At 41.0% G+C, this 71,489-nt stretch overlaps 2 protein-coding genes across 3 annotated transcripts in view; both read right to left on the bottom strand.

The window, feature by feature from the left end:
* Window positions 1–12,917: 12,917 nt before the first annotated feature.
* LOC123761383 (dnaJ homolog subfamily C member 11) lies at window positions 12,918–46,141 on the bottom strand. The gene is made up of 12 exons (XM_045747391.2): window positions 45,865–46,141; window positions 41,014–41,143; window positions 40,567–40,699; window positions 35,667–35,786; window positions 35,390–35,487; window positions 32,625–32,843; window positions 30,042–30,249; window positions 27,238–27,354; window positions 23,006–23,197; window positions 16,576–16,683; window positions 15,244–15,373; window positions 12,918–13,088 (listed from the first exon to the last, which is right to left on the bottom strand). Exons 1-12 carry the CDS (start codon window positions 45,934–45,936, stop codon window positions 12,933–12,935), a joined length of 1,683 nt encoding a protein of 560 aa, XP_045603347.2. The 5' UTR covers window positions 45,937–46,141; the 3' UTR covers window positions 12,918–12,932.
* A 15,441-nt stretch (window positions 46,142–61,582) lies between these two features.
* Window positions 61,583–71,489, bottom strand: part of Fit1 (Fermitin 1) — a 123,231-nt gene continuing 113,324 nt past the window's right edge. For both annotated transcript variants that reach the window (XM_045747390.2, XM_069313666.1), the window contains exon 13: window positions 61,583–71,121. In XM_045747390.2, coding sequence (XP_045603346.1) covers window positions 71,011–71,121 — 111 coding nt within the window. In that variant the 3' untranslated portion in view covers window positions 61,583–71,010. The remainder of the gene's footprint in view (window positions 71,122–71,489) is intronic.

Here is a 71,489-nt window from a genome sequence, read left to right as displayed (position 1 = left end):
ATCCAGTGCGTGGTAGTGAGCCCCATACCCATCCTGTGCGTGGTAGTGAGCCCCATACCCATCCTGTGCATGGTAGTGAGCCCCCATACCCATCCAGTGCGTGGTAGTGAGCCCCCTTACCCATCCAGTGTGTGGTAGTGAGCCCCTTACCCATCCAGTGCGTGGTATTGAGCCCCCATACCCATCCAGTGCGTGGTAGTGAGCCCCCATACTCGTCCAGTGTGTGGTTGTGAGCCCCCATATCCATCCAGTGCATGGTAGTGAGCCCTATACTCATCCAGAAGATGGTAGTGAGCCCCTGGATACCCATCCAGTGCGTGGTAGTGAGCCCCATACCCATCCAGTGCATGGTAGTGAGCCCCATACCTATCCAGTGCGTGAGAGTGAGCCCCATACCCATCCATGTGTGTGGTAGTGAGCCCCCATACCCATCCAGTGAGTGGTAGTGAGCCCATATACCCATCTAGTGAGCGGTAGTGAGCCCCAATTCTTATCCAGTGCGTGCTAAGTAAGTAATTATCAGAAGAAGGCACCAAACCAGGAAGGCTATGTAGCACCATCAAAGTGCGAAGTAATCAGAGGGCGCTAAATATCACCAAGAATGCCAATACGACAACAGAAACGCATAAGGTGAACTATATCAAAAGTATCCGATTCACCAAGAATTCTATCGAGGGACAAGTGACCGCGAGGGATGGTCAGAAAGCAAGACACACGCTCGTCCTGGAAGTCAGGACATTCAACAAGGATAAGCACAACTGTAAGAGGGCAACGCAATTTGGGCAATAAGGAGCAGGGTGGCGCTCCATTAAGTGACCGTGAGGTTAATGTGTATGGCCAATACGTAACCAGGCCAGAGCCGTTTCCCACCGCTGGATACAGTGGTAGGAGGAAAGCCACAGGGACACACGACCTTTAAGAGTACGCAGTTTGTTACCAATAACAGAAGACTAACAACCCTGCCAACGGGCAAGGATGGAGGAATGAATAACTGGGTAAAAGTCGGAATAAGGAATAGCTTTACGGGAGATGGGATAAGTGTGGATAGCTTCCTTAGCGGCAGCGTCCACACGCTCAGTTAAAGAGACGCCAACATGGCTGGGAACCCAGCAAAACTCTACCGACTTAAATTTACTGGATAAGAAAAAGCCAAAGTTGAATCTCAATGACCACTGGGTGAACCGGATTTAAGGACCCCAAACCCATGAAGGCACTACGAGAGTCAACTACAACCACAAAGGAGGATTGACGAGAAAGCAGGAGATGGAGAGCATGGAGAATAGCATAAAGCTCCGTTGTGAAGATGCTAGTCTCCGAAGGAGGCGACACATATAAGTGCGGGTGAGGAAAAACAACTGAGTAGCCTGATGCATCTGCAGACTTAGACCATCGGTGAAGATGGAACCGGAGCGGGAGTGTGAAGAAAAGTGCTCAAGAAAAAAGGCGTTCAGAACCGTAGGAGGAGTAAAAGCTTTAGTAATGCGGGTCAAGGATGTACAAAACTTCGGAAGGGGCACCACCACAGGGGCAAGGATGGAACAATACGAGGAGAAATATGAGAAAGACGAATGGAAAGAGAGACCTGTAAGCAAGATAGCCGGACAGAAAGAGGGAGGGGGTGAAGAGGTACAGTAACTACAGGAGGGATAAAAGTCAAAGCACGACAGAGGCGAGAGGAAGGATGTTGCAAGGACCGCACCAGATAGGGAAGACAGTAGCTTCCCTATCACAGTGGTCCTGGAGAGATAGAAACCAGTGTCAACATACAAGCTGAGGGCCTTAGTCGAATGAAAGGGACCAGAGCTGAGGCACAACCCAAGCATGGTGCAAAGCATTAAGACAGCGAAGAGTAGGAGAAGCGGACAAGCAAGCAGGGCAACCATAATCGAGTTAAGACAGGACGAGAGAGAAGTGCAAATAGAGAAGCATGCGCCTATCCGCACCCCAAGAAGTATGGAACAAAACCTTAAGGAAGGTTTAAAGGCCTTAGAGCATTCAACTCAGAGGTAAGAGATATGGGGCGACCAGGACAAACGAGTGTCAAAGAATAACCCCAAAAGCTTCGTGGACTCTTTGTACTCAAGGGGATGACCATAAAACGACATAGAGGGACAAAGAACGACCTGCTTCCGAGTAAAAGTCATAGCACAAGTTTTGGTTGTAGAAAACTTGAAGCATGATTGGTGGCCCAAGATGACATGGCATCAATCGCAAATTGGAAGCCGCCGTTGAAGGAGAGATGAATCATCACTCGACAGCAAAGAGTAAGATCATCACCATAAGAGCTAGAGAGATGCCAAAAGGGAGAGAGGAAAGAAGACCATTGAGGGCAACCAGAAACAATAGTAGTGCTCAGAACCACTACGTGGGGTACACCTTCGGATGCTGAAAAGAGGCAGAGTATGGGGGTACCAAGCCTCACTCTAAAGGAACAACGAGACAGGAAGCTTTGGAGGAAGAGAGGGAGATTACCACAAAGGCCAAAGAATGAAGTTGGGACAGAATATGGTAATTCCAAGTGGCGTCAACCTTTTCCAGGTCAAAAAGGACTGCAACAGGAGGTCTTAGCTGCAAAGTAGTACAAAGACTCGACCTCCAAAAGTTCACAAAGACATCAGTCGTACTGTGGCAAATGTGGAAACCAAATTGAGAAGGGGAGAGTGGTCATAATGTTCAAGAACCACATCAGATGAACATTAACCATACGTTCAAACAGTTTGCAGACACAACTCGTGAGGGCAATAGGGCGGAAGTCCTTAGGGATGTCCCCAGAGACCCTGGTTTCCGAACATGGAGTAAAATGGCATCAAGCCAGTCCTCTGGTACTGACGACGACTCCCAGACAGTTATACAGATTCAGTAAATACTGAGACGTGCATGGAGGGAGATGGCAAAGCATCTCATAATGAATGTCATCTGAGCTCGTTGCCGTAGGAAGAGAGAGCCAAAGTAACTGAAGTTCAAAGAGAGAGAAGGGATCGTATAGGGAAATCGGAGATGAGTGCGTAAATTTAAGGATGAGATTCAAGAACGACCTTAGGAAGGAAGGATTGAGGAAGATGAGAACCAGAGCTAACAGTTGAAAAATGGAAATCCAGTTTGGTCGCGACCTTCACTGGTCCGCAACAAGAGTACCACGAAGGTGAAGGACCAGGGAGACATCTGGAACGAACTTACCCACTATCTTGTGGAATTTCTCCCAGACCTGCAGCAGAGGAGTATCGGACGTAATGGTGGAAACATAAGATTTCCAACTCTCATGTTTAGCTGTACGGATGGTCCTACAGGCCACCTCACTTGCCTTCCGAATACAAAATAAAGAATCGGCCGTCTGCCGGCGGCTGTGTTTTTTCAGGCTGCACGCTTACAGCAGACCGCCCAAACACAGTCCATATTCCACCAGGGAACGCACTTCCGCATGCCCCGGGAGGTAGAGCAAGGAATGGAGTGGAGGGCAGCGTCGAAGACGGCGTCATGAATAAGGAAGAGGGCGCGAGGGAGAGGCAGAGTGGACAGATTGGAGAGAGAGTAGCATGGAGGGTGAATAGGTTCCAGTCAGCCTAGGCAAACTGCCACCTAGGGAGGGTGAAAAGAGAAACAAGTAACAAGGATGGGGAAAGGGTCACTGTTATGGAAGTCATCAAGAACTCGCCACGTGAAATGTAAGTAAAGAGACAACGAGCAGAGAGAAAGATCAGGACAGGAAAGGGTGCGAGTTTGGGAGTCCTCATGAGTGGGTTCACCAGAATTCAAAAGAGACAAGGATGAAGTCGAGGACGAACGTTCAAAAAGGTGCCCTCGGGTGTTTGTCAAAACATCACCACCCAGATGGTATGCCGACAGTTGAAGTCACCTAACAGAAGCACAGACTCTGGCAAGGAGTCCAGTAGGTGCTAAGAATCAGGAAGAGAAATCGGGACATTTGGGGGGAGATGAATGGAACAGACAGTATACCATTTACTCACAAAGACACGGGCTGCAGAGCATTGGATAGGCGATTGAAAAAGTAGGGGGACGAAGGAAACATCAGTATGAATCAGGATAGCAGTAGAGTTACAGATCCCAGCAAAAGCTGGGGCCCGTGGGGAGAGAAAGGAATAACCACGAAAGTGACCAGGACTATTACCAAGCATCAGTTCCTGGAGACATACACAAAGCGGTGAAAACTGTGTAATCAGAAGTTGGAGTTCATGGAAATTGGCATAAAAGCAATGAATATTCCATAGACATTGTCAAAAGGAAAGAGGACAACAATAGAGAACAATGAAGAAACAAGGCAAAAAAGAACACAGCATATTAAAGCTCAGGATCAGCAAAATCGGGGTTAGGGGGCATGGGTAACTTAGAAACTTAGTAAGGACGGAGTTAAGGAAGTGGGAGGACAGACAAGATGTGGACGGACTAGGTCCGGAGGAGGAGACAACTGAGAGGAGCAGTCCAGGACAGCAGGACGAGGCAGGCAGAAACCAGAGAGCGCACCTCAGGAAGGACAGCAGGAGGAGGGGGCCAGAAACCAGAGAGCACACCTCGGGCCAGAAACCAGAGAGCACACCTCAGCAAGGACAGGAGGAGGAAGGGGCAGAAACTGGAGAGCGCACCTCAGCAAGGGCAGCAACCGAGAGGGAATCGGAGGCTAAAGAAACCTCCATAGCTGGGACAGGGGGGCTCGACCATGGAAATGGAAGGGATGGAGTGATACAGTCATAGATGGGGGGTGAGGAGGAAAGCGATACCTTCTTACACACCAGGGAGGAGGAGAGGAGCCAGGCTTACGTTTCTGACTCGAAAAGACAGGTGCCAGCAACAACGTACTGGGCGACAGACTCTATTGTCTCAACAGGAGAAGGAGAACAGGAACGAACAACATGAAGACTGCTGGGAGGATGATAAACAACAGCCTGGACAGGCAGCATGGAGGGCCAAGAGACTGGGGGGGAAGGTTGGGAAGAAGGATCGGAGGTAAATGGGAAAGAAGACACAGGAGACATAGCAGAAAGAAAAAAAGGGGTATAGGGTGAAAGAAACTCTGCCCATTGTTTCTTGCGGCGCCTGGATCGAACCCAGGACCATAGGATCACAAGTCCAGTGTGCTGTCCCGCTCGGCCGACCGGCTCCCCTCTGTATAAAAAAATTACAATGTAGGTTGATTTTGAGATTTCTGATCCATTAAACACTGTGCTGCATAGAGCGCTCTGCTGCTCTAAAATAATTATCTGATCTTTAAAAAAAAAAAAAACACAACTTTAAGAGCTTACAACTTACAAGTTGATATTTTTTTGTAATTAGGCCATATTTTAATGTTTTTAATGTTTTCATCACTCTTTGTGTTTAGAAATGAAAATGGTGGAATTTGGAAAAATTTTGACATTAACTTTACCTGAACATTTATAAAAACAAAAATATGTCCTTAACAATTGCACTATGAAGTTTTGCCGAAACCAGGTGTGCAGTGCGGTGGTTATTAAAGTTGCCGGAATAATGGTGATTAAAATTAACTTACATGTTGAAAAATATGTTGAAAAATCTTTTAGCGATGGATTCTTTATGGGTAAATAAATGCCTCTATATTACTGGTAATTTACTGTTGATCATAATCCATCTCTTTGTACATCCCATAAAATAAATCAAGTTCATTATTATTTATTTCAAGATTTCCTAATTTAGTATCATTTGTCTATATAATTACTACATAGGTTGCTTGAATCCTCTGGTACAAATTCTTTATGACCACGACCAATATAGAAAACTATTTTGCATACTTTTTTTATATACAAATTTGTAAAAATTTGCATAAGCAGTTGTTTAATTTAATTAATATAATAGCAGAGTACTTTTATATATTATTTTCAAGTTTGTAATATATTTATGAGAATAATAAAATAGTGTATACCAAGGTATTGTACCAAAGGATCCTGCAAAATGGAGTAGCATTGTAAGAGGAATGTACAGAAACAAAAAGCATTCTGCATTAAATAATTTAATACAGTAACCGACTTATTTTTGCTTGTGTTGCCACATCTCAGGTGGCCAGTTTAGTTACTTCCACAGTATAATATTCTCAACTGTACTATCAATATTTTTTAAGTCAAACATATAATACACATTCTACATTATTTACACTTTAAAACAGGGCAAGTTTCCGTAGCCTATGTACATACATCTGTAGTCCTCTTGTGTTACGTTTCCAAACGATGTGCTGAAAAAAATAGAAAATGCTGTGCAACATTTATACAAGGTATAATATAATATTCACAAAGAGCAATAATAACAAAAAACCAGCATTGAATGTAATGAAATGCCATTTCCTGGGTGAGACCCGGAGGCTCCCCGGAGCTATACTGGGCTGATGTGTATATATTAGACCGTGGAAACAGTCAATCGAAGGAAGTTCTAGGCCTACCGAAGACCAGAGCCAGAACCTGGCCCCCTCAAGAGAGGCACGAGGAGCAATGGCCTAAAGGACACCCCCGTGTAATTGGAAGCAGTCTTTGTCTGCCATCTACCAGGTCAGATACCCAGAAAGGTAGGAAGTACAAAACAAAATACTGCTGGTCAAAATTTGCAAACCGAAAGTTGAACTAGCAACAGAACTCCCAATCAAAACCAAGGAAACAATATGACGTCACAACAAACGTTGCTCATCCATCTGCGCAACCCCCTCCCCCCCTCCCCGGGAGAGGGACGGGAGGGGGTCCCAGACCTCCCCGGCCAGCAACTCTCCTAAGTTCAGAGGTTGAGTATCAAAAATGCAAAAAAAACACCGATCAGGAGGGAGGGAGGGATGCCGGGGAGCCTCCAGGTCTCACCCAGAAAATGGCATTTCATTACATTCAACGCTGGTTTTCTGTGGTGAGGCCCCCTTTGGCTCCCCGGAGGCTACCTAACCAAAGATAAAGAAGAAGAGGGACTTACACGGGAGGCGGTCATCACTTGTTCCTCAACTCAAAGTCGAAACAGCAAGCAGGGAAAGAACCAAATCCCTGGCGAGTAGACAAATGGACTGGTTGGGAGCCCACATCAGCCAGTCATCGAAGGTAAGCCAGAACCCGAACCCCGTAGTTCACCTAGAACTACGGGTAGTAGAAATCATTACAGAACACACTGGACCCGGAGGTCCAAACACACCATCCAGGCACCCAGCACAAAAACAGCCGGACTTAAGACAGTAGTCATCCAAAAGGAGGGGGCAAAAGACCCAGGGATTCAGACGAGACAAGTCCAGTATGAATCGCAGATCTGCACAGTCCCGTTTCAGAACAGAAAACAGGCGGGAAACCCACCTGAGGGACATTGTCGTTTCGACCACGCCTAAGCAAACCCACTCCCGGATGACCCGACAGCACAAGAGAAGAGGCCTGCCCTGCCAGCCCCAATCCCCCCGAAGGAGGAGGAGCGGACCCAACGCCCACCGCAGGCCAGAGGAAACAACCCGAAATGCTCATGAATCGTGGGACCAGGCGAGAGCAAGCAGTGTGAGCCTCCCCCCTATCGCCCCGTCAACGGGGCGACCCAGCTAAAGGGCCAACGACCCCTACGAGAGCCCAACCGACGCTCAGAGCGATCACTGTGCCGACCAGACGCAGACGGCTCCACAGAAGGTGCCGGTCCCGAATCTGACACTACTGGCTTACGACAACCGAAGGAACCCTGAGACCTGGCACGACCCTTCCAGGCAGGACAACCACGCCCCCCCCCCCCCCTTCCCTCCCAGTGAACCAAGTCTGACATACTGTAGGCCGGCAACTAGACAAAGCCGCTTGCAGAAAATGTACCACCACAGACTGTAACATCAACGGACAAAAGGGAACGAAAATCTAAGAGCCAGGGCTCAAGCCGATTCAAATGAAGTGGATGATCATCGCCTGGCGGCACGCGAGGCGAGAAGCAAAGAACAGAGACACCGCCTCCCTCAGAAATGGAGCAAACATCTTCAACAAGGCAGCCGACGCCCAAGCTGCCGAAGCAAACACACCGGACACCGGCCTGGATCCTAGTTCCTGCACATCCTCGCCGAGCCAGTCCGAAGACAGCTCCAGCAGAGAAAAGAAACGCAAGGCTGAGGCCAAATGCCCACAGGCGTGCAAATCCTTGGCCACCAGGGACGCCAAAAGGGAGAATACCTGTGCGTGAAGCTGCACCTGACTGACATCACGAGGAAATACGGGGTGAACAAGCACGCATTGAGATGCTCAAATTCGCCCCTAGGTAAACCTGAACAACAGTAGTCAACTCCCGCCATTCAAGCGCACGAGTCCGACAGAACAAATGCCATGCCCCCAACTAAAAGAAAGGACAGTCCTCCAACCAGGAAGACTCCAGCACCTCGTAAACGCACCCAGAAAGGAAATGAAGAGCCAAACTCGAAAGAAGAAGGATCCATTACAGAGGCATAATCCGGGTCTCGCAAGAAGTAAGCCGCAAGGGCTTCCCGCACCACCTTTGGTGTGATGCGGGAAGCCAAAAACCTCTGGAAGATGGGAACCGAAGAACCCAAGGGAACCCGGAACCGAACCCGGGGAGGAGTCACACACATATCAAACTTGTACAGGGAGGGAGGGATAGGAAAACCCCTCCCCCTGTAACAACAAGTCCCACACCGAGGGTATCAACACCTAAGCCAGGTCAAACGAGGCCCAAGCCCCCCAAGTCAACTCCTCCCCAGCCACGGGACCCTCCACGTCAGGACCCGGGGGCGAGCTGTCCTCCAAACCCTCTGCCTCTGGAGAAAAAACAGAATCCACTGGAAAAGCTGGGACGAAGAGGCCCCCCCCGGCGCGGCCCAAAGGCTCCAGCAGGAGGAACAGGCTCGAATGCCCTCCGCTGCCAATCCGGAAGTGGGCAATCCCGGAAGAAGCCCGAGACTCACCACCAGGCAAACCCTGCCCCGACTCCGAAACTCTCAGACGTTGGGAGCTGGGAGCAGAGGGTGGGGGGAGCGGATGAAACCACAGCAGGGGAAAGGACTAAGGGATGCAGATGAAACCAAAGTCGAGGCGCTAACACTCCCAAGTTCGGATCCCTATAACAAAAGCGGGGCAGCTGCGGCATCCGGAAAGGAAAGCAACCTTGCGCGTTGCAGCAACCTAAACCGTGCACGTAATGCCGAAGCTGCTTGCATCCGAATATCAATCTTGTTGAACTGGGTGACTTGGAGTACAAACAAGGAACACCACTTGCAGGACTCCGAGTCAAAGGTGTCATTGACCCAACAAGCAGCATGGCGGAGACAAAGACGGTGAGTGGTCACCCTGAGTCAAGGGAACAGAGCAACCTTCAAACTCGCACAAGGCGAGGTAGGACTCTGAGGTCTCTTCCATCGGACCACTGAGCCCCAATGGGGGTTTCCAGGGCCCTTAGGCTGACTGCTAAGGGAAGCCCAGGCAAGGTACTTGCTAACCGGTTATCCCAGAGCTACCAAGCAAACAAACTAAAAGCTGAACCCCTGCGACGTGTGCAAGCCACGGGAAACTAGTGGAGGGCCACCAAAATCCTACAAGTGGTCCTAACGCCACACTAGGCAGACCCCTACCAGCAAAACAAAAACAAAAGAAAAACCCCGCAAAAGCATAATGTCTCCAGGTGAACAGAACCGGTTGTTATGCGTATATCAGACAGCTGCACTGTACCTCGCGCCCCAGCCAGCGACGAAACTACCTTCTACCCAAGAGCAAACAAGAGTAAGAACCACTCCAGTCGAACCCCCAAGGGCGGGCAATCACCGAGCAGTGACAGAACTACGAGGAGGTAGTTCCGAACGGCATAGGAAAGATAACCCTGAAGCCGCAGGGGCAGTACGTAATGGGCAACTAGGGAAGGTGGCCTTAGTGCATGCAGCCCCAGTACTCGTGTTACTCCTGGCACGCACGATACCAATACTGAACAACAACACCACACTGCAGCACTGCTCAAAGGATGGAGCCAAACCGTTTGCCCTCACAACAGCCTGTGAACTGAGGAGAGTTGCCAGTGTGGAGGTCTGGGACCCTCCCCGTTCCCCTCCTGGGAAGGGGCGGTGTTGCGAAAACGGATGTGCGGTATTTGTGGTGACGTCATACTTGTTTCCTTGGTTTTGATTGGGGAGTTCTAGTGCTAGTTCGGCTTTCGGTTTGCAATTTTTTACCAGCAGTACTGTAGTTTGTTTTGTATTCCTACCTTTCTGGGTATCTGACCTGGTAGATGGCAGACAAAGACTGCTTTCAATTACACGGGGGTGTCTTTAGGCCATTGCTCCTCGTGCCTCTCTTGAGGGGGCCAGGTTCTGGTTCTGGTCCCCCGGTAAGCATAGAACTCCTTTGATTGACTGTTGCCACGGTCTAATATATACACATCAGATGGTATAGCTCCAGGGAGTCAAAGGGGCTCTCCATAGAAATATTTAGAAAATTAAATAGGTATATACTGGATGGCAAGAGTAAGTGCTAGAAGGTTGTGACTAAATGCCTAAATGTTTTCCAATGGAAATATCCATGAAGAAAACTTGGAAACAGAAATAGTGCACTTGTTCCATTATTTACTTGAATTTACCTAATGGCCGCCATCTTTCTAGTAGCCTTGATGGGGACAGGAAGCTGGCAGTTTGTTAAAGGCATCCCCCTCCATTGTTCTTAAGAATTTTTTCCAACTGGATTTTGGACTGGAGTAATGTCTTGGCATTTACAGCTTCATGTTTTGCTTGAACAAACATGAAATGTACTATAAAATGCAGCAGAAAAGACAGACTCCACACAGCTTCATATGTAGACACGATACAATAACTGGCTCAGGAGCCTATATAGGTATTGACAAAGTCAAGAAGCAGAACCAAAGAGTGTAAGGGACTTACCCCCAACCGACTCACACACTTGCTAATTCAGGAAGTACTACCCATCTTGTTCAGAAATTTATCACATCATATCGTTTCTTCTACCTGTTGAAAAGTTTACTCGACTCCCACTCAAACCATAATTAATGCACTGGAAAGGTGGAAGCAACAGGGGTTCATTACAGTTGTACTGTACGAGTGTTGTACTGAACTCGGTTCCAGTATAAAATAATAGTACTGTAGTCTTGTAGAGCAAGCCCATGCCTTTACTAAATCAAATTTGGTGCAGAAAAAGTAACAATCAAAAAAATATTTAAAACTTACCTTTATAATTGATTTTGACATAAAGAAAAAAAAAGCTTGTTATATTGTGTGCATAATAACAAAAATACAGTAACAAAATTGTAAACTTGGATGCAATGTAACTGTTTGCAGTGGAAGGAGCCCAGAACAATTATGTTTATTTAAGCAGGAGTGCTGTGACAAAAGTGTGATGGTGTGTCAGAATACTGTTTGCTTTTACACCATCCATAGTCAACCAGATCATGCAAAAATAGGCTGCTAGCAATAAGACATCGAATGTTATTCATCAACTTTATCTTCTCTTATTAGGCCACATTTAGATTATGAAGTTCAATTTTTATTACTGTACCATGAATTGGACACAAATTTACTTAAATGTGTACAAAAAAGTATAAGTAAATCTCAAAAAATTAGAAATAACCTCTTACCAAAAAAAAATATCAACAATGCTAATTTTACATTCTACACAAAGATAAAGAGTTGAGAATGCAAAACAATGTTTAGAAATTGGAAAAAGTTTTGATTCAGGGAAGATCAGGGTGAATACTCCTTCTTAAAAATAGTGTTGGTGATTATAGAACAGATTATCAAGTACAGTGGTACCTCAGCTTACGAATTTAATCTATTCCCAGAGACAGGTCGTAAACAGAAAATTCGTAAACCAAAGTATTTTCCCCATAAGAAATAATGTAAACTGAATTAATCCATTCCACACCCCCAAAAATATTAACTTCAAAGTCAATTTTATACCTAATTCACCCAAATCTTTAGAACTAAGTATGTACAAGTTAGTGCTTACCTTTATTGATTACTATGTATCTATTGATGACTATTGGCGTATGGAAGACGATGAGGAGGAGGGGAGAGGAGGAAAGGTGTTAGTGTACTCTCTTACACTTTGCAGGAGTACCACCAGGACCTGGTTGTGCCTCACTGCTTGCTTGTCTTACTAAGAATTTGTCTAAAGACACATTTTTTCCCCTACATTTTAACACTTGTCTGTAGCATTGTCATTTAAAAGGTCAATGCAACGGCCTGCTACTGTTTTATCTGGGCAAGTTTTCTCAACAAAACTTTGCAGTTCTTCTCATACTTCACACATTTTCTTAACGAGGAAGGGACATCCTCTACTGCCACTACTCAACTATTTCTTAGGTTGAACTTTACCACTGTCTTTCTTGGGACCCATGGCAAAATATATATGATTACTTTTATGTTCAAATACCCAAAATTCTGAAAAAACAATAAAATTCTTTACAAAGAATTCAGGCACGATTGTCACTAGGCAGGAGGCACTAGTAAACCGAGGCGTGGTCACCGTGCCACCACGAGCTATGTCGGCCATACACGTATCAACAAACTATGTTACCCGAGGCAAAGTTCGTAACCCAATTTGGATTGTACGAATAAATTGGGCTCATAACCCGAAAAGTTCGTAAAGAGGGGCATTCGTAAGCCGAGGTGCCACTAATATAAAAAATATAGGAACACTAGTACTCACCTAATTGTGCTAGCGGGGGTTGAGCTTTGTCTCTTTGGTCCCGCCTCTCAACTGTCAATCAACTGGTGTACAAATTCCTGGGCCTACTGGGCTCTATCATATCTACATTTGAAACTGTGTATGGAGTCAGCCTTTACCTCATCACTGCCTAGTGCATTCCATTTATTTAATCTACACTTGAAGAACTAGTGTTCTTCAAGTGTAGATTAGACATATATAGGGGCAAGTTTGGTTGGGTATAGTTAGGGGCTGCCCAGCATGGGGCCAAGAGAGCCTTCTGCAGTTTACTCTTATGCTCACTTTCTTCTGCAGAAAAGTGCAATGAACCTAGGTCTTAAAAGAATAATTACTTACACTGTTTGGTATCCTGAGCGATTCATTATCCTTGATTGTTACTTCATGAGTTACAGCATGAAACAGGTAACGAACAAACAGATTCTTTTCTTCTCCAGGGCAAGGATCATAAAAACCCGGAAGAGAACACTGTAAATATGAAAAAAAAGAGTAATATTAGTTCTAATTCTTTCACTAAGTGGATAAAGAGCAGTAGTACTGTAGTACTAAAGCACTATAAGCATGCACAATAAGACAGTACAATGAAATACAAAGCAACTGAGTTATTAAAAACAGAAAATATCTGGTGGAATAATTAAAGAAGTGATAAATACAGTATTTGAGTGAAGTGGTTGCCAACATTAATAACTCAAGATGGACCAGCCACTCAAAGCAAATAATGACGAATAACAAAGGTTACCAATGTATTGGTATCAGTACTGGTCAATGTCAGCAGGTATCCTTTTCTTGGGGGGAGGGGGATAATAGAGGGTGTACAGGAGTAGACGACTTCCAATATCACTGAACGTGTCTCTTAATGCCTACATTAAATGGGTATCAATAACTGTATATACTGTACAAGGATGGCCAACAAAAGAAATCTGAATTTTATCATTAAGACTTGTATATTGCAGGTCTGGCCCATTCTGAAATATGCAGTACAAGCACAGAGTTCTTATTTTACTAAACACAAAACAAAGCTAGAGAAAGTCCAGAAATATGTAATTAGACTACTACTAGAGTTGAGAGGAAAGAGTTATGAGGAAAGTAAAGGAATTAAACCTCACATCATTGGAAGACAAGTATAAGAGGAGACATGACTACAACATAAAATTCTCAGGAAAATTGACAGGGCAAACAAGGACATTACTATACAGAATGGGTGGTACATGACCAAGGAAGCACAGACGGAAACGAAGTATTCAAATTAGACATTAAAAAAGTTCAGTTTTATTATGCCAGAATAAGAAACATGAAATGTACTATAAAATGAAGTAGAAAAGACAGACTCCACACAGCTTCATATTTAGACACGACACAATAATTGGCTCAGGAACCTATATAGCAATTGACAAAGTCAAGAAGCAGAACCAAAGAGCCAAAACTCAACCAACATAAGCACACTTGAGTGCTCCTGTCCCAATCAACCCTAGCCACCAGCCTACCATGTTTCCATGTAATGACAACCCAACTAACACCAGCCCCCATTCATTCCTACCTCACCCACTCTCTTTCCCAATTACACTGTTCCACCCACCCCCTTCGTGCCCCAAGTTTGACGCCTGCCTAGTTGTGCATGTGGAGGCTGAGCTTCAGCTTTCTGGCCTTGTCTCTCATCTAGGTTTTAGTAGGATATCTTCAATGTGTTGCACCATATTTTGTACTTTGCAGGAATGGATCAACTCTTCTAAAACACTCACGGTTCTATTCAAAGTTTCAAACTCAACATGGAGGTAACGTAAGGCATCGTGCCCTGGTCTACTCCAAGACCTAGAAGCTATGCAAAACGGCTATAGATATTTTATTTTGTGTTATGAATCAGTAATCACTGCTGGGGAGTCCATTTAACATATGCAGTTGATGAGTCACAATAACGTGGCTGAAATATGTTGACTAAACCACACACACTAGAAATTGAAGAGACAAGATTTGAGAGACTAAGATTTCCATCTCCTCACCTCTCTCTCTCTTTCTTGCCTACTTAATGCCCTAGCCTCCCTCGTCTCATCACAATCGACTTGATAATGGTCCAGAATGGACTGAAACATCATCATCTCTTCAATTTCTAGTGTGTGGTTTGGTCAACATTTAACAGTATCATTTATTGGACTCCACAGGAATAGTTGTGTAATGATGATAATTAGTGTTAATAATTTACTTTATCATTGTTAACATTCATTGTTGACATTGACTGTTAAAACTTGTACAGTGATCTACTTAGAACTACAAATAACTGATATCAATAGGAATGATATTCACAAATATACTACTCTAAGGGACTCCCTTTGAGTGAACACAACAAAAGGAGTAATTTGGCAATACATAAGCAGTAACTTTAACTTAAACAGAATTATTTGTATGCTTAAGATGCAGTTCAAGTAGACAGTGGACCACAGGCTGCACACAGAAGAATGACAGGCTGCATGTTTGACACCTGCCTCTAATATAAGTAAGATTACTTTATTGTGTAATCAAAAGTTTTATTAATGGTGTAACTGTGTGTAGCCCACCAACCCTGATTCTTGTCTTGACAATCGAAACTTAACAATGTGATCATTTATGTAGGCTCTTAAGAAAAACCTACCTTAGATGAGTCTTGTAATATTAGTTTGGAGTCTTTAACCAAGCACTGTAGGGCAATAGTCACATCAACTACCTCAGGTGAGCCGCATTCCTCCTGCTCACCCTCCACCACTAGCTGTCCGTACCATGCTCTGACACAGGAGATAATGTTATGGCATTCTTATCCATCATTACAAATACAATAATAATAATAATAATAATAGCCCATTTATTAATATAATAATTATTATTATTATTAAAAATTGCACATAGCACACATTTTGTCTGAAATATATACAAGGTAACCATCATTTGCTGTTATTAAAAGTTTAGTGTCTCCTCGATGGCTGCCCTAAATATTCAGACACTAGATGGTGATGTTGCCAAAAATGGTCCACATTTTTTTTATTAGGACAGTGAGGGACTCAGAATTTTTTTCAAGATGGAGGAAGGTTAATGGAGGCCTCAGAAAGCAAATGGGAGCCCTCTGTATGTGCAGGGACTATTTTAAATATTTGATATATCTAATTCATATATATATATGATATACTGTATATGAATTCCAAGTACATCCAGGCAGTTAGACCAAAATCAATATTATATTATATAATAATATAAAAAACTGGAATTGCTGGTGAGCCAGAAGGGTTTCAATCCCAATTAGTCCACTTCAGCTTTGCACCACTGTACAGATTTGTTAATACTGTACCTACAACCTACTTTCATTATATTTTTTCCCAATTTTTTTTCTAAGCCGAAGCCTCCACACTCCACAAAAGTGGGGGAATGGTACTGTATTATGATAATTAAAATAATAATAATAATAATAATAATAATAATAATAATAATAATAATAATAATAAAAATGAAAGTACCTGTAGTATGAAAAGTTAACAGCAAGTGAAGAAATACTGTTCAGTGATTGATAAAAGAGCATGTAATATTATTCTGCTAATATTTAAACTATAACAGTACTGTAATATTACATTTTTAAAACAAAAAAATATTATTAAAATGTAGTACTGTACTACTCAATAATAAAAACCTTTAGGCAAACATCATCCTATGAATAAGAATGTAGTATCATTACAAGGCCAATATAAATCTTTCCGCAACATCCAAGGTGCATATTGTCATAAGTTCTACTCATGTTCACTAAACAGGAGTCTGATTTAGATGTAGCTTTTCAATCTTTTATTGTTATGGGGGTAAACAAATCTATATTTTTGTAAAGTCAATAAATTATGGTTCTGTTCATAATATTTAAATATTTGACATTAAGAAACCTTCTAAATATTTACATTAATACATATTTAAAATAAATAAATAAATTGTACAAGTGGTAAACACTTACTGTAGTATGACAAGACCTTTACGTGCCTCTTCCTGATCAACTATTCTTCTCACCGTTTCTCGCATCAGGTCCACAGCTGCCATGGCCTCTCGACGCTTCTCTAATAATCTTGATTTATAATAAGTCAACATATATATCTTGCTCACTTTTTACAATAAGACATTTGTTACTTTTTGTTCAAGATGTTTCAATATAAGCACAAAAAGTTTAGAGCATAGTGAAACACTTCTTCCCAAGCCAGCCACTCGGTTAATTCCCAAGCCAGAGCCTTATTCTTTATTCTTCCAACTGGAACCTAAGAGAAGGGGAACTCTCACTGTGAAGTGCTACTAAATTGCACAGGGGTCCAGAAAGGAGAGACTCTAGTGGGGGACCCCACAATTGTAACTCTACTACCTAGAAAGGGGTGCACAAAACAAATAGGCTCTAGTCAACTTGTTACCCAATCATGACAATGCTCTTTACAAATGGTCTTATCATGTAGCTGGCGAGAGGCGCCAATCTCAATCCTCCACCAAGCAACTACTTGCATAAAAAAAAACAAAATAAACCAGTACACAATAACCCATAGCAATCATTGCAATTGTGAGGGAAACAAATAATTTGCTAACTAATGGTTGTTAACTAGCTGCTATTCCAACTGCTATTAGATGGTAGCATGGGCCATAATAGAATCTGTGAAATAGGTAGACCTCACTTGAAGATCAGAAATTCAAGCACACATAGAGAAGATGGGAAAAAAAGTAGGGGAATAGAAATAACCAAGGTAAAGGCATTTAAAGGAGCATTTCATTATGATCTACACTTTTCTGAGAAAGGGCCCCCCCCCCTTCCTTTGTTGCTTCTCAAGTCACCTACAAAAGGAAGACCACTATCACAAGGGAGCCCCTAAGGAGGGAAAGTTTACCAGAGCCAAAAGAATGGCACCAGATGGAGCCACAAGAAAGAGGAGAACCAAATCACTTGGATCCCATAGGCACCCCTGGGCTGACAAGCATCCCAAGGTCACACCTGCAGGGGAAGAGGGCATACTTTCCTAGGAAAGGTTTGTGGTGGAGGGGCTATTCATCTCAAGACACCAACAGCCAACAACACAAAATGAAAAAGCTGCACACACTGCCTGTGAAAGCACAGAAAAGACCCCCTACTTAACAGAGAGGAGTCCCTGTTTGACAAAGCTAATAGCTGGAAAAACAGGAGCAGCCCAAGAAAAAATAAGGAAAAGCTTGCCAACCAAGGGAAGGCAGGGACCAGAAAGAGAAGGGCCCAGACCAGACAGACAGTACCTAACTCAATAGGAACAACACCAGTCTGTCTGATATGAGAAGGATATGATCAAGGAGTATGTGAGGAACACAACACAACACAAACACCAACACAAAGTGACAAGCTGATCCCTAGGAAACACTGAAGCAATACTTATACTGGAAACGGGGAACTGCACAACTCCAACCCCAAAAATAAGGTCACATGACTGGGTTTGCTTTACTCCTAGGCAGCAAAATGGAACCATGAAATCTCAGAAAAAAATCCTTGGGTATGTCACCCAATACTCTTAGACAGGCCAGCCCTGAAAGCATAACTGAACCAAGACCCCCAATACCTCAAAGGAAGGAAAAACACACACTTTCAGCATAGACGGAGGAGGCTGAATGTACCACAATGGATCATATGCCTTCAGACAAAACCCAAATGGGGAAGTCACCAAAGCTCAAGTGACCAGCCCTGGACTACATGTGCACACACTAAAAATCTGAGAGCCAGAAGCAGAGAAGAGATCCTGGAAACCCAACACCATCCACAACAAGAAAAAACATATGATGAAACTTTAATATTGAGAGTGGTAATTAGAGTACTGGGTATAAATGACTAGGATATAAGACAAAGAGTTAGAACTCACTCCCCCATAGTCAGTCATAGATAAGCACCGACAGGCAAGCACCACAGAGGCCAGCCATGCAGGACCCACAGGAGGAACACAGATAAGAGAAGCCCATTTCAAAGCCCATATGCAATGATAAGTGCACAAGCCCTGAAAGAAGGCACACCCAACTATGGACACACACACACAAGTACAATGGAGGTCACAGTAGACATCTGGGATAAACCCAACATTCCATCCAGCAATTTAAGGTGAACATGGCAGTAACAGGTGCCAAAGACCAGTCTTCATACATTACCACACCAACCAGCAGAGCCACAAGTCAGTGCTTGGGGTATAATATACAGGGGTACAAGGATGGTAGTCAGGGGGCATGAATACAAGTCATGGGTATGCAGTATAAGACAGGTGTGCCCCTAAGTAATACAGAGCACCAAGGAGGATGACACCACTGAAGTACAAGCGGGGGACTTTGAAAAACCAAGAATTAACAGAAAGTGTAAAGGCTTCAGAGTAACCAAGGCAGGTGCCTAAGCCAGAAAAATACCAACTGGAGCCTAAGAGAAGGGGAACTCTCACTGTGCAGTGCTACTAAATTGTACAGGGGTCCAGAGAGTAGAGGCTCCAGTGGGGGACCCCACATTTGTAACTTCACTACCTAGAAAGGGGGTGCAACCATCAGTGGCAGTCAAGTGGGAGTATTTCAAGTGAGAGGAGCTCCAAATAGTGCAGTCTGGAGACCAGCACCAATTTATGCAAGATGAACCCAGATAGGCACAGAGCTCTAGGGCCATGCATCTGGCAACTGCCTCTTTCCCTGGAATTTCTCAAAAAAAACTATTTAAAGCCGCCAAATTTTCTAAACCAGGCCAAAAGTCCTAAGACAAACTTGGCAGCAAGAAGCTTGCACTTGCTGTACACTAACCAAATCAAATCACAAAATGGATGGAGCAAATACTATGGACAAACTTTTTCTTTTTTATTGGAGAAAACTATGGGGGCAAACACAAAAACAAAGGTCATATTTACACCCCTTTAAGCTATACTTAGTTAAGAGGCACTGCCAAGGAGTGATACAAATCAAGAGGAGTGAAATTAACCAGTTAAAACACACACAGATCAGCATCAAGGAAAAGAACTCTGAAAGTTTATGATCACTGACAATTAGTCAGGGATGACAGCCCTGAAACCAAGCTGAAGTAGATAAAAATAGCCAGATACATGTGAATGAAAGAGTTACCATATAGTGACTTGAACACTTAAAAAATAGCAACCCCAATACAGAGACAAACATCTCAAGAAACATCCAACTACACTTAATTTTGCCCCTGGAGAGATGAGGTTGACAATAAGGCAATAAGTGAGGTCTCCATGCTCCCCCCCAAAAAGGTCATTTTTTTTATACCAATAATAATAAAAAAAAAATTATATTATTTTGTATAGGGTAGGATGGAAGGCTGTTGTTGATGCTGTGGGTGTGAAGCAAATTATATTTTGAATTATCATTTCAATCATAGCCTTTGGGACTTTTTTTTTTTTTTTGTCTGAGTACTCTATGGGCAGCTCCCTATTACTCGGCCAGCCACACCCAAACTAAACCACAAATATTTGATATTCAGTACCTTCCTCCCTTGGGTAAAAGTGACCATGTCTTTTTGGGAATAAAGTATGCAATGCATTATAATCTGGAAGAAAATAAGGAGGTTGAAGCAGTTGAAAAACCTGACTTCAGGAGAGGACATTATGGCGACCTTAGAAAAAAATTTTAGTGAGTATAATTGGACAGTCTTGTTGCTAGGGAAGGAAGTGAATGAGATGTATGTCAAGTTTTGTGAAATATATGATAAAGGCACAAAAAAATTTATACCAAAACAGAGATGCAGAACTAGGAAACAGGATTGGTTCAATAGAAATTGTGAGAGGGCCAGAAACCAAAGGACACAAAAATGGAATCAATACAGGAAGAGGCCAAACCCCCAAACATACCAGCGATACAAAGATGCGAGAAACAACTACACGACAGTGAAGAGAGAGAGGCAGAAAGAAATTTTGAAAAAGGGATTGCAGACAAATGTAAAACAGAACCAGGTCTATTCTATAAATTCATAAACAACAAATTGCAGGTAAAAGATAATATTCAGAGGTTGAAAATGGGAAATAGATTCACGGAAAATGAAAAGGAAATGTGTGAAACATTAAAAGAAAAGTTCCAAAGTGTGTTTGTACAAAATGAAATCTTCAGGGAACCAGACACAATAAGAATTCCAGAGAACAACATAGAGCACATAGAGGTGTCTAGAGACGAAGTGAAAAAAATGCTCAAGGAGCTAAGCAAGAACAAAGCAGTTGGTTCAGATGGAGTTTCACTATGGGTTCTGAGAGAATGTGCACCTGAGCTCAGCATTCCAATTCAACTGATTTTTCAGGTATCCCTGTTTACAGGAGTTGTAGCTGATGTGTGGGAAAAAGGCTTACATAGTTCCAATCTACAAAAGTGGAAGCAGGGAAGACCCCCTTAATTATAGACCTGTATCATTGACAAGTGTAAAAGTTGAAATATTGGAAAAAATAATTAAAACTAAATGGGTAAAACACCTGGAGAAAAACGATATAATATCAGACAGACAATATGGTTTTCGATCTGGAAGATCCTGTGTAACGAACTTACTCATTTTTTATGATCGAGCCACAGAGATTTTACAGAAAAAGAGATGGTTGGGTTGACTGCATCTATCCGGACCTAAAAAAGGCTTTCGACAGAGTTCCCCATAAGAGGTTGCTCTGGTAACTGGAACATATTGGAAGGGTGACAGGTAAGCTAACATGGATGAAAAATTTCCTGACAGAAAAATGAGGGCCGTAATCAGAGGCAAGGTATCGGATTGGAGGAATGTCATGAGTGGAGTACCACAGGGTTCAGTTCTTGCACCGGTAATGTTCATTGTCTACATAAACGATCTACCAGTGGGAATACAGAATTATATGAACATGTTTGCTGATGATGCTAAGATAATAGGGAAGATAAGAAACCTAGATGATTGTCATGCCCTTCAAGAAGACCTGGACAAAATAAGTATATGGAGCAACACTTGGCAAATGGAATTTAATGTGAATAAATGCCATGTTATGGAATGTGGAATTGGAGAACATAGACCCCACACAACTTATAAATTATGTGAGAAATCTTTAAAGAATTCTGACAAAGAAAGGGATCTAGGGGTGGTTCTAGATAGAAAACTGTCACCTGAGGACCACATTAAGAACATTGTGTGAGGAGCCTATGCTACACTTTCTAACTTCAGAATTGCTTATAAATACATAGGTGGAGAAATACTAAAGAAATTGTTCACGGACTTTTGTTAGGCCAAAGCTGGAATATGCAGCGGTTGTATGGTGCCCATATCTTAAGAAGCACATCAACAAACTGGAAAAGGTGCAACGACATGCCACTAAGTGGCTCCCAGAACTGAAGGACAAGAGCTACGAGGACAGGTTAGAGGCATTAAATATGCCAAAACTAGACGACAGAAGAAAAAGAGGCGATATGATCACTACGTTCAAAATAGTAACAGGAATTGATAAAATTGATAGGGAAGAATTCCTGAGACCTGGAACTTCAAGAACAAGAGGTCATAGATTTAAACTAACGAAACAAAGCTGCCGGAGAAATATAAGAAAATTCACTTTTGTAAACAAAGTGGTAGACGGTTGGAACAAGTTAGGTGAGAAGGTGGTGGAGGCCAAGACCATCAGTAATTTCAAAGCGTTATATGACAAAGAGTGCTGGAAAGACGGGACACCACGAGCGTAGCTCTCATCCTGTAACTACACTTAGATAATTACATAGAAATGCTTGCTTCTTTCTCCTAAAACTTGCCATCATTTTCTCTATAAAAGCAGAAAACCATTTTAAAAAATGTTATCAATTGCAGACAGTGAGGAAGACGTGTCATAACAATAACGTCGTGGAAGGGTCAACAGTGACGAGTGGTTTTCCTTAGCATTCCAATAATGTGTTGCATGGAGTGTTCAAGTCACTGATCTGTTCTTTATTATGATATCATGCAGTTGCCTGGCGATGCATCGAGATATTCTTTACCTCAGCCTCTCCAGAATTATGCAACAAGACCATTACAAAGACACTTGCCATCATGGGGTAATAAGGTGACTAGTGCATGTATATTATATCCTGGCTGGACAAAGAGGCTCTGGCTGGGGATGTAATCCAGGAAACCAAGCAAAGGAAAATAGTGTAAATTATGCTCAAATATACAAAAGACTAAATTATTTAAAGTTAGCAATAAATTAATAATATAAGCAGCAGAATAATTAATCCCTAACAAGTAATTAATCATAACAGTACATTAGCAAAGCTAAATGAATAATAAACTATGTGCATGTGCAAAGTTTTTTGTCAAAATACAGAAATAATTAAATTGGGATGATAACGTAGAGCAACTATCACAAACACCACTTCCTAATTATAAAGTTCTTTGGTTCATTTTATACACAACACAAAACAGAAAATAAAATTTAGTAGTTATTTACCTGCTTCTGTTTGATTCTCGCTGCTTAAACAGATCAGCCTGTTTTTGTTTCCTCAGATAGGGATGAATTATGAGCTTTTGTATGGCTAACCAACTCATAAGAGGTACCAGTGTTCCATATATTATTGGTGCTGGCATAATTTCCTCGCACAGCATTATAGTAGCCGCATACGTCTGAGATGCCCGATGTAGCCTGCGATCAATAGTTAAAACAAGCAATACATAATGGATTTATACTAGTGAACATACTAGTGAATTTATTTAAACAAGTTGGTATTCCTGCGAGGCTACTCAATTTGGAGACAGGATAAAGTAAATAGGAAATGTGGAGGTGTTGCTGATCTGGTGAAAGAATAACTAAAGGTAGATAAATTAATACTAAAAAACTCACAAAAATAGGATAAAAACCCACACTTGTGCATTTGTGAAATTTATGTAAGGAATTTACACCAAGTCTTTACGCCAAGGAATTTATGCCAAGACTGTGTGCTTTGTCAAGCTTCGAATGTGTGATTAGGACAAGACTTAGACATTGAGATTTAAGTCTTGTCCAAATCACAAACTCAGACCTTGACAAAGCACTCAGGAGAGTGCAAAAGACTTCCTTGCATAAATTTCACAAAAAACACAAGTGTGGGTTTTTACCCTATGTTATTATGTCTGTGAGAAGACATAACCAATATTAATTCACAAAATGTTGACAATGTCATTGGAGATCTGTAATCAGGTTAATAAGTTGATAATCATTACTGCTTAGAGTCCACCAGGAAAGAAAGCAGCGACATGACAAATAAGAGGGTCTTATAATGACCACAAGAAAGATTTAGTGAGAATAGACAAAGTTAATTCATGATTGTTGGTACAGTACTTGGTTACTTGGAGTTCAACACGAGCAAATGTAAAGTGATGGAAATGGGATTAGATAGGAGGCTAAAGGGACAGTACACAATGAAGAGAAACTACCTACCTGTGACAATTCGAGAAAGAGACCCGGGTGTGGGGAATGGGGGCACAATTGAGTGGACAGAACTCTGGGGTTGTAGTTCTAAGGGCCCAGGTTCAATCCCCGGCAGAGGCAGAAACAAATGGGCAGAGTTTCTTTCACCCTGATGCCGCTGTTCATCTAGCAGTATATAGGTATCTGGGGGTTAGATAGCTGCCACTGGCTGTTTCCTGGGGATGTGTATGTGTGTGTGTGTGTGTGTGTGTGTGTGTGTGTGTTGTAGAGAAATATATGTAGTAGACATAATAGAGGAAAAATAAATTAGTTAGAAAGGCAGGGTCCAAGAGCTAATAGCTTGATTTTTCAGATACAAATAGTAAATACAAATAGAGTAGTATATTCACACACAAAGGAGGCACTAGATGACAAAGGAGAGGGCCTCATAATGGTCATGAGAGAGATTATAGTCAAATCAGAAAAGATAAATCACGATTGTTGGTACTGGAGGACTTCAACTTGACAGCATTAGTCTGGGAGGCCTACGAAGCAAGAATGGAGAACATTTGGACAGGCAGATTTGTAAACCTCATTCTGGAGACATTTGTGTATCAACACGTCAAGCAGGCCACCAGAATGAGGGAAGGGGATGTTCCATCAATACTGGATCTAATATTCACCAGGAAAGAAGAGATTTGACATCTAGTACCCTTCACTCTCATTCTTTTCCTTGGGAAGGTGTGATCACGTCCTGCTGGAAATTAAATATTATTTGCGATATAATCTAGAAACAGACATTGAAATAGTTGGAAAACTCTATTTCAATAGAGGACACTACCGGGAACTTGGAAAATTCTTTAATGAGTTTAATTGGACAGACTTGTTGCTAGGTAAAGAGGTAAATGAGATGTATGCCAAATTTTGTGAAATATACGATGAAGGTACACAAACATTCATACCAAAACGGAGATGCAGGACCAGAAAACAGGATTGGTTCAACAGAAATTGTGAGAGAGCCAGATAGGAAAAGACAAGAATATGGGTTCAATATAGGAATATACTTAGCCTCCAAATATATCAGCACTACAAGCAAGCAAGAAACAATTACACAGCAGTGAGGAGAGAAGCAGAAAGGAACTTTGAGAAAGGTATAGCGCACAAATGTAAAACAGATCAAGGCCATTTCTATAAATTCATTAAACCAAGCTACATGTAAATGATAAAATCCAGAGATTGAGATCGGAGAACAGGACTACTGAGAATGAAAAAGAAATTGAGACACTAAATGAACAGTTCCATAGTGTGTTTGTATAAAATGAGGATTTCAGAGAGCTGGACCAAATGCCAATTCCCAAGCACACCATAGAGATTTCCCAAGATAAAGTTGAAAAATTACTCAAGGGGCTAGGAAGAAATAAAACAGTTGGACCTCATGGAGTTTCACCTTGGGTGCTGCAAGAATGTGCAACTGAACTGAGCATTTCACTCCAAGTAATATTCAAGACATCCTTCTGCACAGGAATCTTAGCAAATATATGGAAAAAGGTAAACATACTACAATCTATAAAAATGGTAGTCGAGAGGAACCCCTATATTATAGATACAGATCACTAACAAGTGTGGTAGACAAAACACTAGAAACAATAGTTAAAGCAAAATGGATTGAACACCTGAAGAGTAATGACATAATAACACGGACAGTCGGTATGGTTTTTGAACAAGACGTTCCTGTGTAACAAATCTACTTAGTTTTTATGAGAGCCACAGAAATAATACAGGAAAGAGGTGGCTGGATTGACAATGTCTATTTGGACCTAAACAAGGCTTTTGACAGAATCCCACACAAGAGGCTGTTTTGGAAACTGGAACATGCTGGAGGGGTGACGGGAAGACTTCTGATATGGATGAAAAATTTTCTAACTGACAGACAGATGAAGGCGATATCAGACAATGTATCTGACTGGAGGAGTATTACTAGTGGAGTACCACAGGGTTCACTTCTTGCACCAATAATGTTCATCGTCTACATAAACGATCTACCAGAAGGAATACAGAATTATATAAACATGTTTGCGGATGATGCTAAGATACTGGGGAAGATAGGAGATGCAGACAATTGTAATGCCCTTCAAATCAATCTAGATAAAATAAGTGCTTGGAGTGTCAAGTGACAAGTGGAATTCAATGTGAATAAATGGTATGTTATGGAATGTGGAATCTGAGAAAATAGACCACACACAACTTACAAATTATGTGGAAAGGAATTACAGAACTCTAATAAAGAACGAGACCTAGGGATGGTTTTAGATAGTATGTTGTTGCCAGAGGAACACAAAGAACATTGTGAGAGGAGCGTATGTGTCTCTTTGCAACTTCAGACTTGCTTTTAATTTACATGGATGGTGAAATACTGGAGAAATTTCATGAACTTTGCCAGATCAAAATTGGAATATGTGGGAGTTGTATGGTTATCTTCTTGAGATGAGGTTATCTTGAGATGATTTCGGGGCTTTAGTGTCCCCGCGGCCCGGTCCTCGACCAGGCCTCCACCCCCAGGAAGCAGCCCGTGACAGCTGACTAACTTCCAGGTACCTATTTACTGCTAGGTAACAGTGTATGGTGCCCATATCTCAAAAAGCTCATCAATAACTGGAAAAGCTGCAAAGGCATGCTACAAAAATGGCTTCCGGAATTGAAAAACAAGAGTTACAAGGTGAGGCTAGAGGCATTAAATATGCCTAAACTAGAAGATAGAAGAAAAAGAGGTGATATGATCACAACTTACAAAATAATAACAGGAATGGACCAAATTGACAAGAGGAATTCCTGAAACCAGCAACTTCATGAACAGGGGATTCTGACTCAAGCTAAGGAAACAAAGGTGGTGAAAAAATAATAGAAAGATTTCTTTTGCAAACAGTGGTAGAACAAGCCAAGTGAAGTGGTGGTGGAGGCCAAAACCGTCAGTAGTTTCAAAGCATTATATGACAGAGTATTGGGAAGATGGGACACCACGAGCATAGCTCTCATCTTGTAACTACACTTAGGTAATTATAATAGAACAGGAAACAAAAGTGCCAAAAAGATACTAAAAAAAATTATTTTGCAATCAGAGTGGTAGACGATTGGAACAAGTGAGAAAGTAGTCAAGACCAAAAACCGTCAGCAGTTTCAAAGTTTTATATGACAAAGAATGCTGGGAAGAAAGGACACCACAAGCATAGCTCTCATCCAGTAACTACACATAGGTAATTACACACACACACACATGCCAATAACTTAAGAATACCTACTTTATTTTGAGTTGAACACCTGTGGGCACACCAAGTGCTAGAGATGCAGCAAGAGAGCTGTTTTGAGAAACTTTCTTTTCTGCTCCATACTCTAATATCGCTCCAAATGTGCCAGCCCTGGAAATGAAATCCAAGATAGAAATTAGAACACTGAGTTAATGGCAATTGCACAAATTAAAAGCAAGGAATTTAATGCATATACCTATTTACATTTAATTTTTTAATTTTTTTTAGAAAATTGAGGGAGAAATTAGGCAAAGACATGCAAGAAGGATTGTAAGATGTAGCTGAATGATATTTATTAACTTGGTAAAAGTACATGACACAGTAAAACCTGGACAGTTTATTTAGAGTTATGATTATACTTATGATCGTATGTGTAGTTCACGGAATATTATTATCCTTTAAAGTGCAGTTCTTGTCATACGTTGTTCCACAGAGGAATGCAGTTATAATTATAAGTTGATTTTACTTATCACCCACTTTTGTACAAGTGTGAATGTTTATATTATGTTTATATTACATATATGTTGAATACAATGGAGTTAACCTAGATCCATTAAATAAATCATCTGTCCATTTCTAATTGCTTACATGTAATAAGGTTATCCGGTACTGTGGCCAGCAATTATCATCAAATCCCAATTTGGTCTTTCATGCCAGTGTTTGAATCTACTGTATTTCTGAATGACCTTCCCAGACAGAATAGCAGCATATGAGTGTATCATGTGTATAAGCAAGCTGTGTCAAGATCTGTGTGCAATATAGGTATATAGTACTTATTTTATTGTAGGCCTATGCACAGTACTCGATCACTTGTCAATTATACATAAATTGAGTTATTCCCCACACATTGTTGTTTCACTTTAGTTTACACTAACAAAAATAATCTAATTTGAATATCAGACCCCTCACCCCTACGTGATGAGTTAGCAAACTGGGTATCATGTATCATTGGACCCGATGACTTCCCACCCAGTTATCTCCTGATGAGCACAAAACCAGAAAAAAGACTGAGGTATTTATGTGTTTTAAATATTTCCTTAATTTTTGCATGCAATATATAACAGTATAACAAATAACTATTTTGATTTTTTCACACAGGCAGAGTTAAATACTGTTAAGAACTTATTTACAAAGTTTGCCATGTGTTAATATAATAATATATTGAGTGATGGGTTAGAAATTAATTTAGTACATCACACCTGCATAAAGTCTCCATGGTTAAATGACGTATCATGATGTATAAATTAAGTGTCATGATGTAATGAAACATCTTTTTCTGGTGGGTCACTCAATAGCTCCTCACAGATGACACTAGACAACAACCTAGATTACCCTGTGGTCGACCACCTTATCCATGCGCTGCTGATCTGGAACATGTCCAACAACCACATGAAAGAAGGAAATAAGAGAAGATGGGGAGCTACTGAGCAGCCCCACCAAAAGGGTCTTTTCAATTCATTCAACACTTGATATCACAGAGGCCATCTCTCCCACAACACCTCAACAAAGCAAGTTGGCTTTTCTGAGAGGAAAACAAAGAATAATAAAACAGAAGGGTGAGCACTAAATACTTGCCATGAACATTTTGGCAAATAAAACCATGACAGGAAACTTTCACATATCATAAGTTGGGAAAAACAGTCAATTGGCTAAACTGAATCAACCTCTAGCTGATCAAATGAGAGAGCGCCCCAAGAAGCAAGGAACGTGAGAGGCAAGGTTGACAAACAGCAATGACCCACACAGCACAAGTAGCATACAAATAATACTGCACTGTTGACCACAGGGCAGAGTGTATGAAGCACCCTTGGCTGGACAAACCAGGTATTGAAGGAGATAAAAATTAAAATCCAGGTCTGAAGAAACAAACTTTGCCTCCAGAGAAGATCATGAAACTCCGTAGCCTGCCAGCCATTAGAAAGAGCCATCATAAAAAATGGAACCTCCACTAAGGGAGTAACATGCAAGCCCAAGATGATATATAAAAGGGCTCACGAACACATTAAGCATACCTGGAGAGGGTCTCACGAGTTCTACTCCCTGAGCCCGGTCTGGGGCCAGGCTCGACAATTAGTAACAAGCAGCAGCACGAGTGACCATCAATGACTAAAAACACATTCATACTCAGGAAAGTTGCACACACCTGTGCCAGCCCCAGGGACGAGGGATATCTACCAGCTAGACATACACAAATGAGCAAGTAGACCAGGCAAATGATGTGTGTCTTGGCACAAACATCAACCCCTAACCTGAACTTTTCAGCAAGGAAAAGCATCTGCAGCCACAGGCAATACCAATACCCAACCCAAATGTACCTCTCAGTTTAGGCATCAATCACAAAGAGGACAGAACCTGGCATGACTGCCACACAAACGTACAGCTAACTACTCCCCTGCAACAGGCCTTGCTGTTGAGGGCAAACTAATGCTCCATGTAGCTCATAAATATCCTAGATAAGTTTGATGCTGAAACATTCTCTGAGCCCAATCTGATCATTTATATTACTTGATTCATATTAGGTCTTACCATGCTGGACAAAAAAAGAGAAGAAAATACACTAATGAGATAAAAGAGTTATTACAAAGAACTTATAAAATGGAAAAGACTCGGAAGAAAAATTAAGATAACCTCGATACAATTTCAAGCAAAAAAGTAACCAATTAATAGATGAAGAGGCAGCTTAGTAGCAGGTGCTTGGCTGTGCAAGTACATCTAGGTGATTATACCACTTTCTCAAAACATTTTAATAATGTACTGTATATCAAATTAGAAAAATTAAAACCAGTGTGTATACTTACTTTCCAGTTAGTTTTACTTTAGATTCCTGGTCTGGCATTTTGTGAGTATAAGAGAGGGCTGCATAGGTGTGTGGTATACCAATGTAAGCAGAAAATACAATATGCTGGGTGGGAGTATCACGTATAATCATTGTATTCATGCCGCTCTGCATCCCGGCCTTCCATGTTAGATATCCCACGGTGTGCTTGTCTAATTGGTTTGCCAGAGCTTTAAAAAGAACAAAAATTTTATTAAACATATTATATATATTTAGTATGTTTATGTTTGTATATAAGTAAATGAATGTATGAGCAGTGTGTGAATGTGTAAAGTGAGTCTCTAATTAATAAAGTATGCTCATGGTGTTCCGTCTTCCCAATGCTCTATCATGACACTTTGAAAGTACTGTACTGATGATTTTGGCATTTACTGCCTTCCCTGGAAACACAAACTGAAACTGTCTCTATTTTCCGCTTGTTACAACTTGCAATAAAGTTGTTACATCTTGGCTTAACGTGTTTATGGCGTATTAGAACGTTGTTACAACTTGCTATATTGGTTGTTATAATTGGTTAGGAGGTGTTAAAACTTGTTCGAATGTTCTACCAACGTCGTAGTTTCAGTGTGTGTTTGGTGGGTTCGCACTTGACTTGTACCAACCGTCTACCACTATTTGCAAGGGAGAGCTTTCTAATACTTTTTTCCTTAGCTTGAATCTATGGCCTCTTGTTCTTAAAGTTATAAGTTTCAAGAATTCCTATGTCAATTTATCAATTCCTGTTACTATTTTGTATATACTGTTCATATCACCTCATTTTTTTTTCTATCTTCTAGCCTTAGCATATTTAAGATCTCTAGCCTCTCCTTATAGCTCTTGTTTCTTAGTTTGTTGCACACGAAACGTTGCTACCGAAAACCAAACTGCTAAACAGAACCCCCAAGTCTGAAAACAAGCAAACAAGCATGACGTCACACCCACCGCCGCGCTGCTTTTCTGCGCAGCTCCTCCCCTCCCTGGGATGGGGACCTAGCGGGGGACCACCAAAATAACAGAGGGTGGACAATGGACCAAGGGGCAGAGGGTGGACCAAGGGGCAGACCCTTTCCCCACCAGGCAACAACAACAAAAAAAAAAAACGCACAATGTCTCCAGGAGGAACAGAACAGGCCGCTGTGATAATGGGAGACAAGCTGCACAGTACCTTGCGCCCCTACCAGCGACGATACTACCTCCTACCAAAGGTCAAACAGCGGCTATGAAAACCCCAGCTGACCCCAAGGGCGGGCAATCACCGAGCAGCTAAAGATCCCTACGGAGACAGTTCCTGGACGACTTGTGGAAGGTAACCTCCAAGCCGCAACGGCAGTACAGTCTTACAGGGCACCTAGGAAAGAAGGCCCTAGGTACATGCAGCCCAGTACTCCATGAATTACTCCTGGCTCGTACACCACCACACAGCAGAACCCCGCAAGGCACATCACTGCTCGGAGACAGGAGCCAGAGTCAAACGACCGCCTTGATTGGCAGTCGAGAGGTGGGACCAAAGAGCCAATGCTCAACCCCCACAAGCACAATAGGTGAGTACATCAGCCTCTGAACCGGGGTTGGATGGCTGGCACAGGGGTCTGGGATTCCCCCTTCCCCCCTGCCGGGGAGGGAGGAACTGCGCAAACAAGCGGCGCGGCAGCATTTGTGACATCATGCGTGTTTGCTTGTTTTCAGAATGGGGAGTTCTGCCTAGCAGTTCAGTTTTTGGTAGCAATGCTTCACCAGTTGGGGTCTGTTTTGGGATGCCTACCTCTCTGGATGCCTAACCCAGTAGATTGCAAACATAGAATGCTTCCAACCACGTGGGGGTTTTTATAGGCCATTGCTCCTCATGCCTCTCTGAGGGGACCAGGTTCTGGCTCGTGGTCCCCCGGTAGGCTAGCACTCTATTTCAATTGACTGATGCCATGGTCTATTACATATATATCAGCCCGGCATAGCTCCGGGGAGCCAGAGAGACACGCCACAGAAACATTGTTTTATTGTTTTGAGAATGTAATAATTGCATCACTAATATACACACCATATTTTTGAGTATAGCAATGGCCCACACATTATATTAATTTATCACAACACACTTTTAAATATCACTGCAAAAAAAAATAATAAAAAAAAAATTATTAATATCAAAATACTGTAATAATTATTTATTGAAATAATTAAGTAATATCTTTGTGGCAACTCCCGCCACACGGTTTGAATGCCGCAGACCGACCCAGGCAAATACTAGTACTCTGTTAGCATCTGTATCATACCAAACTTCCTCGCCCCATCACCGCCAAAGTATGTCGCATACAATTATTTTTTTCCCGTAATCAGGGAACACATTTTAACAAAATTAGAAGGAAAATTTTTGTTTTCTTGCACGCCGGTGAGTTGTCAGGTATTAACAGTTACACAGCCCAGGAATTAGGCTATTAGGTATGACAGGCTACATATATGAATACATAATCTTTAAGCCATTATCTTCAGATATAAACAAGTCAATTATCAGCAATCACTTAAAAACCTATAATTCATTAACATTTAATATCATAAACGAAGAGATACTTACTTGCAACCGTGCCTACACGAAGCCCATTGGGGGTGAAATGGGTAAGAATTGAGCCATTTCCAAACGTACCACGTGAGAAGTTTCTAAAGCCTTTAGTTGCCAAGGTTAAACCATTTCCTGCTCCAACTTCCACCTCGCCCCAACCTTTTTCAGATGTTATCCTTCGAATTGAAAAATTAATGCCACCACTCCCATTACCATTGTGTGATGACAGATTGCCTTGTGAACAAGAAACACTTCATTACTACATGGTACATGCTTAACAAACATGAACAATTCTGATTTCTTATTATCCATTTCAGTCAAAAATGCCAAGTAAACTATTCAAATAACTGTGCTAGAGAATTTAAGTGCAGCATATTGCTTTAACAAAATGATAATTATATGACCACAAATATCTTGAGAAAATGTACTACAAATATTGTATATTAAATACAGTATACAGTGGCGCCTCGATTAACGAGTTTAATCCGTTCCGGTACCGAGCTTGTCATGTGGAAAACTCGTCTTGTGAAACAACAAAACTGTCGTAAGTGGTGTCCGAGAACCAATGGGAACGCTCGTTAATCGAGGGAAAGCTCGTCAGTCGAGACATTTTCTGCGAGTGGCTTGCTCGTAACTGGAGCCACTAGTCACTCGAGGTTCCACTGTATTATCAATATACTGTACTTATAATTATATAAAGGGAAGAAAATTTTCCTGTATCTCTCTGGCATATCTTCATGTTCAACCCGTCAAATGCCAAACCTCTCCACTTGCAAGAAAATCAGTAGGAGCCTTGAAGAGGATTCGAACCCGCTCACTTGGTACTTCCAAGCTAGCACCCTAGACCACTACACAACATGGGCCTGGATACCTGGATGAGGTTCTGGGAGTTGTTCAATTTCCCAAGCCTGGCCGACTTGTGAGAGCTTGGTCCAACCTGCTGGCCACTCCAATATGGAGTGGCCAGCAAGCCCACATATCCACCACTGCCCGGTTAGTCCAGCACTTCTTTATGTCCACATTTGCTCCAGCAATATTTTATACTCACTGGGAGTATGTGGAACAACCGTGGATGTCTGATGTTTATACAGTGTTCTCTGTGCCTATGGCACCCCTGCTCTTCAGAAGCAATGCAACCTGGGATAGAGCATTTGATGAGAAGCGTTGGAAGCCTGAATGTACAGGGAGCAGTGTATGAAACCCCTGATTTGAGCTCTGGTTGGGGGCCTCAGAACTCCTAGTGGATTCAGCTGAATTCCAGGTTGCATTACTTTTGACCTTACTCACCTAGTTATGCTTGCAGGGGGTTGAACTTTGGCTCTTTGGTCCTGCCTCTCATCTGTGAATCAACTGGTGTACAGATTCCCAAGCCCATCGGGCTCTCTCTCACATCTACATTTGAAACTGTGTATGGAGTCTGCCACCACCACCATCACTGCCTAATGCATTCCATTTAACTATTCCGACACTGAAAACATTATTTCTAATGTCTCTGTGGCTCATTTAGGTACTCAGTTTCCAGCTGTCCCCCCATGTTCATGTTCCACCCATGCTAAATAGTTTGTCTTTGTCCTACCCCTGTCAATTCCTCCTGAGAATTTTGTAGGTGGTGACCACCGTGTCAGTGGTGTAGTGGTCTAGGGTGCTAGCTTGGCAGTACCAAGGAAGCAGGTTCGAATCCTGAAAGCTCCTACTGATTTTCTCCTTGATACGTCAGGTTATTGTGATTTCATTGTGCACTCTCCACTTGTTCTTGCTTTATAATAAAAATATTGTTTTATTGTTATATTAATTAACCCTTAAGTCAAAATTTTACAGAGCTGAAGAAAAAGTAGCAGAAAGTTCAGATTAGAATGTAGCCACAGAAAAGCTCATCAAGGTAGTGCTTCCTTAAAAAATATAAAAGCGAATTGGTGTAACAATTACAAAATCACAGCCTTACATAAAATACACCTGTACAGTATATAAAAAAAATTAATCATGACCGACAGTTTTTTTTCTTTATAGGGAAAGGGGTTATATTATATCTATATACTGTACATGAATTTTCTTTGAACAGCCCTACTTATAGTTGAGGAGAACAGTAAGTAATCACCAATTTAAAAGGGTATTAAAGACATAATATTTCCCCATTTACTTTATTTTATGCTACACTCCCACTCAACCACAACTGTGTGTACGTGCATTCTGAGGCAGTTCTCACATTTTCTAACTAACTTTAGTGACTGTTCCATTCAGTAATGGAGCAGACAAACCAACATGTGAAATACTTTAATGCCTCCAATGCATCAATCAAGTGCCTTAAATTATCAAATAGTGACAATAAGTATCTGGGAAAGGGTTTACAATATGTCACACCTTCACGAAACAAACATCCAAAAGAGGAAACAAGATGAAGCAAAATTACACCCTAAAGTAGATGGGGTACCTGGTGGTGCCAGTCTCTCTCTCTCTTCCCTTCCCCTCTCTGCTCCTTTCTCCCAATCTCACCCCTCTCCTCCCTCATCACTTCCCTCCGTCTCCTCCTCCCGTCTCCCAGTCTCCCCCCCCCCCCCAAGTCTCCTCCTTCCCCTCCCAGTCTCATACAGAAAACACATCCCAGATTCAATTCCAGACTTCATAAAAATCACTGGGGTTCACGGGAGATGCTGATATGTCTTAAGGTTAAACTGAGGCTGACTAACTGGCACAAGACAATAACATACATCACCCCCTTCCCCCGAGTCTCTCTTACATATTGTGCTTTATCCTTTACAGAAAATACTTGAACAAATATTTACCAGAAAGTATTGCAGTGTCCTTATTTGTTAATGGAGCCTCTATTGCTTGATTCAGAGCCATTCCACTAATTTCAATGTGTGGTAACCCAAACAAATCCCTGAAATAAATGAGAGTAACATGCACTTAAATATTTCTTAATAATGTCAACCTGAATGCTATTCATTCATTATATTACTGTTTAGTACAATTTATGTAACATTCTAGCAACTTTAATTATTAATGTAAAGAGTGCAAATCCAAGAATTAATGCATGTGCCAGCAATATGTTACACTAACCTCAGGTCTAGAAAAGGAGAGTCGTCATCATAAACTGAAAAGAGATCAGTAGCATTGATTGTCATCGTTACTGAACTCTTAGGATTTGTTCTCTGCTGAAGCCGACGCTCTTCACGGTCACTGTACATTTAAAAAGAGAAAAATGCATTCCATAATACATAAAATATATAAATAAATAAAAAGATAGAACTAGCCCCAAAGTGACCAGCATATTAACATTCTTTATATTCATGTTAGAGACAGGTAAGAGGAACTTCATTGTTTCATCCTAGCCACTCTTTTTGATGACGTATTTTCAAATCACAGATAATGATACAGCTTATCCAAATAAAAATCTGTGATATAGGTAGGTATGGATATAGGAGGGTGCGCTGTGTAAGGGTTACCTAAAAAAATTAACTCCGCACAAATGCATGATGCTAGATTCACATAGGCCATGCATAATTTGAAGCAAACTCCTATTCAGATAGGTGAAAGGTTTAATGCAACAGATAGCAAGTCACAACCATTATATTGCAGGGGTAGCATGATCGCCACATGTCTTGTGAGCAATACTGGCATGTTTTTGAGCCCTGCGATGGGAAGAGGCAATTGGTCACAGATCATTAACTTCAACAGCAATTGAGAACGTGGTTTACTGTAGGCCAATTGGCAGATATCTTATTTCAGGAAAAACTTAGTAGTGTAAAGCTTAAGATAAACTGTGGGAGAGAGAGAGCTTTAAGCCTCCTAAATGGAGGCAAAGTCATCTGCTCCTGTATCTACCTGTGTAAAATAAAGTGGGAATTATCAGCCCAAATTTTAATAGTAACAATACGTACTGAAAAACTATGCTAACTGCTGATACATCATTATATAATTACTGTACAGTATAAAGAAGAAAATAGAAGTACATATAGCTTATTACTTTAATACAAAAAACCAGCGTTGAATGTAATGAAATGCCATTTTCTGGGTGAGCCCCAGAAGCTCCCTGGAGATATCAGGCTATGCGAATCATTAGACTGGGGCATTAGTCTATGGAGTTCAGCCTATCAGAGACCACTAGCCAGAACCTGGCCTCCTTCAGAGAGGCACAGAGAGCAATGGCCCTGATAATGGCCAATTCCTTATCTGACATCGACCAGGGTTAGGTACCCAGAAAGATAGGCATAACAAAACAGAACCCACATGGTAAGAAAATCGCAACCAAAAACCAAACAGAGGCAGAACTCCCTCCAATCCCAAGTAAACAAGGAAATGTCACACCTTGTAGTCGCACCGCTCGTCCATGCAGCCCTCCCCATGCCCGAATATCAGCCCAAGACATGTTGCCAAACATGGCAGCCAATGCAGCAAACTTCCTAATGTCATGGGGACGAGGAAAGACCACACGCTGGCTAGACTTCATAACCCTGCAGACGACCTGGGAGACCCCGAGACCTAGAACAGGGAACGAGGTAAACCGGATCAACTCACAGCGCATCCTCGGCCACAGAAGCTGAGGCGCGCATATGACAGCGAAGAGCCGCAACCAGACAACACATGATGCATCCCCAACCTGACCAACTAAGCATCAATGACCCATGGACCCCTCCGAAAAGCAGCCATTTCGTTTTTTGCCAGAAAAGAAGAAGACTGCAAACGAACAAACTGACTACCAGGACCAAAGGAGCAGAAACCCCTGCACCAGAGGAGAGCATGAAGCTCACCAACCAAACCCCCAGAGGCCAATGCCAACAGAAACAGAGCATTAGAAAAACAATCTAGAACCGAAGGGGCCACCATTAACTGAGAAGAAGGAAGATAGGAAAGCACCCTGTTTAAGGACCAGGACAGCTCAGGCGGCGCATGAGCAGGCAGGAGGTGAAACAAAGCATGAGAAAATTTACAGAACGGGGCAGAAGTGACATCACCCCGAATGCAAGCTGGAAAACGCGGTGAGCAATCACCACGTCGGGGTGGCTAAAAACGGACACCCCGGAGAACCAACAAGTCCAACATAAGACAACAACTAGACGAAGCCGCCTGCAGAAATTGTGAGACCGCAGCCTCCGCAAACAGCAAAGGAAGAAAACCTTAGAGCCAGGGCCCAAGCGAATTCAAAAGAGAGAGCGAACACAGCCTGACGGCATGCGAGGCGAGAAAAAAAGAATAGACACACTGCCTCCTTCAGGCCAGGCGCAAACAGCTTTAACAGTGCGGCCGACGCCTGAGCCGCCGAGGCCAGCACACCAGACAAAGGCCAGGCACTCAATGCCTCCACATCCTCCTCAAGCCAGGCCGAAGGGAAAAGAAGTGCAAGACCGATGCCAAATGCCCATGGGCATGCAAATTATCAGCAACCAAGGATGTCGAAAGGGTGGGAACCTGCACGTGCAACTGCACAATGCCAGCATCTCAAAAAAGCACGGGTGAACAAGCACGCATTAACCCCCTGTGCTGCTCAGCTATTAAGGTGCTCAAATTCGCCTCCTAGGTAAACCTGCAGAACTGACGTTTCTCGCCACCCAAGCGTAGGGGTCCAACAGAACCCATATGACGCCCCTCACGAAAAGAATGGCATTCTGCCAGCCAGGAAGACTCCAGAACCTCCAAACACACCTAATACAGGAAAGAAGAACCGAATTCAAACAAGGACAGCTCCATCACAGAGGCGGAATCCGGGTCTCGCAGGAGGTATGCAGCAAGTCTCCCGAACCTCCTTAAGTGAGATTCGAGAGGCAGAAAACCTCTGGAATGATGGAGCCAAGGAACCCAAGGAAGCCCAGAACCGAACCCGGGTAGTAGCCAACCCCAAATCATACTCATACGGGGAGGGGGGTTTAGAAAACCCCTCCCCCTGCAGCAACAAGCCCCGCGAAGAGGGCACCAACACCCAAGCAGGGGTCAAAGGGTCTGCTGGTGGGACCCAGAAGCCTTGGTAGGAGGGCTCGAATGCTGGGAACCGGCTCGAATGCCTCTGTCCCCAACCCGACTGGGTCAGCCCACGAAGCTGCCCAAGTCTCATTATCAACTAAACCCTGCCCCGACCCCGAAACCCTCAGACGTTTGGGAGCCGGAAGCAGGAGGGGTAAGTGCAGGATGAACAACAGGGGAAGGACCAGGGAGTACAGACTGAACCAAAGTCGAAGCAACTAATGCCCCCAGGTCCAGGTCCCTACAACCAAAGTGGGGCATCTGCAGGGCATCCGGGTGGAAAACCAACTTAGTGCATTGCAGTAACCTAAACCTAGCATGCAATGGGGATGCTGCCTGTACCCTAACAATAATGTCACCAGAATAGTACTGGAGAACAAGCAGAGAACATAACTCGCGTGATGAAGGCAAAAGTGGTGACTGTCACCCTGAGACAAGGGCAGACAGCAACCTTCAAACCTGCATGAGGCAGGCTGGAACTTGGAAGACACATCCATAGGTCCATCGAGCCCTGACAGGGGTTTCCAGGGCCCATAGGCTGACTGCTATGGGAAGCACAGGCAAGGTGTTGCTAACCTGTTAAGACCCAAAGCTAACGAGGGGGGGAGATCAAAATTCTGAAGCCCTCGTGACGTGTACAATCACGGTAGCCTAGCAGAGTGCCACCAAAATATTATAAGTGGAACTACAGCCACACCAGGCAGACCCCCCACCAGGCAAGGAAAACAAAAGAAAAATTCCGCAAAAGTACAACGTCCCAGAGGAAACAGAAACCGGCTGCTGCATAGATAGGCAGGCTGCACAACACCTTGACGATACCACTCCCTACCCAAGGCCAAACAAGGGCCATGAAACTCCAGTTGGCCCCGACTGTGGGGTAATTGCCGAGCAGCAAAAAACCCTACGGAAATAGTTTCCCTAACTCACCGCAAAGAGAACCCTAGCATGCAAGGAAAGTACTCACAAGGCGCCTAGGGAAGGGTGCATGCATCCTTGCATCCTAAGCACATGCAGCCCAGATACTCTGAAGGACACCTTGCCACCACACGACACCACAGAGGACATCAGAAAGGCAAATTACTGCTTGGAAAACAAGGCCAGAGAAGACGTCCGCCCCGGTTTGCATTAGCTAACAAACTGGAATGCTAGGTAGCCAGAGCAGAGGGGGGGGGGGGTCCAGGACTCCTCCCCTCTGCTGAGGGCTGTGCGGATGAGCAGCGCAACTACAAGGTGTGACATTTGCTTGTCTGCTTGTTTCCTTGGGATTGTGGGGAGTTCTGCCTTTCTGTTCAGTTTACGGCTGCGATTTTCTTATCATGTTGGGTCTGTTTTGTTATGCCTACCTTTCTGGGTGTCTAACCCCAGTCGATGGCATGGATAAGGTCAATGTTTCCTTATCTGCCTGGGTCAATAACCCCGGGCAGATAAGGAAACCCCCCAAACACGGGGGTTTTCTAGGGCTATTGATCCCTGTGCCTCTCTGAGGGACGGGGGGGCAGGTCCTGGCTCATTGTTCCCAGTAGGCTGAACTCCATAGACTAATGCCCCGGACTAATGATTCGCAAATTAGCCCGATAACTCAAAGGAGCCTCTGGGACTCCCCACAGAAACAATATCATCACTGCAAAATGTAGTACAAGTCTTGATGACTTGTACTACATTTTAGCTTCATTTATTTTTTCATTATTCTTATATTTACATTATTATTTGGGGAGGAGTGATTGTTTACTAGGCCAATATAGGCTACTCAAGCAGTGTCAGTCCAAAAGTGCCCGGATACGATGTAAATGAACATATTGAACATCATCTTAAGGCTGCATAAAATGTAAAACGAGACGACTTCAATACTTGGGACAGAAAAACAAACTTACACATTAGAAGCATGAAATCATAATGGAATTTTGGTCCATCTTGAACTATTATAAATTTTTTACTTGATAATGGTCAATGATGCAAAATGTGTCTTGAAGAGCGAGTTTAGTACTGATGAGGAAAGACTTACCGTGCTAGGCGTTCATATTCTTCTCTTATCTCGTGTGGCGTTTTAGTTCGCTGAACAACCTCCCAACCTTGGGTTTCCAATCCTGCTGTCCCCAGATTATCGTATATTGCTCGCATATGAGGATCACTTAGTACTGAAATGTGTCACAGAACAAAATAAGATATGCAAAAATTATTTGACCAAATACAAATTTATAAATTACATAAAACAGTATGAAATCAATGTTATAACCATGACTACTAAAGAAATCTGTTATAGCAAGATCAAAGAAAAATTAACAGGAAGCATAGTATCATAATACTGTATTGTTTGTTTACACTAATCAATATGCAGTATAGGTGAATACACAACCATATTTTACATGTTTAAGTTTCTTCACTCCTAGTACAATTACAGTTAAAACAGATTTGTTATACAAAGGATAAATCCATTTTGTTTTAAACTGACCTTCATATGCCCTCTTTGTTTTACCAAATAGCAACTCTGCTTCCACTTTACGGTCAGGATCCGTGTGCTTGTCAGGATGATACAGCCGACTAAGTCGACGATATGCATTGGTGATCTCATCCTCTGTTGCCTAAATTAAAAATAAATATTAAAAAAAAATCAAAATATTTGAAAAAGAAATTTTTCCTAACCATCGAAAGCCAAATGTAACAAGTCATCTGCTGTACTTAACTTCCATATTTACAATAAGCCACTGAAGAAAAGAACTATTGAAACAGCTATATCAATGCTCAGTGAAAAACACAACTTAAATATCAATACCAACATAACTGCACAAGGTTCATCGTCTCAATCTAGGGAGGAGAATACCTCTTTGGTCCGTGCATCTTTGAGGCTAGCTGCTTTGGGTAGCTCGTTTACCAAGTTCTTAGGGTTTGAATCTCCATGCTATTCACGTCCAGGGAGTGTTCAACGTCCTGGCCGACAGTCTGTTCCGATTCCTTTCACTTTCCACTGAATGGACCGCCGATGCCGGTTCCTTCTTCTGGCTTTGCCGTATGTACGGGCATCCAAATGTTGACCTCTGCACTAGCTTGGTCTTGTCATCTGCTTCTTTATGCGGTACCATTTGCCGACTGTTAGGGCCTCGCAGTGGACGCCTTTCAGCTGGACTGGTCAGGATAGGGGTGCGTTTACTTCTTCCCTGATCCAGCTGTTGCTCTGGGTGCTAGTGTGACTGGAGTCTTACAGGGGAAAAATGAGATTCTTCTGGCTCCTTGGTAGCCAGCCCAGCCTTGGTTTCAGGTGTTGCTTGCTTGGTGTCTAAACCCAAGCATTTTCCATAGCTTTTCTTTCAGGGGAGCAGGGCAAGTGACATACCTTGCTGGTTCAGCCTTCTTCTCCGCTCTATGCATTTGGATTTTTTCTATGTACAGTACTGTATTTATCCCCATTTCTATGGTGATCAGGTGGCTGGGTTGATGGTGTCCCACCTGCAGTCTTCTTCCAAATGACAGTATGAGGTTTCTTGTTGGTCTTTTCACCATTTTCTCTCCCATGTTGGTCTTCGGTTTCCGCACAAGTTGTTTTGTCCTTGGCTGTTTCTCGGTCAGCATCTCATGTCAAAAACTGTCGCCTCTTACACACAGAAATCACAATAGAAATCACACAATCAGAATAGAAAAAAATCACATGCCTCAAATGAACAAATCCACAAGGGCCGTGATGAGGGTTCGAAGTCGACTAAGGCAGCGTCTGGGATCATCCCAAGCGTAAGTTCGAATCCTCATCACGGTCCTCGAGGATTTGTCGCCTCTTATCGTGCAGCGCTGACGGAACCGCTCCATCTTGCATTCAGGATTGACAAGTCTTTGGCCCTGTTTTACAAGCTTTCTTAGGCTTGTTATCGATGAGGATACCAAGGAATTTACCATCAACTTTGTTGCCAATTTGGATATTATTTATTCTTAAATTAATTTCATTTCAGGATTTATTACCAAACAAAATATAGAGTTTTGTCAATGTTAAGGGTGAGTTTGTTAGCAGTTACCCAAAGATGGACTTTATTTAGTTCAGTATTCACTGTGACATTTAGAGCAAGAGGGTCAGAACTGGAGAAAATGAAGGTTGTGTCATCAGCAAATGAGATTTGGTTTGAGGTGTTGTGAGGCATTTGGAAGGTCATTAATGTGGATGAGAAAGAAAAAGAGGGTATGCTGTATGCTGCCCTGTTGAACACCAATGTTGATGGGTAGGGTAGGAGAAATGGATTCATTCACAGAAACATACTGGAGCCTGTCCGTAAGGTAAGATTGAAGGTATTGCAGGGAGTGACCACTAATTCCATAATGATGTTATTTAAGAAGAAGGTTTTGGTGGTTGACAGTGTCAAAAGCCTTTCGTAGGTCCACAAATAACCTAACAGGGAACTCATTTTTATCAAGAGCTGTATGTATCAAGTTAATCATACTAATCAGTGCATCGTTGGTGCTTTTATTGGGTCTGAAACCATATTGGCAAGAGCTAAATATATTGTGCTTGGCTAGATAAGAGTAAAGCTGCTTGTAGATTAGCTTTTCAAATATTTTTGACAAGGTGAGATTACCACATCAGTGAGTGAGATTACCACATTTATGGACTGGGGTTACTCTCGCTTTTTTTAGAATATCTGGAAAGGTTTGGAGTTCAAGTGATTTGTTGAAGAGCAATGCAATGGCAGGAGCTAGAAATCTGGAAGCTTTTTTGTAAATCACTGTCAAATGACCCTTTGACCTCAAGAAAAAAGGTTGAGGTTATGCAACTGCACAAATCTCTTGGTATGTTCCTATCTGGACTACTATCCATGCATGGGAGACATCTTCAGAAGTATATATTTGCCCTGGAGAAAGTTCAACACTGGAAGACACAAATCTCCCCAGAACTAAGTTGACTCAACTGTCCAGAATAGATGAGAGCCACAGGACTGACAACACTGCAAACAAGACATGATGACTGATCTCATCGAAGCTTTTGAATACTGAACAAATTGGAGAATAATTATCCACACCACTTTAATTCAATTAAATTTTTATTCAAAATAATGTGTGTGTACAAAGAACATAATGTACAGTTGTAGAGACAGGAGTTACACAATCTAATAAGCCACTACTGTATTACACAAAGCATTTCAGGCAAAAACATAAAATAGACAAAAAAAAATTAACCAAATGTGTGAGGGAGTAAAACAATACTAAAGGAGAAGTAAGCTAACAAAAAGATAATGGTCATGGAAAATAACAAATCAATGCAAAAAAAGGTGACACTTAACGATGACAGGCATAGACTATTACAATACGGAGTCAGCAGTTGTAGCAATGGTCCTGTACAGTAGTAGTAGTTGTTTAAAAGCACCTCACAAGACCTTGGCTATTTGGCTAGCAAATATTTTCGGTGGATACTTGGGCAAATTCACAGAAGCACATGTTATTCATACTCAGGATTTTATTGAGAAAGTAAAGAGACAAGGCCCCACAGAAAAAATAAAATGGTTAGTTTTGATGTTGCCTCATTTTTTACCAATGTGTCTTTACATAAAATATTAGATTTTCTAAGACCACAAGAGGTAGCAGGTAATTTTGTTACTCCGAACCCTAGCAGTTTATTCTTGGAGCCGATTAATATTTTGTGTAGAAGACACTTATTTCAATTTCGATGGGTCGGTATATAAACAAAAATTCGGGGTGGCTATGAGTTCTTCCCTTTCCCCTATTCTTGCAAATTTATATATGGAGTTTTTTAAGCACAATTAACACCCACAGTAATAAAAGATGGGAAAGGTCCCAGAGCCTGATTCTGTTGCTATATTTGACAAAGATTTTGAGAACCTAGATAGGTAGGCCTAGATAGCTCAATAGCCTCGAGTATTCCGTACAGTTTACTATGGAAAAAGTTAATAAAGCACTCTCCTTTTTTGACTGCATGGTAGGTAGAAGCAACAATCAATTTACATTCTGTACTGACAGGAAAAAAGAGACACATACAAACTCATATATTCATTTTTTCTCATATCATTCTAATTCAGTTAAGCAAAGTGTACTCACCGGTCTTTATCTAGGAGCTTATAGGATTTGTGACCTGTTTTACCTAGAAGCTGAACTTAAATACTTATAAAAGAGTTTTTTGGATTTAGGTTATCCCTCGTGGTTCAATGAAAAAGCACACATCAAAGCTAAAGGCATCCTTTACACTAAAACTGAGAGATGCCCTTGAAATCCTGATAAGAAAATGGTTTTGAAATTGCCTTATAACTCTCGTTTAAGTAAACTGACCGGCAACGCAGCAGATACAAAAAATCGCTCTCAATTACCCTGATACAATTAGGGAAAGGATTAGTAAGAATAGAGTAGGAGAGGATAGTAATCCAGGAGGAGTTTATATATTACCTTGTAGAGATTATAATGAAGTCTATGTGGGGGAAACAGGGCATAAACTGGAGATCAGAATTGAAGAACATAAGAAAGCATGTAGTATTATGGCTGGCAACAGTGCTGTAGCTAACCATAGTTCAAATCAAATCAAATTAAATATTTATTCAGGTAAAAGTACATACATACAAGATGAGTTACACACAATGTTGGATTTCTAGAAAAAGCTAGCACATATAATACCCACAGCATTTCTGGTAAGGATTGAGAAAGTTGGGAAAATAGATCACAATATTGATTTTAAGAAATGTAAAATAATCTATAAAAGTAATAATATTAGAACTAGAAGGGTAGTGGAATGGGGTTCTAATAAACACTCTGAAAACTTTCTTTTGGTACAAGAGCTTGACTTCGGAGGATAGCTTTACTAGGAAAATATTATCAATGGATTTTACAACAGACCTAATGTAACCCTGTCCACCCTAGCCTGACCTAAGCCAACCTAACTGAAATAGTTTTTAACAATTAGAAAATAGAGCTAGTTTCAAACACTTGTCAAAAGTCTTAAAATCCATCTTAAGTGTGTTGTAAGAGATATAATTCAATATCAGCCCCCCATGACCTTGACCCTCAGTGAAGACGAGTGTGACTCAACAATAACAATGATAATTGTTATTGTAAACAATTATAAACAATGATCCTAAAGTCCTTGTCATTATGCAATTCAGTATTATTAAACGTCAGAACTCTGCTGAGTTCTAAAATCCCGATGAAAACAATGATCAGGATAAATGGGGTAGGACCTTTGACAAGCCACCGGCTTCCTGTCCTCACCGAGACCACTGGAGTACCAGTGGCCCTCGGGTAAAGTCAGGTAAATAAACTGAGTTAGGTGTGATGGAGAGAGCGCACCCCTAAGGGTCCGGCATCAGCCACCTCCCTCACCCACCTTCCTGGAGATGTTGAGGAAGGTGTAGTAGTCGTCGTCGTGGCCCTTAAGGTCCTCCATGAGGCGGGCCATAGTGAGTGAGTGAGGGTAGTGATGGTGAGGCTCCTGCAGGTGTGTCGACTCCCCGGCCGCCACAACACTGCCTCACTCTGCTGCTGCTGCTGCTGCCTCTCACGCCTCGTCGCCTCCTGCTGCTGCTGCCTCACGCTGCCTCATATCAACCTTTCACACGCAATGTTCCAGAAAAAACTGTTCGCAGATGACTTCTAACTCGTTTAACAAGATTTGTCAGGAGCCCATTTTTTACCACAATGTAGCTCTTAAGCCATATACTCATCTATTTTCTTTGGAACAAGATCGGCCTATCGATTTACAACCAGTCCCCAATTTAATTACTATAGGAAAAAATTAGTTCGGCTCATCTAATATGACCTCTATACTTAACCTATGAGTGGTAGGTGAAAATGTTACACAAGTAGTACATAAAATAATGGCATCAAGAACCTAATATCATTAGTGTATACCGGCAGCAGGTTTTCATTTATACATGTTTCATTCAATATAACTGCATACTCTGTATTGATTATTTTCTTGTTTAGGGCTTCTATCCCTCTGACTAATGCTCTTGCATCTTGTTATAAGTGGAAGACGATTTCTCCGAAATCGTATACACACACAGTATATGTCTCATTGAATATGACCGCATATTCAGTATTTACTATCTTCTGGTTTAGGGCTTCTATCCCTCTAACTATTTTCCTAGCATCAGGGCTTAGCTGAAAGACTTCTCCAAAACTCATTTTCGTTATTTCAAGGTGAAGAAAAAAGTGAATTACTATAGAATGTATTACACTTATTTATACAATTTGCACGACGTTTCGAACCTCAATGGTTCATTCTCAAGTGAAAAATTACAGAAATCGTTGATTTATACCCGTACGGGGTCAGGTGATAAAGGTAAAAACAATTGGATACATAGGGGATAAAGGGGGACGAAGCACATAAGAACATAAGAATAAAGGTAACTTCAGAAGGCCTATTGGCCCATACGAGGCAGCTCCTATCCCAAAGATTAATCAGGTGTAATTGGCCTGTTATGTTGAACAGTGTCTTCTGTGTTGGCATCGTTATGTTCTGGTCTTGTCCTTACTCTTATGGTGGGTAGAGTAAATAGTTCCGTGATTTGGATCTACTCTTTGGTGGTCGATCTCGAACCCATTCTTGATGTAACGACTTATACTGAATATTGTAACTAGCTCATCAAGATTGTAACTTGCTTAGCTAAATGAATTGTGGGGTTCAGTCCCTGAGCCCATTATTATGTGTATTATATTATCAGCCCTTGACAAAAATGAGTTTCCGATTGGACTCTTCATTGACCTAAGAAAAGCCTTTGATACTGTTAATCACAACTACCTCTTACTTAAACTCCAGCATTATGGAATCCGAGGCCTTGCCCTTGACTACATCCGATCCTATCTTAGTGACAGACACCAATATGTAACCATCAATGATACAACTTCTTCCACTCTACCAATTACCGTTGGAGTGCCACAGGGCAGCATCTTAGGACCTCTTCTATTTCTTATATATATAAACGATCTGCCTAATGTCTCTAATATTCTCAAACCTATATTGTTTGCTGACGATACTACCCTTATCTACTCAAACCTCAACCCACATACACTAAATAATGTTGTGAATAATGAATTAAAAAAAGTCCACTTATGGATGTCAACGAACAAACTAACATTAAACATCGAAAAGACTTACTACATCTTATTTGGAAGCAAATCATCAAATGCAATTCAGCTACAGATAGACAACATTACAGTCTCCGTGGTGTAGTGGTAAGACACTCGCCTGGCGTTCCGCGAGCGCTATGTCATGGGTTCGTATCCTGGCCGGGGAGGATTTACTGGGCGCAATTCCTTAACTGTAGCCTCTGTTTAACGCAACAGTAAAATGTGTACTTGGATGAAAAAACGATTCTTCGCGGCAGGGGATCGTATTACAGGGACCTGCCCGAAACGCTACGCGTACTAGTGGCTGTACAAGAATGGCCAAGTAGCACACCCTCACCCTCTACACAGAGCAAACGAGTTAGTCGATGCTTGGGCAACCACCTCTAGCTTCAATAATCTTCCCCAGACATACAGTTCAGATTAAATGCTGGTTACGGAGATCGAGAAAGGCTCGTTGACTTCATGCTCCACAAGGAAGATGAATGCAACGTGCCATTTACTGAGTTTGAATTACTCGCGGCCCTAAACAAAGGCAAAGCCACATCCCCCGGTGAAGATGGTATCACTTATGACATATTGCGTCTGCTCCCTTTAGTACCAGGGAATCCCCTACTTGAGCTGTATAATATGAGCTATGTTACTGGGGAGCTTCCTAACTCTTGGACCAACAGTATAATCATTCCAATTCCCAAGCCAAATCAAGAGAATGCTTTCCGCCCAATTTCCCTTACTAGCTGCATTTGCAAAACATTCGAGAGAATGGTCCTAAACCGTCGCCTCCATAGAATAAGAACCATGCTATCCCCCCAGATATATGGCTTCATGCATGGAAGGAGTGTGCATCATTGCATCACCACCTTTCTTACCGTGCACACTGAAAAGTCATATACCACCTTCCTAGATCTTAAGTCTGCCTTTGATATTGCAAATAGACATGTTATCTTGAGTGAGCTTGCAAGAATGAATATTGGTGGTCGGCTTCTTTGTTGGATCAGGGGTTACTTATCCAACAGGAAGTCATCTGTATTTTTCCAGGGGCATAGAAGTGTAACAAGAGACTTTGAACTAGGCACCCCGCAGGGTGGTGTCCTCAGTCCTACCTTATTCAATATCTTAATAAACACGCTGTTAAACTCTGTACCGAGCAAACCCAACGTCCACATCATTAGCTATGCTGATGATATAATGATACACACCACTGGGTATGCTAACACGCAGAACACTCTTAACTCTGTATTAGACTCATGTCAGGACCTAGGTTTAATTATCTCAGCAGAGAAAACAAAGATATTAAATCGGCGCCCACCCAGGCAGGGAGGAGCTGTTCGCAAGATGCAACTGTCTGATGGCTCCCAGCTTGACTATGTAAACAGATTCAAATACCTTGGCCTTGAGGTGCCACTGTACGGTCCTGTTGTATTCAGACTCTGTCGTCAGTTTAAAGAGAGGCTCCGAGCTCTCAAGGCTGTTGCAGGTTATCACTCAGGCTATGGTGCCAATGTCAGAATTGTCAAAATGATGTACTTTGCATACATCAGATCTTTAGTAGATTATGCTGCACCTCTGCTTGTTTTGATGCCTGAAAGAAAGCTTGGAGGGCTTGAAAAATTGCAAAACGAAGCCTTGAGGATAATCCTTGGGTGCCCTCGTACCACAAAGATACTTAATATGAGAAAGGAACTTAATATTCTGAGCGTTGTTGATCGTGTTACTGAAATTAACTGTCAAATTGGTATAAAAATGCTTAGGCTAACTCATCCTAATCCTTGCACAGAAGCCCTCCAGAATTTCTTTATTGAAGATCAGCATTGTTCCAAATGGATAACAAAAACTGGAACTCAACTCAGAATGTATGGGGTTCATGATTTGTACCAAGAGAAACAACAACGGCACTTTCCTGCACCGTGGGAGGTTACACCCTTTCCAGTTTTAATCCCTCCCTTTCCACCCAAGAAGCAAATTAGAGATCAGCCCAAGCTTCGTCTTGAGGCAAAGCTCAACGCCTTAAGCCATATTGATGCTCTGTCCACAGAGCATTCTCTCTCTCAAATTATATATACTGATGGTTCCCTACACCGCACCACGGGTGCAGCTGGAAGTGCAGTTGTCCTGACAATGGGCGATGGCCTATACTTTGAGTGGGGAGTCCGTATAAACAACTGGGCCTCTACCCTTCAGACTGAACTATTTGCCTTGATCCTTGCACTGAAATGTGTACAAGTCTCAAAACTTGATACATTAATTGTAAGTGACTCCTTATCATCCTTAAATGCTCTCAACTCTTTAAGACATAACTGTAACATGCTCGTGTCCGAAGCTAGACACAAATACAACAAAATTATTAAGGATGGTAACAGAGTCCATTTCATGTGGTCTCCATCTCATGTTGGCCTCCGAATGCATGATAGAGCTGATAAGTTAGCCAAAGAATCTGCCTTTAAAGGAGCCGTTGAGTGTAACCTTGGATTGTCAATGAGCAATCTGAGAGCAGCTGTACACCGAGAACTTCAACAAGATCTTGTAGATCTGAGGCAAAGTGAAATTGACACCAGTAATTCCATCTATCATCATACTATCATGCAAGAGGAGCCACACATCTATGGATCATCCAATAAAATCAGCAGACTTCTAGATGTTACTACTGCTCGGCTTAGACTCGGTTACAAGTATCTCTGGGAATTCTCATTATCTGCTGATGTAGACCTGACCAAATGTAAACTGTGTCAACAAAATTATTCGCACACCCTCCGTCACTATGTGATGGAGTGCGAAAAGATACGTGAATTTAGAGACAATTCTATAACCAATGTTCCAGCGATGTGTCAATATTTCATTCAAAATGATCTGCTACCAGAAATTTTAGCCAAATATCCCCAGTTTGCTAACTGTAGGTAGTAACTAAGTGATTGTAACCTATCCACCGCTGCCCACTGGATGGGGGGCGGTGTGCAGGACAAACATATCAATTTTGACACTAGCTCTCCACATATGTCAGTTGCTTAATTTAGAACCTGTACTTGAGGTCGATCTCGAACCCATTGTTGATGTGATGACTTATATTGAATTTTGTAACTAGCTCATCAAGATTGTAACTTGCTTAGCTAAATGAATTGTGGGGTTCAGTCCCTGAGCCCATTATGTGCCTCTGTAACCCTTTCCACTACCGCCCACAGGATGGGTATGGGGTGCATAATAAATGAACTAAACTAACTAACTAACTCTTGTATATATCTCAAAAAAAAAAAAAAAAAAAAAAAAAAAAAAATCAGTAATAAAAATGATGGCAAGTTTCTTGGCCTATTCCTAGACAAGAGACTCAACTTCAGCACCCACATTCAACACATAACTAAGAAAGTCTCTAAGACAGTTGGTATACTCTCCAAAATCAGATATTATGTTCCTAACTCTGCTCTCCTCTCACTATATTATGCACTAATCTACCCCTATCTTAATTATGGTATCTGTGCATGGGGGTCTACCACTGCAAACCACCTTAAGCCCATCATCACACAGCAAAAATCTGCTATCAGAATAATAACTAACTCTGCTTTCAGACAACACTCAGCTCCCTTGTTTAAATCTCTAAACTTGCTAAATATTAACTCCCTCCACACATTCTCTTGTGTCAACTACATTTACAAAACCCTGTTCTTAAATGCAAACCATGCTCTGAAACTCTCCCTGGACAGATGTAATAGGACCCATTATCACCACACCAGAAATAAATATCTCTTTGATATCCCCAGGGTCAAACTTAATCTGTGTAAACACTCTATGCAAATTAAGGGACCTAGTCTATGGAACTCACTCCCTAGTGAATTGAAAAACTGTAAAACTTTTGCCTTATTTAAAAGCAAAACCAAAAAGTACCTTACTTCATCTATTTAGTTTCCTACACTGAGCTTTAAATTTGCTCTGTACCTAGTGGTACCCAATCTCCTAATTTTTATGTAATATCAAACAACCTTATCATTGTGTTCATTGCTGTCTTCTTTTATGTGCTAGCCATATGCTGTATTGTGCCTACCAATTTGTTGTCAACTACCATTTTAAGCTGTCATTGCAATCAATCATAGCTACCTATGTGCTTTAATATACTGTACCTATAATTTTCTCTCATCTTTTTTTTTTTTCATTCCATGTAATCTGTTATCATTTTTTGTCTATAAATTTTGCAAGTATTTACCTCCTTAAAATTTTCTTAGATTAAGGACCTGCCCGAAACGCTGCGCGTGCTAGTGGCTTTACAAGACTGTAATTACCATAATTGTATCCTCACATTCCTTATGTACATTCTTGTATATGCATAAATAAATAAATAAATAAATGTGCCTCTGTAACCCTTTCCACTACCGCCCACAAGATGGGTATGGGGTGTATAATAAAAGAACTAAACTAACTAACCTTTTGTGTTTTATTATATATTTAAAGACTACAAGATATACATTAGTTGAACAAAGAGTGCTTAAAAGTTATGACTCTCTTGAAGCTCCTCCGCTTCCGGACAGGAACCGAGGATGCAGCAGGCGTTTCCCCTCTGGATCGCCACACTGAGACGCTGAAACAAAAAACTGACAGCCCTCGGGTCTCTGGTGACGTCAATGAGCCTGAAGCCCAATTCCTTGAGAAATCCCAAAGCACTCTTACCCCAGGGCCATACGTCTCAGACGCTATGGGAATAAAGGTGTATTGACCTTCCAATCGCCTGTATTTGACTGATTTTACCATTTTCCTGTGGTTGAGAAACCACAGGGAAATAGCCTCTTCCAATTGGTTTAATTGGAAGAGGATTGCAACTCCTCTTCCAATTGGTTTAATTGGAAGAGGAGTTCTCCAAAGGTTATCTTCATTCGAGGTGAAGAAAAAAAAAATAACTGTAGAATGTATTACACTTATAAAATTTACACAACATTTCGAATCTACATGGTTCATTCTCAACTGCCCCACCTGCTTGATCAGCACCGAAGTGTACATAGGTGTCAGCCAGGGTGGATACACATGTGTAGTCCCACACCAACTGTTTGCCCCTTTTCCAGGGGTATATAGTGATGCCATCAGAGCGAAGTTGACCAGACCACACACTAGAAGTTGAAGGGACGACGACGTTTCGGTCCGTCCTGGACCATTCTGGAAGTATTTACCTCCTTAAAATTTTCTTAGATTAAGGACCTGCCCGAAACGCTGCGCGTGCTAGTGGCTTTACAAGACTGTAATTACCATATTTGTATCCTCACATTCCTTATGTACATTCTTGTATATGCTCTAAATAAATAAATAAATAAATAAATAAATAAATAAATAAATAAATAAATAAATAAATAAATAAATAAATAAATAAATAATAAATAAATAAATAAATTCTCAAGTCGATTGTGTGACAATACACAATCGACGGACGGACCGGACGTCGTCGTCCCTTCAACTTCTAGTGTGTGGTCTGGTCAACATTCTTCAGCCACGTTATTGTGACTCTTCGCCTGCATCAGAGCGAAGTGTCTGAAGTCATCAGGGTTCTCCTTCTCATTCGGTGGTTAATAGGAGCTGCCTCGCATGGGCCAATAGGCCCTCTGCAGTTCGTTTTCCTACTATCCCCTCTACTACACCTTTGCTCCTCACCCTTCTCTTGCCTATTTATTGCCTGTCTCTACTTCCTCATCATCACGGGAGACATCTCCCGGTGCGACTGCAGGGTGCAGTCGCACCTCCACAGATCTCCAGTATCAGCTCTTGATACTGGTAATGGCTCAAAAGGGCCACCACTTACGGATTATTCATGCCCGTGCCACCTTTTGAGTGGCTTATTCTTCATCAATCTTCCTCATCATCACCATTTGGTCACCATTTGGTCCGGGAGACATCTCCCGTCACGCAGGGTGCAGTCGCACCTCCACAGATCTCCAGTATCAGCTCTTGATACTGGTAATGGCTCAAAAGGGCCACCACTTACGGGCTATTCATGCCCGTGCCACCTTTTGGGTGGCTTAATCTTCATCAATCAATCAAATTCAATAGAATGAACACGGGAGACATCTCCCGTCACGCAGGGTGCAGTCGCACCTCCACAGATCTCCAGTATCATCTATTGATACTGGTGATGGCTCAAAAGGGCCACCACTTACGAGTTATTCATGCCCGTGCCATCTTTTGGGTGGCTTAATCTTCATCAATCAATCAAAAGAATGAAAGTAACTACAGAAGGTCTATTGGCCCATATTTTCTCTTGCTGCTTCTATGTTGATTCTGGGTCTTGAAGTGTGTAGAATATAGTTATGTGTTAATTGGCTGTTGATTGCTGGTGTTGACTTTTTGATGTGTAGTGCCTCGGTGATGTCGAGTCTCCTGATATCACTGTATCTATCGATGATTTCTGTGTTGCTTGTTAAGATTTCTCTGATGATGGTCTGGTTGTGTGAAGAGATTATATGTTCCTTGATGGAGCCCTGTTGTTTGTGCATTGTAAATCACCGAGGAAGAGACGTTGTTGTCTTGTCTATATACTGAGTTCTTTGGGGCTTACAGTCCCCAAGTGGGCATGTGAAGGCATAGACGACGTTGGTTTCCTTCAAGGCGTTCTGTTTGGTGTCTGGGGAGTTTTTCATGAGTAGGTTGGTGTTTTTTTTGTTTTTGTAGTAAATTGTCAATTGTATTTTCTGATTTTTGTCTGTAGGGATAACGTTCCTATTAATATCTTTCAGGACACTTTCCTCCGTTTTATGATCCGTCGAAAAGACGTTCCTGTAAAACAGTCTAATAGGAGGTTCAAGTGTTGTGTTAGTTGACTCTTCAGAGGTTGCATGGCGTTTCACCTTTCTTTTTCAACAACAACAAGAAGGATTCCCGCCCAAAGGTCGGCCATCTTGGCGCGCGGATTGAACGCTCCTGGCTGGACTTTCTTTCCACACCTTACCTGGAGCTCATCTTTGAATTCAGCTGGCTTCTTTGGGCCAGTGTGTGCTCACTGCAGCTGCCCAGGGGCTCGCAGCACCGGGGGAAGCCGGAGCATCCCTAATGGACGCTTCCCCGAGCGGGGGCGCCATGGATGTTGACAGCAAGTCCCAGAGAGGAAAACGTCTGCTGGAAAATGAGTCGGCTGATGCTGCCCCAGAGCGAGATGCTAAGAGGATGTCTTCCCCTTCAGAAGACCTTAGTCTTGTGGTACCCCATTCCTCGTTTGTGGTTGTCCTAATCCAGGACATTTACATTTTATGTTTGCGTGTTTGCAAATCTTCGTACCTTAGGTGCAGCAATTGAGGCTTCCGTATTGTGGCCACATTGCCTGCCTGAGACCATACGTACCCTGGGTAGGGGTGCAGCACTGAAACTACACATCAGAAAGGAGGCTCTATCACACATCCGTGTATCCGACATTATTAAGTTGGGAGACTGACCCGTCAGGTGCCGACAGGTATTGTCGTAGGAGGAGTCTCGGGCCCGGTATGGGAAGATTGGCCCAATTGACCAGAGTGTTGAAGTGGATGACATCCAGGCCGCTCTGCATGTGTTAGGGGGTGCATCAGCGGGATTATTGGAAGTTACCAGGTTTCGCGGAGCAGCAGGGCCGACATCCATGGTCTGTGTAAAGTTCGATGGGCCCCTCCCTGACCGGGTGGCACTACACAGTACCTCGTATCAGGTCCAGCCCTACAACTTCCCTGTGTTACGATGTTACGCTTGTCATCTATTGGGCCACAGTCACCTGACTTGCCGTAATGCAGCACGCTGGGCAAACTGCGGCAAAACAGGCCAGAGAGATAACGGTGGGTGCTCTGCTGCACCTCGCTGCTTTTTATGCCATGGTCCTCACAAGGTTACGTCCAAGAGTTGTCCTGTATATCTTGAGGCCCTCCAGTTGGACATCGATCATAAAACAGCGGGGACACCTCGACATGAGCTGTTCCAGAGGTTGCGCGCCCTCAATCAGCCTATCGCTTCTTCTCGCCTCCAGGTTTCCCCTGGCCGGGCCTCTTCACAAGTTGGATCTAGCAGATGCTCTTGCCTGTCCCAGTCACATGCCTCATACGCCCAGGTTCTTAATCGATTTTCCCTCTTGGGTAGCCTTGTTAGTTTAGTTCATTTATTATGCACCCCATACCCATCCTGTGGGCGGTAGTGGAAAGGGTTACAGAGGCACATAATGGGCTCAGGGACTGAACCCCACAATTCATTTAGCTAAGCAAGTTACAATCTTGATGAGCTAGTTACAAAATTCAATATAAGTCATCACATCAACAATGGGTTCGAGATCGACCTCAAGTACAGGTTCTAAATTAAGCAACTGACATATGTGGAGAGCTAGTGTCAAAATTGATATGTTTGTCCTGCACACCGCCCCCCATCCAGTGGGCAGCGGTGGATAGGTTACAATCACTTAGTTACTACCTACAGTTAGCAAACTGGGGATATTTGGCTAAAATTTCTGGTAGCAGATCATTTTGAATGAAATATTGACACATCGCTGGAACATTGGTTATAGAATTGTCTCTAAATTCACGTATCTTTTCGCACTCCATCACATAGTGACGGAGGGTGTGCGAATAATTTTGTTGACACAGTTTACATTTGGTCAGGTCTACATCAGCAGATAATGAGAATTCCCAGAGATACTTGTAACCGAGTCTAAGCCGAGCAGTAGTAACATCTAGAAGTCTGCTGATTTTATTGGATGATCCATAGATGTGTGGCTCCTCTTGCATGATAGTATGATGATAGATGGAATTACTGGTGTCAATTTCACTTTGCCTCAGATCTACAAGATCTTGTTGAAGTTCTCGGTGTACAGCTGCTCTCAGATTGCTCATTGACAATCCAAGGTTACACTCAACGGCTCCTTTAAAGGCAGATTCTTTGGCTAACTTATCAGCTCTATCATGCATTCGGAGGCCAACATGAGATGGAGACCACATGAAATGGACTCTGTTACCATCCTTAATAATTTTGTTGTATTTGTGTCTAGCTTCGGACACGAGCATGTTACAGTTATGTCTTAAAGAGTTGAGAGCATTTAAGGATGATAAGGAGTCACTTACAATTAATGTATCAAGTTTTGAGACTTGTACACATTTCAGTGCAAGGATCAAGGCAAATAGTTCAGTCTGAAGGGTAGAGGCCCAGTTGTTTATACGGACTCCCCACTCAAAGTATAGGCCATCGCCCATTGTCAGGACAACTGCACTTCCAGCTGCACCCGTGGTGCGGTGTAGGGAACCATCAGTATATATAATTTGAGAGAGAGAATGCTCTGTGGACAGAGCATCAATATGGCTTAAGGCGTTGAGCTTTGCCTCAAGACGAAGCTTGGGCTGATCTCTAATTTGCTTCTTGGGTGGAAAGGGAGGGATTAAAACTGGAAAGGGTGTAACCTCCCACGGTGCAGGAAAGTGCCGTTGTTGTTTCTCTTGGTACAAATCATGAACCTGATACATTCTGAGTTGAGTTCCAGTTTTTGTTATCCATTTGGAACAATGCTGATCTTCAATAAAGAAATTCTGGAGGGCTTCTGTGCAAGGATTAGGATGAGTTAGCCTAAGCATTTTTATACCAATTTGACAGTTAATTTCAGTAACACGATCAACAACGCTCAGAATATTAAGTTCCTTTCTCATATTAAGTATCTTTGTGGTACGAGGGCACCCAAGGATTATCCTCAAGGCTTCGTTCTGCAATTTTTCAAGCCCTCCAAGCTTTCTTTCAGGCATCAAAACAAGCAGAGGTGCAGCATAATCTACTAAAGATCTGATGTATGCAAAGTACATCATTTTGACAATTCTGACATTGGCACCATAGCCTGAGTGATAACCTGCAACAGCCTTGAGAGCTCGGAGCCTCTCTTTAAACTGACGACAGAGTCTGAATACAACAGGACCGTACAGTGGCACCTCAAGGCCAAGGTATTTGAATCTGTTTACATAGTCAAGCTGGGAGCCATCAGACAGTTGCATCTTGCGAACAGCTCCTCCCTGCCTGGGTGGGCGCCGATTTAATATCTTTGTTTTCTCTGCTGAGATAATTAAACCTAGGTCCTGACATGAGTCTAATACAGAGTTAAGAGTGTTCTGCGTGTTAGCATACCCAGTGGTGTGTATCATTATATCATCAGCATAGCTAATGATGTGGACGTTGGGTTTGCTCGGTACAGAGTTTAACAGCGTGTTTATTAAGATATTGAATAAGGTAGGACTGAGGACACCACCCTGCGGGGTGCCTAGTTCAAAGTCTCTTGTTACACTTCTATGCCCCTGGAAAAATACAGATGACTTCCTGTTGGATAAGTAACCCCTGATCCAACAAAGAAGCCGACCACCAATATTCATTCTTGCAAGCTCACTCAAGATAACATGTCTATTTGCAATATCAAAGGCAGACTTAAGATCTAGGAAGGTGGTATATGACTTTTCAGTGTGCAGGGTAAGAAAGGTGGTGATGCAATGATGCACACTCCTTCCATGCATGAAGCCATATATCTGGGGGGATAGCATGGTTCTTATTCTATGGAGGAGACGGTTTAGGACCATTCTCTCGAATGTTTTGCAAATGCAGCTAGTAAGGGAAATTGGGCGGAAAGCATTCTCTTGATTTGGCTTGGGAATTGGAATGATTATACTGTTGGTCCAAGAGTTAGGAAGCTCCCCAGTAACATAGCTCATATTATACAGCTCAAGTAGGGGATTCCCTGGTACTAAAGGGAGCAGACGCAATATGTCATAAGTGATACCATCTTCACCGGGGGATGTGGCTTTGCCTTTGTTTAGGGCCGCGAGTAATTCAAACTCAGTAAATGGCACGTTGCATTCATCTTCCTTGTGGAGCATGAAGTCAACGAGCCTTTCTCGATCTCCGTAACCAGCATTTAATCTGAACTGTATGTCTGGGGAAGATTATTGAAGCTAGAGGTGGTTGCCCAAGCATCGACTAACTCGTTTGCTCTGTGTAGAGGGTGAGGGTGTGCTACTTGGCCGAGCTTATCGCCTTTAATTCTTTTAATATCCTTCCATGCCTGGCTGAGGGGGGTGTGAGAGTTGAGACTGTTAACAAAAGTTTCCCAGTTATCTTGCCTGAGCTCTGTCATGGACGAAAACTCATCCACGGATACAGACATGGACACTCAGTCTCGGCCGGAGCTTGGCACTCGTCACCCTCCTGCCTCTCCCCCCAAAAAGCCAACACCGGCGTCGTCGACACTCTCATCGATTAGGAGGTACTGCTCCAACAGACAGCCCTGATGATCCTTTACTCCCGCAGGCACTTTCCCAGGGGATTGTGACACCGGTGGAACATAAGGCCCAGAGTGAAGCACCCACCAGTCGCAGGCGTCGTCAAGAGAGTTCCTGAGTCGATCACCGCTTCCGTCAGGCAGAGAAGCATTGATCAACATCCTCTGGACTGGCTGTCATTGATACCACGCATTTTACTTACTTTGTTTGAGGGTTTTATGGCTTTTTCTGGTGGTTCCCCCTTTGGAGACATCTGTGTACAGGTGGTCAGAAAGTTAGCTGTTTCTTTTTTCAGGGATAATAGCGCCCCATCCTGAGAATACTGTGGTGTTTTGGAATGCCCGCTCCCTTTTTAAGAAGACGCAATTTCTACGCAATTTTATCGCCAGCGCACCACAGTTGATCGTGACCAGTGGTGTCCGACCCAGAAGGATACAGTGGAACACCTTCTTTACTGCCCTCGATTTCATAGCGCTCGCGTCAGACTACAGAGTGCCGTTCGTAGGCTGAATATTCCTCGCCTCACAGTTCCCGTTCTCCTTGACGGGGCCGGTGCGAGAGACGAAGACGTCCGTCATGACATCCTTCGCCATACCTTCCGCTTCATCCGTCATGTCCGTGGCCTGAAGAGACTGTAAAATATGAAGTCTGAGGAGATTGCAGGGTCTATGGCCTGAAGAGACTATAGGGACCCCATCCCTCCGCTATTTCCCGGTATGGGACAGCCAGGGCGCATCCGATCCCACGATCGTCGTCGCCCCTAAATCAAGACAACAACAACAATTCTTGTTTTCATACCCAGTTTATACCCACTCCACCTAATTCACCCAAATCTTCACTACAAAGTATGTTCAAGTTATTACTTACCCTTGCTGATGACTCCTGTTGGCGTATGGAAGATGGTGAGAAGGGGAAAGAGGAGAGCTGTTACTGTTTGGAAGGGCCCCTTCCATTATAACGTCTCAGTCCCTATTGGAACCTGACCAGTCTGTCAATCGGGTCAACCCATGTGTTGCGTTTCCAAAAGGGGTCACCCATGTTGGAATCGGTGAACGCCCTAATAATATTGTTGAAAACATTTTTTTAACTTATTCAACCAAAGATCTTTTTATGTCAGAAGAACGGCAGAAACAGGATCCATATGTGAAAACTCTTCCAGGACAAAATTTAAAGTAAAACCGAAGATATATGCAGTTGTATAAAAGTTGCATTTTTTCATCGCTAGTAGAGCCGGAAATCCGCAATATTCATCTCAGAACAATGTTTATTTCACGCAGAATCGTTAATAAGCATAAGAGTTTATTAATACGTCTCAAGAAAGATAGAAACATAAGCTTCATTTTAAATACGTTACCATGGGCATATTTGAATTTAAAGCGAAGATGCGTGTATTTTTATAATCGCCGAGCTCCGATCCCGCACAGATCCAGCGACAGAGTAACTCTCTCTCAGAACAATGCTTATTTCACGTAAATTCGTTAAAAAACACAAATGTTTTATATGTATGTTAAAAAAGTAGCAAGGTAGGCTAGTTAGTATTGAGTGCCCGGCACTCATAAATCAACCCCTTATCCTTATAGACGTTGGGCTAATTTAAAATTAGCAGTCTCCGTGGTGTAGTGGTAAGACACTCGCCTGGCGTTCCACGAGCGCTATGTCATGGGTTCGTATCCTGGCCGGGGAGGATTTACTGGGCGCAATTCCTTAACTGTAGCCTCTGTTTAACGCAACAGTAAAATGTGTACTTGGATGAAAAAAACGATTCTTCGCGGCAGGGGATCGTATTCCAGGGACCATAGGATTAAGGACTTGCCCGAAACGCTACGCGTACTAGTGGCTGTACAAGAATGTAACAACTCTTGTATATATCTCAAAAAAAAAAAAAAAAAAAAAATTAATTAATTTAGGCTAATTTGGACTACTAATGTTAGTCAATGATTGATTAAATATCCACATATAATGCCATGTGTGTAAATAACAGCGGCGTCAAATAGCCTGGTGGACCAAGCTACAAACCGCAGGCCTGTTCGTCTGGGGTAATTAGCTTTGGGGTGATTACATGGACCCCTTGGGTGTCATGATGACTATGGGGTGCACAATAAACTAAGACTCCTAGAATGAGTATGTGGTTCAAAATATATACAGGTACTTTAATGACAAAAATGTGAAAATAGATGTTTCTGAATTTCTGATGATATAGACTATATAAGGTTTATAATTAAGTTAAGAGTTGTAGTTGTGGATTATTTAACAAATATAATCCTAATTTATTTTGTTCTGCTTTGACAGCCTTAACATTTTACATTTGTTCTCTTGGTACCTTAAAGGTACCAAGATAACGTTATGGTTATATAAGCATCTTGTTTCTTGGTTTGTCATTAGATGAAATACCTACACAAAAATGTTGATATTTTGTCATATTTAGTTATATATTCAGCACATTTTACAGTGTTCAGTCATTTATCTGTTTCTCATCTAGTTTCTGAAATATCCATACAAAATTAGGGATATTTGGTAAATTTGGCTGTTTATCTGTTACATCATTCATGCCTCATATGACAAAAACTCAGATGACAGATATTAGATTAGAACTTATCAAAGAATGATATTTATTAAAAAATAAACACACTGAAAATATAATTAATACTGTCCTTGCTAGTTCATTGTAAAGTTGCCTATGGAGAACAATGATAAATGAATGGGTTTTAGTAGACAGAACATGCTTATTACACTACGGTATTAAGGAAGATGATATAAAACACATTATTGTATCTTGGTATCACATGTATTTGGTAAATTATTTAGCAATGTACTTTCCCCTGGCACAAGGACCAATTACATCACTACAGTAAATAGGTTTATGGAAGCAGAGAAGCCCAGTACTATAACAGCTTTTAAGAAAATGACCAAAACTTAATCAAATTTGTATTTACAAACTGTCACACATTCTGGTTATTCACATAAATATTTATAAAGTAAGAGTTGGGAAGAGGAGAGCAGATGTGGTCATAAGAGGAGAGTAGATGGGGGTTAGAAGAGAGGAGCAGATGGGGTCAAAAGTGGGGAGCAGATGGGGTCAGGAGAGAGGAGCAGATGGGGTCAGAAGTGGGGAGCAGATGGGATCAGAAGAGAGGAGCAGATGGGGTCAGAAGAGAGGAGCAGATGGGGTCAGAAGAGAGGAGCAGATGGGGTCAGAAGAGAGGAGCAGATGGGGGTCAGAGGAGAGGAGCAGATGGGGTCAGAAGAGAGGAGCAGATGGGGGTCAGAAGAGAGGAGCAGATGGGGTCAGAAGAGGAGCAGATGGGGTCAGAAGAGAGGAGCAGATGGGGGTCAGAGGAGAGGAGCAGATGGGGTCAGAAGAGAAGAGCAAATGAGGGCAGGAGCAGATGGGGTCAGAAGAGAGCAGCAGATAGGGTCAGAAGCCTCAAGATATGCAAGTCATAGTTGACAGGTTCATTATGGTTTTCTATGTAATATAAATATTATTTTAGTCAAAAATATATAAGTATTTTAACATGTCAACTAATTATTTAAATGAAATAAAGGAAAACTCTTCAGCTAGTAACTGTAGTTCAACTAAACACTAAGGTAAATATTATAATTATACATGAACACCATCTAGAGCCAAGTTTAGCTTTAACAAACACAAAACAACTGAGACATTATGAGTTTCAATGTGTTACTTTAAATGATGCCATTGTTCAGTTTGCTGTTCATACCTTGTAGGGTGTCAATGAAGTGTCTGCAATTGTAGTTAATAATTAAAGAACCAATAATTGCTCAATAAGTGATAAACTGTGCATGAAGGACATGTTGATACTGTTACACAATACAGTAATCCCAAGTTGCTAACAAATTACAAAATTCAGAATGAAAAACAATATAGAACCTCAGCTTGATAAGACATGCCAAATGGCATTATGAAAAGTTCAGTCCATTAGAAGTATTATTCATTCCTGCTTCTGCTACTATGGCTGCATGGCAATATGCTCATATTCTGTGCATGTATTAGGCATGTGCATGTATTAGCCAAATAAATTGTTAGGCATTTTCCTTTACAAAACTTGGACTAGTCTTAATACAACACAAGGCGGCTTCACATCTGAAATCAATAAAAACATGACCAGCAATCTCTGGAATATTCAATTGCATATGGCATTAGAACTTGTGTATCAGTGTGATACATTCATTTACTATTTAAACAGTACAATATGATGGTTATATTGTACCTTCATCATCCCTTTAGCATTTGGGAGTCAGACCCACATTCTTTCAGCACATAGGAGATGGTTGGAACAAGTTAGGCAAGATGGTGGTGAAGGCCAAAACCATCAGTACTGTAGTTTCGAAGCATTATAAAAAAAATGTGTGCTGGGAAGACAGGACACCATGAACATAGCTCTCATCCTGTAACTACACTTAGGTAATTAAACACACACACACACACAATCTCATATTACATACAATGACACAGCAATTCCAGCCCATAATGATTTTGGTTTGGTTTGGAATAGCTATTTTTTCATTGCTATTTACATGCATGCTAAACTTCTTAATATATTCATATTATTTAAATGTACTGTACTTAAATTCATTAATTAATAAAGAGCCTTCTGACAGTGATAAAACTAACATTCTCACACAAGCACAGAAAGCAAAAATTGCAATAAAGAATATTATGCAGTAGTGGCACATTCAAAATTTAACTTTGGGGAAGATGTAACATGGAAGTTTAAATAAATTTGATATTATTTAAGTACATTATCTGTAAAGTACCCATTTATATTTAATATTTCATAAAAACTGTGTATAAACCTTTGCAAAATCCATAATAACTGTATTAAACATTTTATAAATTGTACATTCACATATTACCAACTTTTATTCAGATTATTTATGCTCTTGGATGGGAGAGGGAAAAGTACATGGCTACTTCCTTCCCAAAAGCCATCATTGTTATATTGCCATTAAAACTTTAAAAGTAGACTATACAGCTAGAGACAGGATGCTGGATGCATGAACCAACAGTTTTGAAAAGAATAGCAGAATGATCGACATGTTACCCAATTCAAGCTAATACTGCAGCCATTTAATTACACAGTAATGTATACCATATTGGCATGATTATAATTATCAAAAAGTACCAAACCCAGAAGGCTACATAGCATAACTGTCTCACCAAATATTTTTGTTTTTAAAGTTCTTAGATTCTATTCAGGATGCCATTACGAGAGCAGTAAGACAAGATAAAGTTATATGCCCCTCATTTATAAAAATAAAAAAAAAAAAATCAAGTTGGTTGTATTCGACAAAAGAATTTAAAACTTATAAATTCTGTGTTTAGCACTATAACAACTCATTAATCATTCACCAAAATGCTCACCACAATCTTGCCACCTAAATGTAAATCACTACCATTACAAGCTCATCTGTGTCATGACCAACTCAAATGGGTCACAATCATCAATCTTCAGACAGATTGGTTGGTATTGATGTTTAGGGTTATGCCAACCTCTATGGTCAAATGAACCCCACTTTGCTCATGTCAAATACATAATGGTATATAATGAAACAAAGAACAATTTATTGGTAGTAACTTTAATATTTTTTTATAAGGGTGAGCGCTAATACAGTCCCATAATTGTTTTTTCTCATTTTCTTCTTAAACAGTGGGGGTCTCTGATTTAAACCATCTACTACAACGAACAACCTCCTAAGTGCAGGCGATGAGTCACAATAACGTGGCTGAAGTATGTTGACCAGACCACATACAGTACTAGAAGGTGAAGGGACGACAACGTTTCGATCCGTCCTGGACCATTCTCAAGTCGATTGTGAGAATTGACTTCGACTTGAGAATGGTCCAGGACGGACTGAAACGTCGTCGTCCCTTCACTTTCTAGTGTGTGGTCTGATCAACAACCTTAAGTCTCAATTTTAGTTTCTGCTATCATCTGCTATTTGAACTTATTCCTACGTCCCCTGAAATACAAAAGGCTACTTTTCCATGTGCACAGCCTGTGGGTGCCCTGCAGTCAACAAACACTGCCCAGTCAGGAATCTTCTTGTGATAAGTGCAGACATATGATGCATTCCATGGGCCAATGTATTTTAGCTATTTATCTACGGAAAATATCCTTAATAATGGCTGATAAGAGGAAGTGAGAAAATGCACACTCATGCCATGGAAGAGGTGACACACTAACATACACATGAAGGTGGAAATAGTCAAGCAATCTAAGTAGGGGGAGAGAACACAGATCTCACACAAGTGCTTGGCATTAACATCTCTTATTAATCAGACCACTTCATGCTTCAAAAATTGCAATGTCTATCTTGCAGAACATTATAATTCAAGATAAATTATATGCTCATTCATGTTAGCTTACTTTCCCTAAATGTTTTTACATGTTGATCATGAGTTGTTCTGGGACATACCGGGTATTCTCAATTTACAGTATTGCACCTATAGAAAATCTGGTTCCAGTTTACAAAACAACCTACGAAAACATTTGAAATTCTATTCCGATACATAAATTTTCGTGTCCAACATCACATACCGCAAACAGAAAATTTGATTGACTGGAAACATTGGGGAAGGGACAGTGCAGACAATCCTAGTTATGAAACTAAATTTTCCTGAGCAATGAGCATTGCAAGTCGTCAATGCTCATATGGAATAAAACTTTTGCTCGTTACCTTGTATCCAAAGAAACTTATTTTATTCAGAAAGAATAACCTGCAGATAGTAAAGTTTACAGCTGAAAATTAAAAAAGAACTAATGCTAGAAATGTTGATATCCAGATCCAGAAAATAAATGGTTTAAACTGGCTGGCAATACAGTAATGTAAACAAGAATGACATCTGTACAATATTGCATTAAAGTTAAAAAAAAATTTGAATGATAAAAGAGAAAATATTGTTAGTGTGAATTGTAGTAATAGTTAGACATCTGAATTTCTGAGAAGAAATTGCCCGAGCTTGGAAGTAAACAGAACTGTCAGAAACTATCTACTAACATTAACAAAATCTCAAGTTTCTTTTTTAAAGAATGCTCAGCTATTTAACGAGAATTCCTTCCAAGAATTCACAACCTATACAGTGCTATACTGTACAGTATAGTCATTTTTTGTTTGTCCTTCTGGGGCTGAGGTAAATTCATGATTGCAATTCGATTTCCAGTTTTCATATTGTTCTCTCCCTGATCTTTTAAAGAATTTGATGATTTCCACATTAATTGGCAGGAATACCATTTCAGCAGGAATATCAACCACGTTAATACTGCATTGTGGCTCATCAAACACTTCCTCAACTCGGTATTAATAGGAGCCATGGAGTCTCAAGAACTAAGTAATTATCAAAAGAAGACACACCAAGCCAGGAAGATCATGTAGCAAAGTTTGTGTCACTAGATATTCAAAAGGTGTTAAATATCAATCAAGATGGCAAGATGGTATCAGATTCATTAAGATATCTATTGAGGGACAAGCTCAGGTCTCGAGTTTCAAACTATTTATTCAATGTTGCTTTGTTTTTATTTATGTAACACCCTGTATCTTTTCTGGAGATAATGCACTCCAGTAAGTAGTTAATATTATTCAGTCATTTTTATTTTCAACACTGAGACTGATTTTGTCCCATCACTCATACATGTCTGCATTACCATAAGGTTTCAATGTCATTTTTTATTGTGTACTCTGCAAGCTTAACATCAACCATTCTTTTGTTATGCATATCATACCATACATGTTTTATTTTCTTCAGTGAATTACTGTCTTACAAATGCTGTATCAGTAATGTTTTAACTGGAAATGAAGATTACTAAATATACAATAAGATATGGAAATGAAGAACAAAATTGGACAATGAAAGAAATAGACTGATAACAGTTTCGGTGCAGAGCAAAAATAACCTGATGCAGATTACAAGTACCCTGTAATGAAATTTGGAAATTACAAAGGCAATGACATGAACAGTGAAGATAAAAGAACCGAAATACTACATCTGTTAATAGAATAGAATTTAAGTATGAAAAATAACCAGAAATTCAATCACACACAGCATTAATGAGTAAATTGTTAAATTTTAAATCATTCAGACAGCCATCAATTTGCACAGAGATTATGTTCCTGCAAAACAAAAATGCACAAATTAACTTAGATATGTAAAAGATAACTTAGAAAAATAAGATATGGTCAGAGACCTCAAAGTCCATTGTTTCACCACTCTACTAAAAAAAAAAATGCTTATTTTAACATTGATATTTAATACTTCCTCCATTTTTCAGCAAAAATATTTTTATATAATGAAGTCCACAAATGCTTGGGATGTGCAACGAAGTGAGGGAGATTTAAAGATTCAATTGCTAATAAACTGCTAATGGTCAAATAACTTTAACAACACCCTGGTCAATAAATATACTTATGTAGTTAAAACCTATTTTTAATCAAATAAAAAATTTCTGTGACGACTTATATTGAATTTTGTAACTAGCTCATCAAGATTGTAACTTGCTTAGCTAAATGAATTGTGGGGTTCAGTCCCTGAGCCCATTATGTGCCTCTGTAACCCTTTCCACTACCGCCCACAAGATGGGTATGGGGTGCATAATAAATGAACTAAACTAACTAAAAACTTTCTGGTTAAGTTTGAGAAAACAACAGAAAATCACACTCCAACAGTGGATCTGGTCATGAGTAAAAATGACAAGCTCGGGAAAGTTTGTTAGAACAGTTAGGGTTATAGGATTTAATTTTACATGTCAAAACTTAATACAACTGTATGTTTGAGACTTTTCTTGGTGGAATCTCTGCAATAATACTGGTGAAAATATTTAAAAAATTGAATGAGAACAAATGAAGTAAATATTTAAAGCTAAAAGGTTCTCTTATCACTGTTTTTGTCAGAAGTTCCTACATAAATCAAATTATTCAACACAAAAAATGCATAATGTAAACTAATAAGTGAAGCCACAAACATCAACACCATCCAACTTCATCATTCCAGCCCTACACTACGAGGCAGCAAATTAGTACTGTATGTAGTGCTGATTCTCACATTGACATTTTTTCCCTTTTCTTCCTTTGTGCATGCATGTATCGATAAGAAATTATTATGATTATTATTATTATTGTTGTTTTACACAGTCAGAGGCACTTTTGATAACAGCTGCTCTTTTAGGGGTTAAAGTGACAGCTTTACTTCAGGGTGTAATGTCGAGTTGACATTTAATTACTTTGCGTGAAATTACACACCCCACGGCTTTGAACTGAAAGCAGCATTTAATTGTGCAAATATGGTACTTCATATAACTCGTGAAATATAAATATAATAAGAATATGCAATGAACATAAAAAAAAGCAAGTACAGTAATCAGCAGTATACTGTACTTAATATCATGGGATTTAAAGAGAGATGAGCATCCTGCCAACCACCCATGGGATGGGTATGTGGTGCATAATTTATGAAAAAAATTGATTAATTTTACTTAAACAAAATGCAAAAAGAAAGAGGGTAAGGAATACGTATGTGAAGAATGCATATATAGAGTCTGTCTAAAGGTTTCTCGCTAGCCTCGAACCATCCAGAATTCTGGAGATCATTTAATAATTTTTGAAAGGGAAGGTTAAGAATTTGACAATTAGTTCCATATATCCATAAATAACCCCCCCTCACATTTTAAAGGCTATGATTATTGGCAGAATATGAAATTAAATACAACTTCTTCATTGATTAAAAAACATTTATACTGCATATTACAAGCCATTCAGCACTAAATGCATAGGTAGGCACCATTAATAAGGCTACAGTTGGCAAAGATCATTAATAGCAAGAGTTTTTCTTTGTCATTATACCTAGGAACACAGTCTAACATGGTTCACACAACTCACAGAGGTCAATATATTGTAGAAATTACCTATACAGTCTGAATCCTAATCACGTATCTGGATTGAAAATGGTCTAACACCTTGCCATTTTATTTTACATACACACTACTCAATTATTTCTGGTTAATACATAGAAAATAAGGCGTGTAAGGAGATTAATGTTTAAACATCAGGTCCAGACAGTTAAGTTGTGCAGACTAATGTGTGATACATAATACAGGATAACTTGTCTTCACCACACACTACATGTCTGCATCAAAATTTTGAATTAACAATTAAAATTTTGAAATAAAAATTTGAAAATTTTCCCTTAATAATTGAAATTTGAAAATGAAAATTTTCCCTTAATAATTTTGACCATTTTATTGTTAACAATGAAAGTTTTGGTCAACTAATTAAGCACTAAAATTATTTTACTACAGTACTACAAAAATTTGTACAATGCAAAATTACTTAAGACTTTTTTCTTCATAAATCGGTTAAAATTTTCCATTTACAATTTCGTAGAATAAAAGCCTCATTTACAAAAGCAATTAGTGATATACATCAGTATAAGGACAATTATTTCCTTATCTTTCTATTACCAAGTGAATAAGTGTCAAGAATTAATATAATATTTATAATGTCATTGTAATGTCTATAATATTGTGCATTACCATCATAAATTCTGCCAAAATAACTTCAGTGTACATTTTTATGTACTGTAAATACCTTCATGATTGTCTACTATTTTGAGCATAGCAAAGGAAATCCGGGTATAAACTCTTGAGCACGGGCCCCATAGCACACGTTGGGCACGGCTTGCAACAGTCTAAATGAATGCCTACAATAATTAATGTTATTTCCACAACTACTTCAAGCATTATCTATGCAGTCTGAAAAATGAAAACTTCCCTTATTTCCCTTTTAGCATATTAACATTTAATATTTAAAATCAGTTCAGTAAGTCTTTTCGTAGAGCTTGTACAATAAAAAGTTATATCCTAATAATTTAAATAATGTATCTTAATCATGAAGTCACTATGATAAAATTGAACTACTGCCTTGTACTACTATGCAAATGCAGTATAACACTTAATAAAAAAAACATTATCTATATATATATATTAAGCATTAGAATATTTGTGTTTATACCAAAACATTTCATAAGCAATAGAAATAACAGGTTAAATAAGTCATGCCTATTTATATAAAGTTGATTCATTCTTTATAAACTGTTACTCATATGTGACCTTTACACATACAGTGCTGTAAAGCACTATTCACACATTGAACATGTGCCAGGATCTCGTAAGTTATATAATATATATAATTCAATAAAAGCTAGCAAACATACAACTGTAAAGGTTCTAACAATTGCAACAGCATCGGGGAAATTTCTTCAATTTGTATTACTTCAAGCTGAAATTATTATTAAAACCTCTTTATTTTCATATGTGCAATTTCTGAGCATAATGTTTAATTTGTAAAACACTGCTATTAAAAAGTAAATAATGTAACACTACTGCCATTTGTGTTGTAAACACTTCCACATTCTAACAGCTGGAGTCTGGGTTACTGCGTCCCAAGTCAGAATGCAGACAATTATATAATGAATGTTCTGATTAATTAAGTGGTAATTTTAACGTGGGTAGTAATGATAAGCTAACACAGTCGAGTACTGATGTAACTGTCAATCACTACTGATGGCCATGATCAAACTGCACTAAAGAAAAATACAGGATGAGAATGTCCTGGATGTCAATATTTACTGCTACTTCTTTTACAGCATTTAAAATATAAATTGCATGCTTTTTACAAAGTGTATTTTGGCTATTAAATGGAAGAGCTCACAGTTGTGTATATACAATGGATTAACAATTTTACAATTAACTTATAATGGCTTATCAACAAATAAATTATTTATTTTGAACAGATATAACTATATATGGTAACAATGTCACTTGTCACTATTCTTGGAAGCATTCGAGACTTCAAGCCATAAGATGGCAATGATGGAAGAAACCCTGATTAACTTTTATTTAACTCGTACAATACAGAAAACCTTAAAGCTTCACTATCTGTTTTGTGTTAACCTTGTTTGAACCTTGTCCACTTACATTTTCAGATTTAAATATACAGTACATCAGGACCTAACGGTACACAAATGACTTTAGTATTTTCAGTAAAAAATTATTCAATAATGACATTTTTAAATTCATAAGCATGAATTTTTTAGGTCAATAAAAGTTATTCATGCAATAGTTTGCTGAACATTTAAGATATTAAAATAACCATTTCAAGAAGAGTGGAGTCTTGACACTTCAGACCCATCCACCAGTCAACTTGTGAAACAGTTCGTCATTGAGATTTTGATTGGCATCTTTTGTACGCATGGAGAGGAAGATGTATCCACCAATGAACTCGTGCACAACCTGGAATATTTGGTCAATAAATTACAAAAGAAGGTAATGTAATGTGTCATGAGCTGCTCAAGATGAGTAGCAAGGTTCAAAACAGATATTTTACTTATTCATTTATTATAATTTTGCCCTATCATGCACAAATACTGCCCTGTACAGTACCCCGGGCAATTTTTCGACATTCAGTTTACTATATTTCAGAATTAGCTAAACCAAACAAAGTTGGATTAATTTTCTGACTAAAACTACTTAACTACAGTATATGTTTTGCAAGTCAAATTTTAAAACAATACTGCAAAATAAAAGCACAAGATATTGTAAATACATCTTAGAAAAAACTAGCAAACAATAGCAATTTTTTGTTATATACACAATATTAT

Source organism: Procambarus clarkii, chromosome 7 (genome assembly GCF_040958095.1).
Source record: "Procambarus clarkii isolate CNS0578487 chromosome 7, FALCON_Pclarkii_2.0, whole genome shotgun sequence".
Taxonomy (NCBI): domain Eukaryota; kingdom Metazoa; phylum Arthropoda; class Malacostraca; order Decapoda; family Cambaridae; genus Procambarus; species Procambarus clarkii.
This window is presented reverse-complemented; position numbering and strand designations above follow the sequence as displayed.

Excerpts from the sequence above, each read along its gene's own strand:
- LOC123761383 (XM_045747391.2), bottom strand. The coding sequence starts at position 45,936 with ATGGCCCGCCTCATGGAGGACCTTAAGGGCCACGACGACGACTACTAC. Across the intron at positions 32,844-35,389 it reads GGACACTGCAATACTTTCTG|GCAATCTGTCATCACACAAT; the intron begins GTAAATATTTGT and ends CTTGTTCACAAG. Across the intron at positions 15,374-16,575 it reads AAAGGTCTTGTCATACTACA|AGCATGGTACGGACAGCTAG; the intron begins GTAAGTGTTTAC and ends CTCCTGTGTCAG.